Source organism: Tachypleus tridentatus, chromosome 9, assembly GCF_004210375.1.
Source record: "Tachypleus tridentatus isolate NWPU-2018 chromosome 9, ASM421037v1, whole genome shotgun sequence".
In the NCBI taxonomy this organism is placed as follows: domain Eukaryota; kingdom Metazoa; phylum Arthropoda; class Merostomata; order Xiphosura; family Limulidae; genus Tachypleus; species Tachypleus tridentatus.
In genome coordinates this window covers 90,642,033-90,707,036 of record NC_134833.1, presented here as the reverse complement: position 1 = coordinate 90,707,036, position 65,004 = coordinate 90,642,033, and the positions used below count along the sequence as shown (strand labels likewise).

The 65,004-nt window shown below is 34.2% G+C and overlaps 1 long non-coding RNA gene across 1 annotated transcript; it reads right to left on the bottom strand.

Moving 5' to 3' along the window:
* Positions 1-20,577: 20,577 nt before the first annotated feature.
* Positions 20,578-50,506, bottom strand: LOC143225728 (uncharacterized). The gene is made up of 3 exons (XR_013014010.1): positions 50,275-50,506; positions 31,895-31,947; positions 20,578-21,947 (listed from the first exon to the last, which is right to left on the bottom strand). It is a non-coding gene; the product is annotated as an uncharacterized LOC143225728 (long non-coding RNA).
* Positions 50,507-65,004: the final 14,498 nt, after the last annotated feature.

The following is a 65,004-nucleotide window of genomic DNA, read 5'->3' as shown; positions in this document are numbered from 1 at the left end:
ATTCCCAAGTACTAGACAGTTTGTATATTTTGAACATTTAGATTTACGTGAGGAACTCAGTTTCGATGCTCTCGTTCATATTGTTCTAACTTTTTTTTTTTTTTTGCTGGAGAGTTCATTTAAATTATCCGATGTAAACAGTTCAACGTCTGTAGCACGTAACAATAATAAATTATTTTTATTTTCAACTTTTCGTTTCTTTACTGTTTCACTGTAAGCTTACTTAGCCAGTTGATTGGCCCATCCATCTTTATAATCTATTCCTTATTCTAAATATTTCCAAAAGCCTCTCGTTCATTAGTATTTCCAAATATTCTAGGACTAACTTAATCTTTAGGTGATTCACCTTTTAGTTAACATCGAACTACAAATATATATTTATAAACGTTTGTTGCTTATAATAATGTGTTTAAATTTAATGAATAACAAATATCTTATTAAGCTAGCTCTGTACGCTAAATATCAAACTATCAGAGAATAATTTAAAGCATACTTTAGAGATACATAAAGTCTTTTATGGATTTGGTTGCTTTGATGTATTTTGGTGGAGGATGTATTGAAGAAAAAGAATTAATGGTTCAGACGCTTTGATAGCATTTGAAAAAAAAATGCAACAAAACTGAGTTACAACTAGTATTAAAGCTAATAATTACAAATGCGATTTAATCGGTATAATTTATTTTAAAAACCTGTTATGATTATTAATAATTTAAAAACTTAAATCAAAGGTATACAAGGATTACTTGTGATAGCTGTTCCTAATTTTGAAGTGACGCGCTAGGGGAAAGACAAACAATTTGTAAGCTACTCCAATAGTATGGTTTGACCTGCACTTTTATAATGTAATCACAGCCCTCAATGGAGACGTGAAATAAAGAACATCGGATATACATACAGGCACGCTAACCACTAAACTATTCTCGCCCTTAACCATCTTGTAATTTTTGTTTTGATACTAGTTAGAGGAGCTAAGTTTTGAGAAACATCATAATTTTGTTTAGCACCCTGAATCAAATTACATACTATTCACCTGGCAACAAAAACGTCTTTTTGTTGGTTTTTTACACCCAAGAAGCGCCTGTTATTGAAGCTTTATTTATGTTATAATATTAATTACTCAATTATATATATATAGTTCGTTGTTCGTTTCAAGCTTTAAAATAACAAGTATAAGATAAATGAAATTCGTGGTTTAAAGTTTATGTTCGTTTGTAATTAAGCATAAAGCTTGCACCATGAGCTATCTGTGCTCTAGCCAGCTGCCCACACCGGGTATCGAACCCCGATTTCTAGCCTACAGACATACCTCTGTGCCACTGGAGGGCTAAAGTTTCTATCAAAAGTAATTCTCGAATAGCTAACTCATACAAAATATACCAAAAATAATATTAGTATCATCCGTTTTCTTGACTTACAGAAAATGTGAAGTATAAATAGAATGCGGGAAAGTATCTAAAACGAACGATGTTAAAATAAAATATATTTTAAAAATATATATTTTTATAACATCGCTCACAAGCAAAGCATATTTATGTATCCTATCATACAAAATAAAAAAATACTTATTTTTTTAAATAGTCTAATACTTGATTTTTCAACAATATTCTTTTTTTAAAAAGATGGCAGAAATGTTAGCTATCCTGAAATAATTTAGATGGATTTGCCTAACTACTGATGGTGATAGTAATAGCCTACTTTATATCTTACATTTTTTAAAGCTGGCATTTTGTAAGCTTAATGTTACAGATTAGATATTCTAAGAACAGGAAGATGAAATACTTCAGTGATGAACAATCAATACGGTTTGTTATTAGATACTTTTAAATTAACATTTCTGAAATATTTGCAGCTGTTTAACTTTTAATTATTACATGATTTATTTAGTGAACGTTAAGCCTTGGCATAAAACTAAAAAAGTAAGTTTTATCGTAATATAGGTATACATTTTACTTAACTAAATTAATATCATGGTTCTGCTGTAAATACTGGAAGTGCGAAATATGAAGTAGAAAAAGTTTAAATTTGTTTAATTTTTTCATTTTGTATGTTTGCGTGTGTGCGTTAAAACAAAATTGGTGGGTTAAGACAACCGGCTCACCGAGACTAAATCTATCCTAAGTTAGAGCCAAACTCGAAATATTAATATGGTAATATAGGTAGCGCCATTTAACTTAAGGTAGTGTCAAACGCTGTTCTCAGAGGTATATTTATTTATTTTTTGTATCCGAGTGGTTAATCCTATTTTCTCAGAAGTTTTTGAACCAATGTTACGTTTTGTAATAATGTCGATGTTATCGAAAATATTTTATCATTTATTCAAATACTTTTGGCTAAATATTTTAAAATATGCTAAATAATATTATTGTGGTTTGTAAATATGCTCACTAATTTATTTTTACGTTTATTTCACACTGAATAATAGGCGTACACCATAATTCTAAGGGCCTGGCATGGCCTAGCGCGTTAAGGCGTGTGCTGCATAATCTGAGAGTTGCGGGTTCGCGCCCGAGTCGCGCCAAACATGCTCGCCCTCCCATCCGTGGGGGCGTTATAAAGTGACGGTCAATCCCACTTTTCGTTGGTAAAAGAGTAGCCCAAGGGTTGGCGGTGGGTGGTGATGACTAGCTGCCTTTCCTCTAGTCTTACACTGCTAAATTAGGGACGGCCAGCACAGATAGCCCTCGAGTAGCTTTGTGCTAAATTCAAAAACAAACAAACAAACCATAATTCTAAAGTACCCACGGAGCCGTTCGACACTGCCAAAGTTATGCTTGAGTGAAATCCGAAATCGTACACTCCATACCTATACAAGATCGTGATATTCCATTTACGTACACAACGTATTTCTAACTTAAGCACACATGCGCTAGAACTACATTCGCGATCAAAGAGTTAGCAACACTTATAGGTCTAAAATCTGGGATTTAAGTCACCTTGACGGTGGATTGTTTTCTTCACATTTATTTAAAATTCGTTCATTGTGGATTTAAAATGAGTGTGATGTATAGTATAGCATTTCAAATATAATTTTTGTTGCTCCAGAATTCATTCCAGAAATCGTCAGTTGATCTGAACGGTAAGATACAGAATGGTTTCTTATAATTATTTTAATGTTAATCAAGTCCAATCCTTCGAAACAGTATTTTCCAACCTGTAGGGCGCATGTACTGGTGGTTGAGGGCAAACGGACTTTTGAGGGGGAAACCTAAAAATTAGGGACGGCTAGCACAGATAGCCCTCGAGTTGCTTTGTGCGAAATTCCAAAACAAACATTATTTGTTTTTTTATTAATTTCGCGTAAAGCAACACGGGGGACATTTGCGTTAGCCGTCTCTAACTGAGAAGTGTAAGACTAGAGGGAAAGCAGCTAGCTACTCATTACCATCCACCCACCACCAACTCTTGGGGTACTCTTTTACCAACGGATAGTGGGATTGATCGTAACATTATGACGCCCCGACGGCTGAAAGCGCAAGCATGTTTGGGTTTAGTAGGATGGAGATTCGATTACAAATCTAGAGCTCTATCCAATTGGCCATGCCGGACGACGATAACCTGACAAAAACTATTACTTTACTCTCAAAGTTTTTGTTTTGTTTCCTTGCTCTCGCACTTACACACTCCTTACAAACATTTCTTATTTTAAATAGTTGTTAAAAACAAGTAAAGAGGATGTTGGTTTTCCTGTTATCACTTGAGAAAATTATTTTAATGTGAGAGGAAGGGCGCAAAGGAATATTTACTGAACTAGGGGCGCTGCTATTTAAAATTTGAAAAACATTGTCTCAGCTTACAAATAAACAAGCTATCTTTTATTCAGATGCTCTGTTACTCATTGGCTTTCATTCAAATTTTTTACCTTCATTATGGACGGATGATCTCATTCTAATATGACATCTTCAAATACATTTGACTTGATATGGGATTTGTTTTAGATCAGCGTGCTATTTCACTCGCTTTAACAATTTTATTTTAACAGAATCAATAGAGCCTTATTTACAGCAAGGACAATTTATAAACTATAAATCATGACCGTATAGAAGTAATCAGTCCTTGAGTCTAAATCTAAAAATAAAAAATACACATCTTAACCGAATCTGTAGTAATCTTTTGTAATGAGTTTTTAAACTGCTTTTTAATAATTAAATAATATTTACTATGTATAGTAGACTGATAACAATGGGATATGTGTATATATAAACTTCGAATATACAAGTTGTAGACCCTGACGAAAAAACCGATAAGTCTGGCATAAGTTTGTTTGTACAGAATTAAGCAAAAAGCTACGCAAGGGGCTATCTGTGCCCTGCCCACCACGGGTATCGAAATCTGGTTTTTAACTGTGCCACTGGAGGGCCTCGCATAAGTTAATGAAAGAAACATTTTCAAAGCCTATAGAAAAACCATAGTATCAGACTGAATTCAAAGCTTTTTAAACATCAAAATGAATCATACTGGATGGTTAGTTTGTATTGAAGCGATTAGTGATTGTGTCGGAAAACCTGAGTAACTGGTCTATCAGGGAAAGTGAAGATCAAAAGCCTACATGGTTGAATGGTAAAAGCCAATGTTTAGAAATAAAACGAGGCAATCGTGTAAAATGAATGCGTCCGAAGGTGTTACTGAAATCATCGGTGAGACTTATTAGACGGTAAGAATTAACAACAGTGCGATATTTATGTTTCAAGAAGAGTTATATAATACATAATTTACGAGATATTAGATATTAACTAGTGCAGGGGACCACATTGTAAAGTATAGTCAGTAAAAGAATGAAACTTTGTGGAATCACCTGAAGATGGGGATATGGTATTCCACGAAGTTACTTTCTGTGCTTTACAATGTGGTCCCCTGCACTAGTTATTATTTACTATCTCGTAAATTATGTATTATCTATGTAGGTAGAAATATAATAGATCTAAGCAGACTATTAAATCACTTTAGAAAAAAAATGAGTTATATATATAGTATTTATAATATGCGTATAATCTCTATAGTGTGAAGAATTTGTTGTACATATGATTAATTTGTTCCATATATATATACTATTTTGAAAACAAATGAAGTGCATGCTGTTCTTTTATCGTTGAATTTATCGCCAAGTCACAGATACTGTTATAGGAACATCCATATAATTGAACCTCAGTTCATGATGCGAGTACAAAGACAGGTCAAGTAGAAAGGTATAAGTAAAACAGGATCTAAATATATATCTTAGCAATTGAATGGTTAGTTTTTATCGAAGCGATTAGTGATTGTATCGGAAAACCTGAGTAACTGGTTTGTCAGGGAAAGTGAAGATCGAAAGCCCACTTGGTTGACTGGTAAAAGCCAATGGTCAGAAATAAAACGAGACAATTGTGCAAAATGAATGCGTTCGAAGGTCTTACTGAACGCATTACGCATTTAGAACAATAAAATACGTATTCTTTTACATTATTATAATAGTTTATTTTACTGTAAATGAATCCTTCGCCCAACAACAACATAGCATATATTTATACTCTTTAAAGTATAGGTAAAAGCCTTTTGTTTTGACATTTGCCAAAATAATTTTAATTTTAAATTCTGACATAATCCTTCTTTTCTTTGATTGGGAGTAGTTGTTCATAAAAGTAAGTTGAACTTTGAAAACACTAACAGAGACTAACTGAAGCACAATTGAAAACGTAACTCCACTTTCAAAAATTCCATTCCCCAACAAATCTCTTCACCCTACATGAAAGATTCACTGAAGCACTATTTACGTATGCAGTGTAACAGTTTAAAAGTTATAGTTTAAACGACGAAAGCTGGCGAAAAATTGGTAACCAATAGGCAAAAATTCGTTATGAATATCACGTTAATTACAAATGATTTTTCCTCGTTTCATTTAATTTGCCCATTGCAGATTCAGAATTAGATATACCGCATAAATAAATTACATTTCACAGAATCTTTTGTCTTCATTATCCAGCCCTCCTGACGAGTGCTAGTATTAAACGAAAGGTCTCATTAGCAATGACTTATGAGAGATAAAAGATTTGAAGTACTATTTTGACATGTCCTTGGTTTTGATTGCTTGGTGGAAAAATTAATAAGAACGTGAAAACAAAGCCTACAGCTTTCGTATTTTTATCTCGAATTTTAGGTCTAATTGATTCTAGTGTTTGTTAGCTTTTGATATTTAACCTTAATTATTTAAGTAAATCTTTCTTACTTAATCGAACCTCTTTGATGATAATAGGCTTATGAATGCCGCAGAGCCATTAGCCTGCTTAGACAAACCTGATACTAAGGCTAAGTTCTATGAAATTGTAAGTAACACTTACGATGTACCTAAAGCTAAATGTTTCTGGTCATACAATTAAATTACCTCACAAAGTTTTTACTTGCTGCTATTGAGAATTCCCTCTTGTTTAGTGAAAAACTTTAACATAATTTGACCGTACATGTTCCGGACGTCTAAAGATGCAAGTTCTTTGTGAGAGTTGAAAAATTCAAACGACAATTGACGAACAATTCTAGACACCTAGCATTTTTAACAGTATAATGTTTTAAATAAATCAAGTAGTGAGAGAAGAAACACATGATACAACTTACTAGCTCACAATACATAGACTTGTAGACCTTCTATACAAATGACATTTGTTCGTAATTAAGCACAAGGTTATGCTATGGGCTATTTGTGTTCTTCCCATCACGGGTATCGAAACCCTGTTTCTAGTATTGTAAGTCCACTGCCATATCGTTGTGCGACTGGGTGAGATTAAGAATTCTAATTCTTAGTGAATTGTTCCAATATTTTCATAATGAAACTTCCAAGACCAAAGTCTCGATTTAAATTTTCATTTGAATGTTTGTAAATATTTATTGATTTGCGAAACTTGGTTTTTTAATTTTTTTTTTTTTTTTTTTTAATTTCGCGCAAAGCTACTCGAAGGCTATCTGCGCTAGCCGTTCCTAATTTAGCAGTGTAAGACTAGAAGGAAGGCAGCTAGTCATCACCACCCACCGCCAACTCTTGGACTACTCTTTTACCAACGAATAGTGGGATTGACCGCACATTATAACGCCCCCATGGCTGAAAGGGCGAGCATGTTTGGTGTGACAGGAATTCGAACCAGTGACCCTCAGATTACGAGTCAAGTGCCTTAAAAACCTGGCCATGCCGGGCATTTAAAGGAATGTCATCATCACCCGTAGTTTTTAATATAGGAACAGTTAAATAACAGTTCACTTTTGTTCCATAAAGTATTATGATCTGTATTAAAAATGATGCTCAGCTTTTCTTTTCAACGTTATTCTGGTATTCTTAACTTTGAATTTGTAATAGTTCGTCCAATATAAATTTTAACACATGAAACTGAATCTTGTAAACATCAAATTTATCAAAACAACCAAGAGGCCCTTAAATGGTGGGAAAACATCTTTAATTTTTAAGGGTAACAAATAAAAAGGTTTTATGTTATTATGTTTTGAAAAGAACTACCCATTTTTTTCTCTGGCACCAGATGTGTATGGTGAATACAGTCTGTTTGGACGAATAGAATTATGTCTTTGATGAACCATTAGCGATTTCTTGCATTTCTTCAAAGTCAATGCTGATTAGCTTTTTACTTGATCATTGTACCCGTTATCATTTGCAATACTTTAAAAAAAATTAATTTCTTCGTTGAGAGGATAACCAAAAGAAAACGTTCTAGGATCTCTATAAACAAAGCTATAATATAGAAAACCGAAATTTTGTATGAAGAATGATAAAAAGATTTCCTGTTTGGCGAGATTGTAACAATAAAGGGTTTTCGGTAAAAAGTAATTGATATATTGCCATTTTGTATTCCAGTGACGAGGACGTCGAGGAAAAGTAAGTTGGACAAATAATTCATCTTGAATAGCGAAATTAATTTAAGTATGGCTGGCCCTGACTTTGAATTACTAACAAGAGGGAAAAGGCAGTCAGTCAATAGCATCCACTACCACAAGAGCTTTATTATCACTTGTAATGCCCATTCGACTAAAAGTGCAAGACGTGTTCAACGTCATTGTGAGAACCTTTGATCTTTCGATCCACAGCCCGTGTATTATGGCCTATGTAAAATATTAAATTTTGATAACCGCCGTATGCCTTAGAATTTTCAATGATTTCAATTTTTATCATATGATTATTTTGATTTTCTGAAGTCAACTATATCAAGTATAATTCGATAACGAATTTTAAACCCTGTTGAACCAGGCGCGAGGCATTTTATTATTGTTATTTAATAACAATATTATTTTTGTTATAAATTTCAACTTTAATTTTTTAGTAATCTTTCCAATATAGATTTTAGTAGCACATTAAACTGAATATTTTAAACACCACACGTTTCGTGTAAAATCTAAAAGAACTTCTCTTGGTCAGTGTCAGGTCTGATAAGTGGCATTTTGGTTGATGACAGACTAAGATATTTTATTTGATGTATCATTGTTTCAAAATTCAAAGTGCGTCTTTGAACCAAACAAAACCTTCAGTAGTCCTTTATTTAGGTTTTTTTTAATTACATGTGTTTGTTGGCGTCGTTTACGAGGCTAAAAGAGGACAAAGAGCTTTTATATATAAACTTGACTGAAGTGTAACCTCGGTAGTTTTAAATATACTTTAAATTAAAGAGTGGTCTCTTCTGATATTTTAATACAACTATTGAAGATTTATGAGCAGTTTTTTTATTTTGAAAGTCTCTGTTGCGAACTTTAAAAAAAAAAAAAAAAGATGAGACAATTCTATCTTCGAACACCTCGTGAAAGCAACATTAACATAGAAAAACAAAACTAACCACTTCATCTTCCCCTGGCATGTCTCCAGATATTAACATTTAATAACGATCATTTAAGTCATTCTCAAGTATTATTTGAGAAATAAAGCAGACAAACGACGCCAGACCTGATCTTGGCTCAAAAAGGAGTAAAGTGCTTTATACGGCCATTTATAAACTAGACAGTGTAAAACAAAGTATTTCCTTTTATCGTGATATTCACAGAAGCCTCAAATTATATTGTATCATCATATCAGAACTTCGAAGTAGGAAAGAACTTTATACCACAAATGATTACATCATTGTTTGCTGAATATCTTTGGTACTGAAAAAGACCTTATAATAAGATAGTCTTCAATGTGTCTTATACAGGTTAGTGCTTACATTTAAAAGGACCGTATAATAAGATATTCTCCAGTGTGTTTTATACAGTTTTGTACTTATATTGAAAAGGACCGTATAAAATTAGATATTTTTCAGTGTGCCATACACAGATTAGTACTTATATTGAAAAATGACAGTATAATAAGATATTCTCCAGAGTGTCGTACACAGGTTAGTACTTATATTGAAAAGGACCGTATAATAAGATATTTCCCAGTCAAACAAATTTGCAGAACAATAAGGTAGAAAAGAAGGGATTGTATTACTAAGTCACTAAATAGATGCAAAATAGAATTATAATAATTTACCATTTTTAAGGATTGCCATACGAATTCAAATCTGAATAGGACAGAACACGAAACATTCTCTATTTAGTGTTCATTGATTACTGACTTTTAACGCTGTATGCTGTTTCACACGCATGGCAAAACGGCATAATGTAAATGTGTTATTTCTTTCCATTACATGCAGTGTTTGTAACACAAAAGTGGAATTTTATTCGCAAGAAGATGTGAAATGTAAAATGCATCTAGAGAAAGTGTAATTGAAAGTTTTTATCAGGTTTTCTACTTATCAGAAAGAATCTTATTTAATCTGTTATGCCCGAGAGCAATATGATGAAATGTATTTTGCTATTACTGAGAACTATGCTAGTATAACACATATAGTAATATATTAGTACTATTATTCGCATTCGAATAATTTAGTAGAAAGTATTTTCTTACTGCAAACATTACGACTTGTTTACAGAATGTTTTGTTCTTATTCGTGCGTTATAGTATTTTCTCTAAACTCTAAAACACCACAGCATTGGATCAGAAAACCACAACACGAAACACCAAAATGATAGATTAGAGAGATAACAGGGAACAACCATCACCAACTCTTAGGTACCTCTATTGAAATAGCAGGATATGACTCCATCACCCCATATTCACAATCCGGCTCACTAACCACTGGGCTGCACTCGGCCGAAAGGAAAAATATTTATTTGTTTGATATTTTATCTAAAATCTTCACCGGTTCTAAAGATAATTAGAAGAGAGTTGGTTACCTGAAAAGTTTTCTTCCTTAGAGCGATTTTGACAATTTCTTTATATTTTTATATTTGTTTATTCTCTTACTCGAATATAACGCTGTGAAAGGCATCATCTAATAATTTCAGGTATGGATCGTATGCACTTTTTTTTTTACGTTGTTTGGTTCTGTTAGTAACAATACAGTATGTCTGGTGTATGAGAGATAAACAAAAATGCTTCATTAAACTTATGTATGACTAAGTGTACATCCTTGCTGCTATAATGTTCCTGTAGGGTTGAGAACTTTTAGGTTAAAAAATGGGTTTCGATACCCAAGGAGAAAAATGGATATCATTTCCGGATTCAGCGTACAAGAATTACTGTAGAACATGTAAAAATTTCAAGACAATAAAACCATCGCAGCCCTGTGTTATTTTCTTCCTTTGGCCAATAATTAACGAGTTGGACAATAGATCCAAGGGTCCACAGGGTCAAACCCCGCCATTCCAATAAAGGAACCCCAAGAGTTAGTTTATCCTTTGTGTATCTTTTCTTAAGTATCAAAAACAAAATTTTCCCTCTATAAGAGTAGCGGGTTCAAATCCCATTACCGAACATGCTCGCCATTTCAGCTGTGCGGGTATTTTAAGGTAACGATCAGTCCTACTGTTCGTTGACAAAGAGTAGCCCATGACTTGGCGGTGGGTGGTATTGATTAGTAGCTTTACCTCTAGCTTATCAATTCAAAATTATGGATGGCTAGAACAGATAGTTCTAGAGTAGTTTTGTGCGAAATTTGTCAGACAAACAAGTCCTTTGTAGAAATTTTAACCGCTACTTTGTATTTTGATATTTCTAATACATTATTTCTGCATTTATTTGTTATTCTTCAGCTACTACTATACATGCTCCCCAGTGGCACAGCAGAATGTCTGCGGACCTACAAAGCGGGTTTCAATACCCGTGGTGGGCAGAGCACATATAGCTTATGGTTCAACTTTGTGCTTGGTTCAAAAAACAACAATAACTAATATATATATATCAGCAAGTCATCAATATTTAAACTTTAACAGTATTTTAATATTATATTTTGTTTAAAAAACCGACAGAGGTATTTAAAAAAAAAGGTTTCAACATGTCAGCATTGTTAATAATATCTGTTGCAGGATGCTTTCGTTCAAGAGGAGGTGGTTTCCATCATCGAAAAATGAATGTTTACGTAACTAACAGTCTGCTTAATTTTAACAACGCAATTATACTGAAACTTTCCATAATAAAAGATCAGTGTTTTCATATGTGCTTAATTAAACGTGTATATACAACAAGAAATGTAACATTACGTATTAGACGTATAACAGGTTCGTTTAATAAACACATACGCATATACACATACAAAGAAATAAATAGTGCGATGCCCGAAGTAACTTAACAGGTGGGCGTTCTAATCACGACCATGGAATATTTAATACTGTGTAAACGAGTACGTGCTGGCACTGTTTTATGTTAACATGGGGCTGTCGTGGTATTTTCAGAAAAGCCCAAGTGATTTTCGTTTGGAGCGACAAGGATATTCGGTCAAGATATTTATTATAAATTGTTTTCTTTTAATTTCGCGCAAAACTACACGAAGGCTATTTGCGAGCCGTCCCTAATTTTGTAGTCTAAGACTAAAGGAAAAGCAACTATTCATCACCACCCACCGCCAATTCTTGGACTACTCCTTTATTAACGAATAGTAGGATTGATCGTAACGTATAACGTCCTCACGGCTGAGAGGGCGAGCATATTTGGTGTAACGGGGAATCGAATCCCGCGATCCATGCCAGGCCACCTATTATAAAACAATTCTGAGTAACCAAATTCATAAGAAAGAGTTAAAAACTAGGTACAACTGTACAGAAGCATAGTGAACCATTTTTATTATTCACAACACAAACCGAATATCTGTAACTACATTCAGAGTTATGTAGGTTGGAGTTAGTTCTGTTATATGTAGAGAATCCACATTCACATTGGACAACTGATATTGACAGAACAAGCTTGGTATATACTAAGTGTAAAATATTTTTTAAAAAATCTATGCAAAACGATTTTTCTGTTACCATAATCATCCACACAGCAATATAGAATTTATGTATAATTTGACATTTGACCAATGTTTTTGGTATCCCCATTCTGCTTGAACTGCATTAATATTCCATTTATCCTTTCTTAAAAGGTCAATATACCAATTAAATGAGACTTCTACTTATCTTCATAGTTACCAAGATCATTAGGTCATGCATCATGGTAGAAAATGGAAGACACTCTATCACACTCTGGACCTTTTTGAGATCACTTCCTCTGTGAAAAGTTTGATTGTGTTGCTAAAGCTGGACTCAAACAGTGTTTTTAGGATTATATTTAAGTTATTTGCAAAGTTATTTGGGTATATACTAAGTGTAAAATATTTTTTAAAAAATCTATGCAAAACGATTTTTCTGTTACCATAATCATCCACACAGCAATATAGAATTTATGTATAATTTGACATTTGACCAATGTTTTTGGTATCCCCATTCTGCTTGAACTGCATTAATATTCCATTTATCCTTTCTTAAAAGGTCAATATACCAATTAAATGAGACTTCTACTTATCTTCATAGTTACCAAGATCATTAGGTCATGCATCATGGTAGAAAATGGAAGACACTCTATCACACTCTGGACCTTTTTAAGATCACTTCCTCTGTGAAAAGTTTGATTGTGTTGCTAAAGCTGGACTCAAACAGTGTTTTTAGGATTATATTTAAGTTATTTGCAAAATTGTTAAATTCTAATGTCTTGAAATGTAATGCTGATAACATACCCCCGGTAACCCTACTCCTCCTGCTTCCTGGGTGATCTCGGTGCTGTGCATTTGCCTGGGAATGGGAATTTGTATGTTGCAAAAATTCCTCTAGTTTGCCATTTTTAATGGCTTTTCATTTAATGTCAAAGCAAATACTCAATTGCTGCCACAGCGTATAAAGAATTTAACCATTCTGTTACTTCTGAAAAGGGATAATGTAAACATAACAAAACCCTAAAAAGCATCTTTTTTAAATTCCTATACAACGTGCTTTGTTCTTCCTATAATTTGTGTGTTTGGAAGTGGAAACAAAATGGTCTTTGTGCTGATGTATAGTAGTATAGTGTCCCTGCACAGTAGCAAAATTCCCATTATTTGAAAAAATAAAGGTCATCAGTGATTAATGTGTCGCAAGCAATGATGCATCATTGTAGCTGAAGGTGCCCTAATTGAACAGTTGAACGTGATTCCAATGAGTCACGACTCGAGCTAGCTTTTTGGTCTGAATGGTTGGGTTTTCAATACCAGGTGAAGAAGGTCATAACCTTTTCAATCATTGTAACTAATCTTTAAACACTTAACTTTGTCATTTTAAGCAGTGAAATGACAAAATATGCTGTCCAATCTCACTTTTCAAGAAAGTTCCTATCTCTTCTATAGCTCTCATATTAACAATGGCACCATCTGCTCCAAGAGCACTGAATTTGCTAATCTGAATATTATCCGTCAACCTTTCTAAGTAACTTAATTCTTGGTTGTGCTTAAGATCTCTTAAGCATGACAATAATCTAGCTTAGCTAAGCCTATCATGCGATTTACTACCATATCTAAGGAACATACCTTCATTATCTCTCCCAGCTGCATCTATTTCAGAGTGAGTTAAAACAGAAATGTAATATATTATTTCATCAGCAATGCCAGCAGCAAACTGGTGTGTACATTTCTTATACTATGGATACCTCCAAACTGTTTTTCATGAGAATAATTTGCGAGTTAAATGGAGTGAATGGCAATTATTTTACTGCAGTTGTATAAGCAGTGTTGTATTTCATTTTCAATACCCAGTGATTATTTTCTGCATTGATTTCCGTAGCATTTAACATAGCTTCAGTTGTTGGTGTCGTGGATGGCGTACAGTTTCAATAATTCACTCCCTAGTATTTTTATACAATCACTGCACATTTTCACAGTCTCGTTTTTAAACGTTTGTTTCAAAAATAAAATAAGTTTCCCTGCCTTAATGTAAAATTCGCAATACATTTATTTTTGTTTTTCTTCATCATAATGTAACCAGGTAAGTTCTTGGAGCCATCAAGTCTCAAACAGCTGTACAAGTGATTTTAGTGGCGCTGCTGTCCTGCTTTGTCTGAACAGATAGCTGTTGTAAAATTAATTACCATTAAATTATCTTCAATTCAACAAACCTTTGACTCAGAATACTAATAGAGCCTATATATATATATGTGTGTACAGTTGGTGTAAATTTTATACTAATAGTGCTTGAAGCAGCAAACAAACTAAAGAAAAAATCTGATATTTTTAACATGACTCGAGATAAGGCTTTTTACCACAGTGTACTAGTAATGTTTACATTGATTTTTTTGTTCTTCTTATATCAAAGCTACATCGGGCTATCCACCGAGGGGAATCACACCCTTCATTTCAGCGTTGTAAATCCGTAGACTTGTTCCAGCAGCGGACTTGATGTGTTGGAGACGGCACAACTAATACTTTCTTTCAGTATGTGTACCTGATATGGTCTGGTAGTTAGAGTGCTCGACTCTCACTCAACCTAGCGGTGGCAGATTTTACTCTTTTCCCCTAATATACTAGCCCTTTTAGTCGTGAAGGCGTTATAAAGGGATGGTCAATCTCACCTTAGGTTTGTAAAGTGCACCTCAAGAAATGGTGGTGAGTGGTGTTAACTAACTGCTCTAACTGAATTTAATGACTTGTAAATTAAAGACGCCCACCGTAGATAAACTTCGAAGATCTTCGAGTAGCTTTGCGCGAAATTAATAAACAGTTTTACAGCATAGAATGGCGAAAATTTAAATACCCTTCATTTTGTTTTATTTTTTTCAGAATCAATACCATTATGAACGTTTGTTACAGCATTTGAGGTAAGTTTTGAATGATCGTATGCAAAACAAATACGTTCCCAGTTCAAACACATTTTTCACTTACACTTTCTCAAGAAGCGTTTCGGTTCGGCATGGCCAAGTGGTTAGGGCGCTCGACTCTTAATCTGACAGTTGCGCGTTCAAATCCCCATCACACAAAACTTACTCATCCTTTCAGCCGTGGGGGCGTTGTAATGTTTTGATCAATCCCACTATTCGTTGGTAAAAAGTTACCCAAGAGTTGGCGGTAGGTGGTGATGACTAGCTGCCTTCCCTATAGTCTTACACTGCTAAATTAGGGACCGCTAGCGCAGATAGCCCTCGTGTGGCTTTGGCTAAATTCAAAACCAAAAAATAACATTTAATATTTTGATAATAAAATAATACTCACTGATACTGCCCTTACGCCGCTCCATCATAAGATTGTTTGTTTTTGAATACATCATAAGAACAGATGCATGTTCTGTGAATATTTTTTTCTTCGATTTCAGTTCTTTTGCTTTTAGTGTAAAAAACATTCTCACACATCAATTTATTTTAAATTGTTCAACTGGATGCTGCAGCACGTTCATGCTCAGACACGTAGTAAATTATCGCTTTTTTGGTGCTGTCACTTGTATCTTTAAAGGAAGAGTCATTATGTTTGTGTTACAATTACCAATGGCGACTAACACCCAAAAAATGTCGCCCAAAATATTTTTGGTCGCATTTCGCCATTTTAATCAAAGTATCGAACCTTGAGGTAAACCGGTAACGTAAAGCTTATTCAGAGCGACTTACATAAACCACGTGACTTGTCATTCCCACAGATATATAAGGAAGATTATAACCTCGAGATATAATCAGATATTTAATGGAAAAGACGGCTGCCTAACTTTACATACTACGAAGAACCTGACGACTATCTTTCTCACGGATAACAAAATGTTTTATCTCAGGTGGATAACACTTAACATAGTAGTTATAGCGAAGGCTACTTTATATCTTTCTTGGAAACTGCACCTATTAACGTTCATAAATGAATTATTTTAGAATTTCTCTATTAAATAAGAAGGGTAAAATGAGTGAATGGTTTAGGGGGCATCGAAATTGTGTCGTTAGCATTCTTCTTAGTAGGCTTAATGCAAACATGGAAGTGACAATGAATTTTCTGTACGATGGCTAATACTAGTGTTTTTAATGAGTACGTAGCATTTTCTTGTACAGTTTGTTTATTAACTGTTTAAGAACGAAACTACACAATGAGCTAACTGCAAGTTTAGACCACTGGTTCACCAGATGAGATTCTTTGTTGCATAGAATCTCAGCTATAAATAAATCGAAGTAAAGATTTATAAATTTAATATAAATGGATAGAAAAATGGAGACACTGTTAACCTGGGCAGATTATGCAGGGATTTGAAATTAAATAGAGTTAAAGAGAACACGCTAGTTACGTTGTAGTGCGTAATTTATATATCAGCCAACGTATATAGACACTTTGTTTTATTTTTCTGTATTATGAATAAATATCGGCGAATAAAATAAGCCTGTTTACTGATCCACTGGTTACTGAGGGAATGCTGAGTAGTAGCGGCTGTAATTAGGTTTCAAATCCGTCAAGAGATGGAGCTATGAACTAAAATTGTGTTTTTTGTTTGGAATTAAGCTCAAAACTACACAATGGGCTATCTGTGCTCTGCCCACCACGGGTATCGAAACCCCCTTTCTAGCGGTGTGAGTCCGCAGACATGCCGCTGTGCTACTGGGGGTTGAAAAAAGTTTGAACTTGAAAGAAATGACAAAATCTCAAAGCCAATCTGTTAGCCACTGTGCCTCGGCTAAAAGTACATTGCCGGTTTTAATCGCTTTACTAGATTTGGCGTTTCTTAATGTTAATCCTCTTGGTGGAAAACAAAATTATATATGCGATTTCTATATGGTTTGTTTTTGTGATGGCAGAGCATAGTATTGTAGTTGTATTAACTGAGTACGTGACTGATTTACCTTAAGAAAATGGCATACTGAAAACGTGTTATTTTTAGGTTACATCAGAATCAGGAATAATAAACAAGGGGCGCTCATCAACACTAAGCAATCTGATGTTAAAATGTCTGAAACATTCTTTCTATATATTATTTTTTACAATAACTCGAAACTTTTGTTTGATAATTTCTTGCTATATATTATGTTGTACCTTTTTGTGATAAAAAATTAAAACGTAGAAGATAATAAATGGTATTTAACAATAGATTGAAATATAAGTTATTTATCATCAATGTCTATGTTCTGCTTTTACAAAAATATTTGGGTCAATCTGAACGTAAATGAATAATTTACATGAAACTAAACTGGTTTCTTACGCATTCTTACATTCAAATATCAGTATTTGAACAATTTATCATCTGCGAAGTTCGGCAGACTTGTTTGACTACGTTTTTATGTTTGTTTGTTTTTCGCAATTTTTGTAGGCCTAGCATCATGCGTCTACCACGTGAAGTGTTTAGTCTTTGCTACCAGAGGAAGTTCAAGGTCGAAGTATTTCACCATAAATACATAACACGTAAAAGGTGCCAAATATTATTTTGAAAATGTACTTACGCTTATGCTGTATGTACCATATACAGTGTACAACAAGAAAACAGCTGATAAAGTCGGTGATTTTTCAAGCACAAATCTATTTTTTAATTATAACATATTAGTAGAACCGGATTGGGAGCGTGTGTGTTTTTTCTTATAACAAATTCACATTGAGCTATCTGCTGTGTCTACCGAGGAGAATCCAACCCATGATTTTAGTATTGTAAATTCGTAGACTTAACGCTAACCCAGAGGTGCACCCGGATTAAGAGTAGGGCTGTATAAGCAGCTATTTTGAACCCCTCTAACTCAAGTAATTGGAAACAATAATTGGAACACTGTAATTTTTAATACAATTAAATGTTCACAGGTTTGGCAGTTATTCAAAGAATTACCTTACTGCTAAAATATATTGCCACATTAAAAGTTTCATTTTAAAAATATATACTTGGATTTCCTGAAACAATCTAGCCCTGTGTATAATAGATAATAATGTAAAATATATTCCGCCTACAACCAGTTCTGGCTTACTGTAGTTGCCCAGCCCAGTGGCACAGCGGCATGTCTGCGGACTCACACCGCTAGAAACTGGATTTTGATACCCGTGCAGAGCACAATATTTCATTCTGTAGCTTTATGCTTAATTCCAAAGAAACAAATTTATCGTAGTCGTATGTAGCTGGGCATAAACTTACATGAGTTCCCTTTGAATGGTTCTGTATATTAGGAAGAATAAGTGATAAAATACACATTATAATTTAATATCGGTTGTCTTCGATTCCTTGGATTATTATACATGTAGATGCCGTTTGTCGTTTTTGATACTTAAATTCATAAATAATAAGCAACTTACGTAAGAGAGAGAAACTATTATTTAGTCCACTTTTGTTTCACAGTTGTTGTTATTATTGATTCTGTGCGTGTACACTTAATTACAAAAGAAAACTTTATTTGCTTTTTATTATTGATATAAGATTTGTTTGTTTTGAATTTTGTGCAAAGCTACACGAGGTCTATCTGCGCTGGGAGTCCGTAATTGAGCAGTGTAAGACTAGAGGGAAGGTAGTTAGTAATCACCACCCACCGCCAACTCTTGAGTTACTATTTTACTAACGAATGATGGGATTAACCGTCATATATAATGCCCCCACGACTGAAAGGGTGAGCATGTTTGGTGAGGAATCGAACTCGGGATCCTCAGATTAGAGGTCCAGCGCCCCAACCACCTGGCCATGCGGCGCCGTTGACATAAGTTATAGCTTTCATATCGGATATTTGTCTTTGCATATTTCTCGTAAATGTTATGAAACATGCGTATTTTGATGGCAAGTTAGAATTTTTGAAAAAATATAAAATATATGTCATTTTTATTGTGGATCTAGCTAATTTATTCTGATTTTTTTTCGTTAGAGACAATTAAAAGTACAGGGTTTTCTTTATTTATTTCCATTTTAACGTCAATAGCTTAGCAATCACGCATGTAGTAACTTTTAAAGATCTTACGAACAAAGCACGCTTTGATGAACTTGTTTCATGTTATTGTTGGTCTGATGGCTAGTTTGAGAAACTGCTATTTATAGATTATTATAGCTTTTATCACATTAGTGACTATCTTATGTAGTGTATCTTTATGTGAAATCCTAGGGTTAAACAGTCAAGAGATAAAGGAGTTGCATTGTTATTACTGTTGTTTCCATTAGTTAAACTGGGACTTCAAAAGAGCCCTTTTAAGATTCACTTTGTAGTGGCAGCATGAATCAAATCGATAACGCTGCGGTTTGAATCCTCAAGAGGCGGAACGCCGTTTTCTTACCGTTTCGCTCCAGTTTAAACTGGTTGTTTCCTGTTGAATGTTCGAGATCGAGAAGCGTGATTCGGTCGATTATAGAATTTTGTTGTTGAAATAAAAACGAGACACAGTAGTTTCGATATTGATCTATGTCTATTGCTCAGGTAACCCCTTCACAACTGAAAGAATATACACGTCATATGAAATTATTTGAGTCATAAGCATATGCAAGTATGATAAATCGTTAAAGGCATTTATAAGTATCAACACTCACAAATATGATTTTTTCATTCTATTTGATAACAATTCGGACTAACTGTTTTAAATAAGCTGTAGGAAAACAATGACAGTATATATATATATATCATTAGTTTTGTTACATTTACTTTTGTATAGTTTGGTAATTCATTATAACTAATATTCATAACTTTCCTGTGTAATGTGTGTTTAGTGGTATAGCTGAATGGGTTTGATATTCTGAATAGTAGTTTGGCTGTAAACATATCGTAGGGAAAAGAAGGTAAAGATTAAAAACAAAACCGTTTAACCAATCAATGAGGGAAGGCTGTAGCTGAACAAATAAATATTACGTCATCAAAACCAAGTTGCTTAATAAACCAGCGTGTGGTTTAACATACCGAAGTAGATTTGTAACGTCGGTGGTGTATATGTATTCAGAGAAGCCCGGGCCACTTCTATCTTTTGAGGACCCTGGCTATGATAAAAATATAAAATGAAGACACATTAAAACAATATAAGACAATTATTAGCTCGAATGAAAAGTTAATCATAATTTGAATATTTAATTTGTGCGTATAATTTGTAGCACCAAGCTAAAGGTTTGTGTCATGTTTTGACCTGATTGGGAGGCACATGTCGTAAAAAAATAGGTGTATAAATCTGAGGCCCTTTTGAGCATGAGGCCCAGTCCAAGTGGCCCTCCTGTACATTCCTCTGATTGGCTCTATAAATAGTACTAAGCAAAAATATTAGGACAAATTTAAAATTAGATTTCAGATTACTTTCAAAGAACAATGGAAGGTAAGTCACAGGTGAAACATAAACATTTTATTAATCTTCATGTTTAGTACAAAAGAAACGCAGTGGAAGTGCTGTAGTTCAGCGAACAGTTAATATTTTGTGTGTTCTCTTTTTGCTTTAATAACTACAGACTGTCTTTTAGGCATTGTTGCAAGATATTTAATCAAAGTGTCCTTTTGGATTTTATTTCAAATATCTCTAACACATACTTCTAAAGTTTCTTTGGAAGTAACTTTTCATTTGTCAAGGTTTTAATCTATCAAATCTCATATCTACTCAATTTGGTTGAGATCAGGGCTCTATGGGGGCCATTGCATCATTTGAATGACTCCAACAGCTTCTTTCTTAGCCACATAATTTGTGCTTAGAGTAGATGAGTGTATGGGGACATTATCTTCTTGGTAGAAGAATTCTTTACTAATAATACACAAGAAACTGGGTATACCATGACGGATGAATATCTGATTATATTTGTTCTTGTTCGTTATTCCATCTATTTTGCAAATATCTCCTGTCACCTCAGTAAAAAATACCCACCAAACCACCACACTGTCACCCCATGCTTCATGGTAGGTTCTATGCATTGAAGTAATTATCTTTCACCTTTCTTCCGCTGGATGCATAACCTACGCTTTGAATCAAATATTTCAAACTTGGACTCATCTGTCCATGACACCTTTTTTGCAATCATCAACAGTCTAGTTTTTGTTCTTTTTTAGCAAATTTCAGTCTCTTTACAATATTTGAAGATCGAAATAAAGACCAAATATTGCATTCTCGTTGAGTCTTCTTGATACTGTAGATCTGGACACTTTTCTGTCATTGGGTACATGGTTGTTTATCTTGTGCTTCAAATCAATGGCAGTCTTCCTTCTATCTCGAAGGCTGCTTAAACGAAGGTACTTAACGTTAGTATCATTGAGTTTAGGTGTTCTGTCTCTTCCTTTCATAATTTCAAATTCACCTTTATTGGTCTCAAGATCTAGAGTGTACTTGACAGTGTTTGGAGAGCGTTTCCAGTCTGCAGCAATTTGTCGAGAGTCCAAGCAGCATTACGTGAATCTTCTATGCGAATTCTCTGTTCTACTAACACTTCTCCACGCGTTTTGGACCATGGTTCGAAAACAAAACTTAATACATGGTGATTTATTTGTGGAGTTCTGTTAATTTGATTTATTCTAGCATATATCGATACCATATGCTAGTTCTTTGCTAGCTTCTTTCTAGATAGTTGAGACACTGTACAGGATATCATAATAGTTATTACAGACTCTAAGTTTAATCAGTATGTTCATTCAAGCAGAACACCAATAACATGCCCTCGGTACAAGTATATGAGAATTCTAAAGAATAATAAATTATTCTCACCATGGCTCATTCGGTCGTCTACAGGAACCAGTGAAGAATTACCAGTGTTGAAGTTACCTGCTATAATGACATAGAAGAATTAGCCCTATAAAATGGAAAGAATGATAAAATATTCTCTAGTCCTAATACTTTTACATTAATATATATATATATTATATATATAAACGAATTTTTCGTTTTTGTGTGTTTTATTATTATTATTTACTGGCAAAGTTTCAGTTATCAAATTTCAACAGTTGTCTTTAAGCGGTGTACTAACCAACTGGTAAGCGATCAAATGAATCAATCAGTTAAGAATATCTTAGCCCTAACTGATTAAGTAGCCCTCGCTACTTAACCGCGTCCAGAAAAATTTGAAAGTGGATAACTGCTTCATTGTAGTAGAAAACCTATAAATTACGTAATTAAAAAACAAAAACAACATATAATAGAATTTTTGCATCTGTGTTGCCTCTTATGATCCAACAGCATTAAGTCTCTAAACTTATTATCCTAAAAATGGGGTTTCTATATCTGTGGACAAAGCCCATATAGTACAATATGTAGCTTAACAGTAAAGAAACAAACTGCTTCTACGTCTTAATATATCTAGTGTGCTATATTCACAGTGTCAAAGGTTTTGTTTGCAGTTCTTAATTGTTACCCGTAATTATGGGAATCACAGATTACTCAACAACGTAAGTCTAAAATTATAACGGTCAAACTGTGATTATTTGAACAGGTCAATACACATGCTAATGTGTTGGGCAGCCAAAAGAATCTGTAGGACACATGATGTGTTATTAACAGGAGTGGCAGTTTAGAGATATTCCACTTTCTGTATCTTGGATTATGGTAATCCAAACTGTCACACATTGTTGGTGGATGTTATCTACCGGATTCTTACTTCACATACCAAGTTTCAAAGCAATCCATTAAGAAATACACGAGATATCTGTAATTTTTATTGATTTTTTCCCTCTCACCAGCGCAGATAGCCCTGTTGTAGCTTTGCGCGAAATTCAAAACAGACCAAACAATCCTCTCACCAAAAGTACGGAAGCTTTATTTCATAGAAAAACAGACTTCTAACATATTTGCTACGCTGATAGATCTTTACAACCTTCAACTTGGTGTCAAATTTGATCTAAATGTAAGTCATCTGTGTAAAGTTATTAAACAAAAACTGCTCAAATTTGACCAAAATCTTTGCGCACTCTTACGCAAAAACTCACGTGAGCTATCGATCTAATTTTTTTACTACAGCTTTACCCAAGAGCAAAGGTGACCGTTTTAAATTTTTGTGATTCGGATTAAAGGCAGCTAATTTAGAGCAGCAAAGGTATAGGGTGACAGGACTCGCAAATACACGGGTGTTAGATAGGCTAAGGAAAGTAGATTAGTAGTTTCTAGCTATTGTTTTCCAAGAAATCATACGACTGGACGGTTATTAATTATTACTCACTGACAACTCTTAATCACATATTTGCTAAATATCATGAAATTCTCCTAATTGAAGAGAGTTTAACGCCACATGGTATTACCTTAAGCAATTAGCGTAAATAATAGTGTTTGATACGGCTCTACAGAATGCATGCGGGTGATGACAAGAAACTGTTTATCTAGATTTTATGGCATCACTATCAATATTTGGTTTGAATTTAATGAGCTAAAATCATCCGTAATTTAGGAGTGAAAGACAAAAGAAGACAACTAGTTGTCACCACCAACTCTTGATTTGCTCTTTTCCCAAAGAATAGGGGCCCAGCATGGCCAGGTTCTTAAAGCACTCGACTCGTACGCCAAGGGTCGCGGGTTCGAATCCCCGTCGCACCAAATATGCTCGCCCTTTTAGCCATGGGGACGTTATAATATTACGGTCAATCCCACTTTTCGTTAGTAGAAGAATAATCCAATAGTTGGTGGTGGGTGGTGATGACTAACTGCCTTCCCTCTAGTCTTACATTGCTAAATTAGGGACGGCTGACGCAAATAGCTCTCGTGCACTTCTGCGCGAAATTCAAAACAAACCAAACAATAGTGGGATAGGCCGTTACATTATAACATCCCACAAAGGACGAATATGTTTGGTGGGACGTAGATTCGAACCCACGATCATTATATTGCGACTTATTCGCTTTAACCACCTCACCATGCCGGGCCTGCTATAAATGAAGTTATTAATACTATTTTACATAGGAAAACTACGATCCTTTATTTTAAAGAACCTGGTTAGTTCTGTAAAGTACAAGTCTGTTCCAAATAATAGGGTTGCGATGCTAAAGCTAGTGTTGGTTGCAATTGAGTATCACTTTCAGAGGCGGGTCTAGAGACGGCGAGGCCCTAGGTGAAAGTTATAAACTAGGTCTTTGACATGAGAAAACAAATTCTGATATTAAGTGAAATAAAACATCAATATAAGATCACAACAACTTATTGGATAGGTACAATTACTATTTCATTTCATTTTTCTGCATTTGATAGTTCTAAATTCATCTATAACAGAGGAATAATCTAATACTGAAGCTAAATTATGTTCAATTGACAAAATAGCCAATGCCGATAACCTCTCTTGATACATATTTGATCTTTATTAAGACTCTATTAATTTTAGTTTTGAAAAAAAAAAAAAAATTCTACTGATGCAACTGTAACCAGAATTGCTAATATAATTATTAATACTACATAACTATTAGGATAAACTTCAATTAGATTATTTTTCTTAAAATATGGAGTGAATCACATATGTCTATATTTGGAAGTACAGTTCTGGTACACATTCCTAGTTCCTTAAATAATTCTTCGCCATTTATATCGGAGTCGGACGACTTGTAGTTCTTTAGAACACTGTATAAGTTTTTCATCAGACTTGTTCTTTAAAAATATAATATTGTAGAAAAATCCAAAATTGGTGTAGAAGGTCTTTAACTCCTCAAATCAAGGTCCAACATTTGCACGAATCATGTCAACGATAACATTAAAATATTCAGTTCTGAAAATATATGGAGAGTTAGCACTAGTGTTTTCTGGACTCTCGTAATCAAAATGTATTTTTTCTTATGTAGCCTAATTTCTTTAAAATTACTCATAATGCCCATTTTATCAGCTGTTTCATTGGCAGTCGCTATAGCATTGTTAAATCCGTTTCGTCTATGATCATCTAACCAACATATAAATTCCTCAATATGTTTCAATGTCGTGTCCAACTGCATATTATATTGTTGCCGTACTTTACTAATTGGGATTACTTTTAATAAAATATCGTACCACACTCCTAAAGAAAGTACGAGCTCGTACGACAAAATTGATTCTTGTATTGAACTGCATTCACTGCAAAATGTGGGATAACTGCTTATTTCTGACAGTTTTTCCAGACAATCAGCAATATCTTTTAATTGGTATCAGACAATCTTCACACTCTCCACTCTATATTTCCATCTGATTTTGGCCAAAGATTTGAGAGTAATATTTACAGAAATTTACAGCAAATATACTTGTCAATGCCATAAGAGCAGCTACAAGTTTGGCCCCCAATTTTGGTTTAATTCCTTCAAGTCGCACGTTGAATCTTTTTTTTTTTGGAGGGGGTGTACCTTTTTTCACACCTAACTTTTTTTATTGATGAAGAAAATACCACAGTCGTTATTAATTATAATATGGTGCAATTTATTTGAACGTTTTAATTTTAGCACGGGTATCGAAACCTAGTTTAAGGTGTTGTAAGTCCGTATACATACCGCTGTGCCAGCCTATGGATAATAATGTATGATATCCGAAAATTATTTGTGAACTTCAATAATTATATAACCTTCTTAGTCTCTCGACTGCTAATTAAAAGGCATAATTTTTATCTTAAGGTTTTTCTTTTTCTGAGACAGTCGTTATTTGTTCGTGTTTATTTCTTAGAAGTATGCACTTAAGCTTTCATTGTACCTGTACAAATTATTTGTAGTTCTGAATCAGACTTACTAAACGTACATATATATACAGTAATGCATGGATGCAAGAGAAAAAAACTTTCACCAACGTTTTATGCGTGCTCACGTAGTGATAAGCGAAGTTGGGCTAGTCGAAGATTAGTGTAAGCAAGTTATTGTCTTTCAAGAGGTTCACTTTCACAGAAATCTCTGTGAAGGTAATCCAATATCTTCGATATAGAGTATGTTTACGGGACAGAGATCAAGAGTCAACTGTTTCCGGGCACGACTGCACTTCCGAATTAGGGATATTTTATACATGGACACGGTAATATCAGAATTAAAAGCGTTTATAACACAGAACAGGCTGAGTTTGTATTTATAGTTAGTTATATATGTATTTGCCCGTGATCAGTTCACATGAAGTAAAGATATTTTTTATTCTTTTTCGTTGAACACTTATTTGAATGTACTTCATGTAAAGAAAAGTTGTATAGTATATTGATTTAGGAATATTCCAAAAGTCAAATTATTAAAGCTTTGAATAACTGATCGCTCCTTTACTTTTGCTCCTTGTGGCACAGCAGTATATCTGAACTTACAGCGCTAGAACCCGAATTTCGATACCTTTGTTGGACAGAGCACAAATAGCCCATTGTCTACCTTTATGTTTAACTTCAAACAACAACGATTTTCTACCTCTTCCTCGTATTTAACATCGAGGATCTGTAGAGTGGTAGAGTCATTCCTTGAAAAATAAACTCTACTCAAGCGCGTCCTTATTTTCCATATAATATATTGACGTGCAATGCTGAGCAGCTACTGTACGTTTTCACAAATACATTCATAGATTTATTTTGTAAAATTATAATTTACCATTGTTATCAACAATCTTGCAGTGTCTCTTACCCTATTAACTCCTGCTACCCTTTGACCACGCTGTTAGTATCAGTCTTATTACGAGTATTTGTTCGGAGGTCGCGTGTAGAAAATGTGTAGAGTGCTCGTTCCAAACTCAGCTTTGCACAATAAAGAAATAAAATTAATGTGTCTAAACTTTGGTGAAGAATAAAAGAGTATTTTATAGGCATTCATTCAGTAAACTGGTAAATATTATGAACAAACTAGGTGTAATATATATATATATAGTGTTTATTTTTTCATAGAACACTAATTAAGTAGGTTTGTATGCCATCACCTTCGCGTAAATTTAATATCCAGGTCAATCTTACATTGCCTTCCGGGTTTAAAAATATGACAAATAAATTAAGAATTCCGTATTCCTTATTAACATAAACACCTCACTAAATAGGTATACGATGTCAATATTCTGTTGGTATTCTTAACTTAGAAGTTATTTTTTGGTTCATTTTAACAGAGGCACTTGATGTTAAGTGGAACAGTTATACGGAACAGTTATAAGGGTATTTGAGTGGGTCTGTCGAAATGTTTTAGCTGGTAATGAAAATAAATATGTGGTTTAAACTATATAATACCCTCTCTATCTCACACACACAGATATGTATATACACTCATATATCTTTAACAAGTTAAACAGAGAAACAGTGAAAAGGTCATATACTAAATAAACTAGGATGTAGTGGTGTAACGTGTCTATATACGTACATTTATTTTTATTTTGTAATATTATTATCTTAAGTACCACCTGTGCAACCTTCCATCTCTAGAACTGAATTGGGAACAGCGTGTATAATTACCATTATTCTCTTAGGATGTTTTTTTTTTTAAGTGCGAAATATTTTGCATACCAAATACAAATATTTTATAACCGAAGATGAAACATTGGATCTTCTTTCTTATTTTCGCAGACGATTTAAATTGACTTGATACATTTTATGTAGTGTCACAGAAGTCGGTGGGAAAGCCCTACTTTTCAATCTTTTCCAGTAAAAATGTATCAACGTTACAGGAAAATTACTTTCAGGAAAAGCAGAACATTACATACAATTTAATCCAGAAACCAAAAGCTTTCAGGGCCCTAAGGCGAGTCCTGGACCCCGTCTGTAAAGTGTGCAGTGCATCCGTGACGCACGTTACCACACTTTTCTCGGTCAAATAAACCTTGTTCTTCCACTTTTAATTTGTCTCCTACACCTCTGTTACGTTATTTTCTACATAACTCTTCTAATGTCTATCACTGTAATTCAATAAATTGAAGGTTCAGTTATATACAACCCTGTCCAGGAAACGCAACTAATGGTAAAGTTAGGAACAAGCTGGGATGTTTTTAAACATGATAAAAAGTTTACTTATAATAAAAGAATTCATGAAAAATAAACAGTTGAAACATCGTATTGTTTACCAAATTGGTATTGTTGTGTATGTACGTGGTACGTCTGAGCTATTTAACACATTGTAAAAGACTTAACCTTGAACAAAAATAATGAAATATATCTTTAACTACTTTATCAAGTAAATTAGAGCTTAAAAACTGAAAGTAGAGCAAACACCTGATGCAAAACACTATTACACACACTTTTATGTAAGCAAACAAAAGCAACGTCTTCGCAGCATTTCACGGAAAAGTTTCCAAATGGCATGGCACTGGTAAAATAATGTTTTTTCAATGACATAACCCAGTTTGACATCCTAATCGCTAAATCTGATATCAATATAAAATTATTTATGCAGCCTAGTGTTTCATATCGTGCAATATTATGTTTCTGATACGTATCTTTAAGCACACGTGACGTTCTTGAAATGAGGATGTGTATATATATATAAACATATACAAATACAAAATGAATGATTACATCCAGACATTTGCTTTGCTTGTTTTTTGCAACTATTATGAAGAGACATTCTAATCATAGTTTCAAAGTATCTCATAATGGTAGTACATTGTATGAACGGCTTCAGTAGCAGCTGGACACAGGCTACGTTGTACAAGCACGGGTATTCTTTCACATATAGATTATTTGAGTAACTGACTGACAAATCAGTAGAAGAATGGGTGGATAGAGATATTCTAGTAATTTACGTTCGAATGAGTCATGCAATTGATAATTTGAACAGGTTTTTTGTCCGAGTTTTTTATCACTTTCCTCGATTTAAACTACTCAGCTTTTGTGAATTCAATTTTATCATTGGTTACATCATTTCTGGAAAACTCTCCGGTCACATACAGACACGTTTTCAATTAAGTATCATAATACAGATGTAGTTCACAAGAATACTGTAAATAGGAGGCCATTCTCCTTGGTGGTTAGGCCTTAATCTGTTATAATAGAATATGTATTTTGTATTACGAACACTTTCTTCCTCAACTTTTAGCGATAAAGTAACTCGTTTTCTTGTGCTTGTGGCTGTGTAGTGTCAGACAACAGTTCTGTTATTTTTTCTTCACATTTCCTTCTGTGAAACGTTATGGATGTTAAGTAACTTGCAGTTTTCAAATACGCCAGAGGTAGATAAGTCTTTTTTTTTGTTCATTTCAATCTGAAAAACAAGTGGGAGTGACCTTGGATTTTGTCCGAACCTGAAGACAACTTTCGTTGCGCGTTTCTCGTGACATCAGCAAATAACTGTCACGAATCCAATTCAGCTTTTGGCAACGGTTACCTTAGGTATCGAATCAAAATCCCTGGCTGATTAGTGGCATGCGCTACACCTTCTGCTTAGGTGGTTGACTGCGCAACTGAAGAGAGCACTCTCGTTCCCAGAAACTTAGTGCTTACGGCTTGAAACCAGCGTTCGAAAAAGAATTGACAGTACCAGTTTATAGTTAAAGAAGTGTGTGTGTCGTTACCATTTGTCTGCGAGTGACGTTTTCTATTTCATTTTGCTTTTTTTTATGTTACGGATTCGCTAGATATAATTTTTAACGACATAATTAACCGTAATTATACAGACTTATAAAATGTTGGACGTATTAATTCCGTTCATGGTAACGTGACGTACTGTATTAAATTTTATACTATAATGAGTGCTTATAATTTTGGACAGTGAAATATTCATTACGAGAGATCAAATAATTAGTCGTATGTCAACAGTAAACAACTGAAAACGTACTTTCTTCGGCTGTTCGTCCATGTTTCTAAAGGTATCATTTATCGTTTTTAATATATATCGATGTGCTAATTATGCCTATTTTACTGGAACGTAGAAGATTAAAAGAGATTAGAATATTTTATTCCTATCTATATAACATCTCATTTTGCTTCATTTCGATGAGATAAAACATTAAAACTAACACAAAAATAAAGATAAATGTAAAATTAATAGAAAAAAAACGATAAATTGGCACTTTTTTTCTGTTGTTTGCACGACTAAGAGAACTTTGTGTTGTTTGCTTTACATGTTTTGTATCTTCTGTTATTGTTGAAGGGAATTTTGTTTGGTAATGGATGTAATACTGAGATGGGAAACCAATGGGTTAAATATAAAGAAGTTATTAGTGTTTTGGTATTTTAAAACTTGAACAGCATGAGTTGATGACAAAATAGTCAAAAACACCCGCCGTCCACATAGTTACTCAAAAAGGAATAGTGAGATTAATTACAACTATTATTATTTATTATAAATCCTGCAGAGCGAAAAATGTGAAGTGTGTTTAGGACACATTGCGGCCTCGAACCTTAGACCTTCCAATACATAATCTGTCACGCTAACCACTAGACTTATTCCAATCTTCTGTTGTTGTTTTTGTTTTTAAACTATCACAAAATTTAATTATCATCTCCATCTACTATTTTTTATGTGAACCCTCGTGGTGACAATTTGATAAATGTGATCTTCTAGAAAGTCTACATGTGTAAGAACAACGTGCAGCGCTATCATGAACTAATAGAAGACTACAGATCCTTGATGGTTGAATTTTCTGACAAATATGATCCCCCAGTGGCACGGCAATATGATTGCGGACTTATACAGCTTGACAACGGGTTTGGATACCCATGTGTGTGGGGGGAAAGCACAGATAGCTCTTTGTGTAGCTTTGTGCTTAAGAACAGACAACAAGTGATAATCATATCTTAACAAAGTTACTTTGGAAGTGACATCTTAATAAAACGTATTGTGGTTCGGTATTGTTTATTTCATTGAAAAAACATATTGTCAACGTCTCTGAATGATGAGTTTGGTTGATGTTAAACGCAAAGTTACACAAAGGATTATCTGTCCACCACGGGTATCGAAGCCTGACTTTTAACGTCACCAGACGTATCGCTGAACCATTTGGGGCATCTCTGAGTGAGGACTATCTTTTGGAGAGGTTAATATTTGAAACAATATTATTCTGTCGAGTTTTAAGTGTATTATTAAGATGCTGGAGCGATAGAAGTTTATAACAGTTTTTTTTAACTTATTTTATTGTTTACATCTTGCATCTAATGACTATTTCAGAAGACAAGTTGTTATAATTTAGTTATCGTTGGAAATTATCCGATATCTACTATTCACAAGCGTTTATGTGTTCTGTAAGTTAAAATTGTGTTCTTTTTTAGCGTTGCTTTTATTAATAAGTTTGGTTAGAACGTCAAATATATATATATATCTATATTTTTATCATTTTAATTTATTGTAAAGATTATTTGTACATATAAAACCTACTAGATCTTGCAATTTGAAAAAAAATCCTTTTTATGATTTTTCAAATGGCGTGTAAAACGTAATTTTTCAACTAACATGAACTACACTTCTATGTATTTTTATATTTTTGTAAAAATATAAAAAACTTGACTTTGGAGAAATGATAAATTTTATTGTAACGATAAACAAAACCTTGATAAATTGATGAGTATTCCGTAGAAAATCATAAGTAACTTATTTTCATCCCGGTAATATTGTGATCTTATGAATTGTTGTAGTTGGAAAACTGGGTGTTCAGTATATAATTTAAGAGAAAGTGTAGAAGAACCTAGATTTTTCTAGCCAAAATCCATAAAAATCTTCATTTGCGTGCTACATCCTATACGTTTTTAGCCTGTTTTTCCTAAAGATGAAATGGAAGGTCCTAAACTGGCCGAACCTAGCTCCTACAGTGTTAAAGCTGCGAGTTTTTTTTTACTCTCTAATGTATAATGGATATATTATGTTAGGATTCGAAACACCATTTAACGGGATGCGGAAAAACAAATACTTTTTACTTACATTTTGAATAATCCAAGGAATGTCAGTAGCTAGTTTCTTGGGACTAGAAGCATCTTTCAATAAGATGAGCAAGAAAAAAGAAAGAAAAAGAAACACGTGAAACAAATGATCGTTCTTTCCAAATGAACAAAAGTGTTACCTAACTAGCAATATTGCTAGTAAGGATCTATTAACCAATCGGATTATTCGAGAGTATTACATTCTACTAAGTGCATATATATTTTATAATATGCTGATGAATGGATATGACAACAGTTTTATTTTTCTTCAATTATGCTGACTACACGATATATTAGAAAACATTAATAACAACACAGTGATAACAAATAGTCTTACATTATTTTGGCCCGGCATGGCCAACCGTGTTAAGGCGTGTGACTCGTAATCTGAGGGTCGCGGGTTCGCATCCCCGTCGCGCCAAACATGCTTGCCCTCCCAGCCGTGGGGGCGTTATAATGTGACGATCAATTCCACTATTCGTTGGTAAAAGAGTAGCTCAAGAGTTGGCTGTGGGTGGTGATGACTAGCTGCCTTCCCTCTGGTCTTACACTGCTAAATTAGGGACGGCTAGCACAGATAGCCCTCGAGTAGCTTTGTGCGAAATTCAAAACAAACAAACAAACAAACAAACTTACATTATTTTAAAATTAAACTCGTGATTCTCACGAAACTTAAAGAAAAGGCTTATTGTTTTAAATGTATTGTTCAGTATTCTATATATTTTTCAATAGTATTGTTTTATTGTCAGTGTGATTGCGATGCAATATTTATTCAAGTCATAGAAATATTATAACGCAATTACTTCAGATTTTTTCATATCATTATATTGGTGAAGTTTTGTTTTTTTAATATTTATCTTAGATGATGACCTGATTTGAGTAGTAATATTTTAATTGAGACTTTCTAATTTGTTTATATTTTAATAGACCAACAGAGAAGTTTCTAAGAATTAATTATAACTTATAAGTGTTTATACCGATTGTGGCCTGTTGTACACTGAAATATTCATGTGCTCATAAACGATATTTTGTACGAATAACTATTGTTTGTTTGTTTTTTAATTTAGCACAAAGCTACACGAGGGCTATCTGCACTGAGTAACTGTTAAATGCACTTTATTTACACGTTATAAAACAAGGGAAACGTTATGTTGTTTTCAGCCAACCAGTTTTTATATTATGATATGTATATAGGACACATGTTATAAAAGAAGAGAAACATTGTTGTTCCATACACCCAATTCTGTATAATATTTGTATGAATATAATAGTACTGTCTATTGTGTGTTCATGTAGTTACTTCACAGGGAGCGGAGTGGATAGATCTTCATCAATATTGGGATAGAGGTTCACTAGTTCCATGCAGGGAAAGTAACAAATTTTCAGCTTTGCATTTGAAGTTTGTGGTTTTTATGGACCGTTCTTTACCACTACTTCTTCCTCTGTTGGGGCCCAGCATGACCAGGTGGTTAGGGCGCTGGACTCGTAATCTCAGGGTTGTAGGCTACGATCAATCCCACCATTCGTTGGTAAAAGAGTAGTCTAAGAGTTAGCGGCGGGTGGTAATGACTAGTTACCTTCCCTCTAGTCTCACACTGCTATATTAGGGATGACTAGTGCAGACACCCCTCGTGTAGCTTTGCGCGAAATTCAAACCAAACAAACACCCTCTCTTCATGGATCTTTATCAGATTTCGCTTGAAGATTTGTTGGCTCCATGCAGAAATATATACAAATTTGCGGTTCCATATTTTGTGTCTTGCAATTTTTAGGAGAGTTTTTTTTAACAATTACATATAAAGGAAGGAACTTTTCATGTCTTAAGATAACCTTTCATTAATCATGAATTTACATAACTTCCGTCTATTTATATATGTGTGTGTGTGTGTGTGTGTGTGTGTGTGTATGATACACATTATAAAACAAGGAAAATTTATTGTTTCATCCACCTGATTTGTTATATAATATATATATATGTTATAACATAAAGGAAGCGTGCTGTTATTTCAGCCACGAAATGTTTATGATGTTACATGTAAATATATGATAAAACCTTTTAATTACTTCTTATTGCTTAGGTTTTCATTCAATTCGTATTATCTTAGTAATTCTCTGTGAAATTATAACATTTGCAGTTTGTTTTTTTTTATATTTAAAATACTTTCATGCATTTTGTTTGTTTTTCGAAACTGAAAGGCGCTTTTAGTGTAATTAGTTTTTTATGTTACACGAAGGTTATTATTTTACGTGTACCCGTTGTTGTGTGTTGAAATCTGTTGTGCTAGTTGTATGATCAGTTCTTTACATCAGCATTTAACGTGTCGAAGACTGCTGAATTTGTTCGTTGTTAGTTTTTGATGTTGTGTATCGTACATATTGAATTTTAACGGTTACTGAACCGCACTGGGCCGTCAGGACTCTAGTGTGCGTACTAGCATGTCACACAAACATGAGAAGGTGGGTGGCAAAAGGGGGGTGAAAAGACTATTGTTCACGCTCCGTAAACACGCGTTTCACTTCCAATTGTTGTGGAACATTCACGCATGGGAGCAGTGTTCCTCAGGGGTTAGTGAGTCATACAGTGGCGGAGTAAATGATGCCGCCTCAGAATACGCGAGTTTTTGGGTAAACTTACTCACTGAGGGGTAACTTTGGTTGTAGATTGAAGTGCTTTAGTGTGCGTGGTCGTCCTCTTTTCTGAGTGTGTGTAAACTAGTGTAATTCTTGCTTATAAGATGATAAAATTCATTAGTCTTTGTTGTGTCTAAAATGAATGCTTAAACACGAGCGTCCAGCAATAAGTTTGTAAGCACCGAGTTATTTGGAGTAGTGCTTTGTGTTTACGTTTGGAGTTTGTGATTCTTCGCACGAGAAAACCCATGTGTTTGTTGGTATTGTACACTTTGTCGATTATCTTCGGAATTCATTGAGTGCTAACGTCGCCATTGTTGGATTAATTCTTGGATGTTGTAAAGAAAGAAGAAAAACGCTGGAGTTTTATGGTATATTTTTCTTTGTTTAATTAACCTAAAACCAACATCAAAAGCTTCAAATAATTATAACTGTGGGTCGAAATGTAATACGCAAGTGGATTTAGGTTTATTATTGGTGCTTCAAAACGAAAACGACTAAAAAGTAAACTAGAAATATGAGATATTCTGTAGTTCGTAATTAAGGCCACGATTTACGAAATACATCCTTAACGGATGTGTTTTAGTTACCGTTCTGAGAAAATTAGCAGGCGTGTTTAAAAATCAAAACTTAGACATTTTGCAGCGAATTCTGTGTATTGTTTCGTTAGACTGTGTTGTTTGAGATTGAAATTTGAAGACATTTTGAAATGTGACAGTAACCAACAATGTTACTTTTCTATTTTAAAATATGGTTAAATTTTTTTGTTAATTTCAGAGCTTCCGCACACGGATCTGAGTAGGTGTGTGCGGAATATTAGTTCGAGGAATCTATGAGTAAAAAACAGTTGAGAACCATATCTTTAAATGACATAATAATATCACCCATGAGCTGAGGTTTGCGGGAATCCATTAAGGAAAAAAGTTGAGAACCACTGTAATAAAAGACGTAATAATTATTCCCCATGGGCTGAACAATGAGGAAGTCCATGAGAGAGGAAAGATGAGAACCATTGCTATAAGTGACAATAATTATTAATCATGAGCTAAGGTTCAGGGTGTACATGAAGGAGGAAAAAATGAGGACCACTGCTACAAATGGCCTAGTAATTATTACAGAACCACTGCTATAAATTATATTATAATCATCACAGAACCACTGCTATGAATGATATTATAATTATCACAGAACCACTACTATAAATGAGATTATAATTATTAGTAACAAGCCGAATTGTTAAGGGATTCATGAGAGAAATAGTTTAGAAGTATTGTTACAAACAAACTAATAGTCCCCCAGTGGCACAGCGGCATGTCTGCGGACTTTCACCCCTAGAAATAGGGTTGCGATACTCGTGGTGGGCAGAGCACAGATAGCCACTTGTGAAGCTTTGTGCTCAACTTAAAAAACGAACTAATGATTACACTTGAGTTGAATTTTCAAACTGTTTTCAGTGGATAAATAAAATAATGGTATTCGACTCAGAAATACTGAAATTGCATTTAATTAGTACCAGTTCACTGAATCATAGCTACGGTGTGTTCTAAGAATTTTTGTTCTATTAGTTTTTCCAGCGAAAAACCAGCTATAACCTAGGACACATATTTTATTTCATAAGCACCAAATCCTTAACGGGGTTATCAGCAGGGACAACGCTAACAGGGGGGGGGGGATAAAAAGGACGTTTACCCACTTCCCCTAGCGGTCAAAAGTGGAGTCTCAACTTCTAATCCGAATCACAAAACAGTTACAAAGTTACCGATTGTCGAACAATGGGCAATATGGCTCTGTTTTCTTGCCTGCGTCTAATAAATTATGACATTAATTGATATGTGGTGTGCGATGTTTAAAATGTCACCATATTCAGGAGCACCAATATAACCACTTGCTCTCCCATCCCCTTTTCCACCAACAATGAAACCCCAAGAAAAAGTTATTTTAAGTGTTTAGAATTACAACCGTTCTTACATCGTGATCACATAATTGTCTTAGGAAAACCATTCCTTTCCTTTATTGAGCAACAGTTTCACTTCATTCTGAGAATCAGGTTATTAGCTGTTAAAATCAGATCAACACTCATTAGTCTGTAAAGCTATTAAAATACCACACTGTGTTTTGTGCCCGTAGCCGAAGTTTGTCTTGTTGCATTAATTGCGATAAATCTGGTTCAACCGGTTGAAATTACTCGCCTGGTGGTCGTTGAGTTTTGGTTTAGGATATGCTGTACAGTCTGGTGGCTCCTGGGGATCGCGAGAGAGACAATACATTTGCGTTGTGTTTAAATATAATGTATTATCACTTATATTTCGTTCTTGGACCAATTACGTTTAGTTTGGCTGGGCTTTTTGAAAAGTATATATCAGAATACACAACGCACTGCTAAGCCGTTTTGGCCTTTGTATTTAAAACATGTTAAGAGTCAGTACAAGTTTGATCAAACTTTCGTGTATTAAATCTGGTTATTATTATTACTCAAGCAGACAGTTAGGCGAGGCCATTTTTGAGTGAGACTTAAGTTATTAATAGGGATGAGTATTACTTTGTAATTCACAATAAACTGTTTACTGCCATTTTATCATACATTCATGTATGAAATGTGCTGCCTTATGCTGTCATACTCAACAATACATGCCGATATTGTGCCAATACACTTGCATAATAGGTGCAGTCACTATTATTCAACACTTCATGTATTAGAAATACTATTGTTATTGTGGAAGCATACTCACATATAAAGCACATTCATCACTATTCTGGGTTGCATGTATGAAACGTAGTATTATAATTATGCGATGTACTATCACGTGATATGCGCCATATTCATAGTGTAAATACACATTCATATATATATCTATATACTATGATTATTTTGATACTACTCACATGTTATTACTGTAACTGTTATAAAAGTACAATCAATTCTATGGTGACTATAAGTGACTGCTTTTAAAAGGTAATGTATATGCATAAGTTACCATGGTAATTGGTAAAACAACATAGTCAATAATATATATAGCTATATATCGGTCTGCAACATAGAATTAATAGCTAAATCGACCTATTGATTGAACTACTTTTAAAATGTCAGCATATAAATATATAATTCTCAGAACCACCTAAAACTTCAGACAATCTTCAATTTACTAAGTACCACTAAGGAAGGTGACCATATTTTGTAAAGTTGTTCTTAAATTTCTACTTATGATTTGAGAAGCGGGCATTACCAGAGAAACTTGGATAAATGACAATAAAAATAAATTGACACGTCTAAGTGAAAACGTTTTCTAATTTATATTCAGCGACGTTCGAGCAGGTATCCCTTGTATGTTAGTAAAGACCTTGTTACCAGAAAAGCTTACTGTGTTAATGTCTTTTGTACATCTCTGATGATTGTGGCGGATTCAGAATGCCCCAGTGGGACAGAGGTATGCCTGTGATTTTGCAGTGCTAGAAACTGGGTTTCAATACCCGTGGTGAACAGAAGATCGATAACCTTTTTTGTTTAATTACATAAGAACTATTTTGGGACTTATTTTTCTAAAAGATAAAACATAAAATGGTCTATGATATATTTAATGTCGTAGTTATGGCGACTGGCTGCAGTGAGTCACGTGACGATACGATTTCTAACAAATAATATTAACGTGTGTGTTTTTTTATAGCAAAGCCAAATAAGGCTATCTGCTGTGTCCACTGAGGGGAATCGAACTTTTGACTTTAACGTTGTAAACCCGTAGACTTATCGCTGTTCCAGCGGGGGACAAATAATATTACTAAAAGTGACTACATTTTATTTCCAACGTATTTCTGCTGCAGATTTTGTAATAAAATATAATAATGTAAATATAAGTATATTTTGAGCGATTCTTCTAGGAATTGGGGACATTTTGAGGACAATATTAGAGGGAGCTGTTATAACAGTGTTATATTAAATAAGAAGTGCTATGATTTCTTGGATGATTACACCATCTCCATAAAATAATTTTTATAAAAGTGCTGGAAAACAGGTAAATTTACCAGAAACAACAGTAGAGAATTGTGATTATCTTGCATATTTGAAATATGTATAAGAAAGAAAGATGCGACTTGTCTTCGTAAATCATGATGATGTTTGCAGTTAATGTAATGTCTTAGATTCAGAGATCTATCTGAAAACTATGCTGTAACGCTAATTTTGTTTACTTTTGTCTAACGTTTCCAGACAGTTATGATAAAGATTTTGATAAACCAGAAATTTAGAACGGTGATAAATGCAGGTATGATTTGTATTTAATTCGCTGTGTATTTCGTATAGGCTCCCAAGTGGCTCAGCGGTAAGTATACAAGCATACTACGCTAAACATGGGTTTCGATACTCGTGGTGGATAGAGCACAAATAACCCATTGTGTAGTTTTACGCTTAACAACAACCAAACTAAATATTTCGTATACAGATGTGGCCCTTGGGGTTGACAACTTGTGCCCCCTCACAGAGCACCCACTCCAAGGGTCGCCGAATACAAAGTTCGCAGGGACCACAAATTCGCCTATGGTCGACTCTGTTCGTATTGAAGTTAAAGCTATCTAAGAGACCTGAAAGAAAAGTACATAAGTGGTGAAACATTTCAACTGTTTTAAAACTATTTTCTTAAAAAAGATAGGGTCATTATTATTTACACAGACGTAAACTAATACATTTTGCATTAATTTGATTCATTCTGTTAGGGCCTATAAGAGTGCAATAAACATGAAGAATTCACTTCTGCGTCTCCTATTTCAGACAGCATGTTTTGTTATTTAGTAAAACTATACGTTATATTTCGTTCTAGTTCATGAAAAAGTTAATGTATTGCTCACTTTACCTACAAAGCCAACAAAGAGAAGTCGGTAATAACATATAGTTTAAGTATAATCTCAATGTATGTAATATTTATATTCGCAAAATTCTTCTCTATACCTTGTTACGTATTACAATTTCATATAGTCTGAAACTGAGTTAAATGGTAATTTAAGTTTATAGGTTAAACAAATGCGATGTACTATCACGTGATATGCGCCATATTCATAGTGTAAATACACATTCATATATATATTTATATACTATGATTATTTTGATACTACTCACATGTTATTAGTGTAACTGTTATAAAAGTACAGTCAATTCTATGGAAAATACTTTTTGTAATACTTATTCTCCAATTTATGGTATTTGCCAACAAGGTTGACCCACAGAGTTTGTTGTTTTTTTAATACAAATATATTTTAATATTCAAACAATAACCGTGATTAGAAATAATGATTTATGTACAATAGTTTTACAATCAATATTGAATTTTCTATTTGGTCTGGAACTTCTTTGATATTTTATCAAGGGTTCGCGATGAGCAAATTAACCTTGAGTTGATGTAGGTGCAATCCACTTAATAGGGAGCTAGGTAGCTCTACGTTCTTCATTGATCACACGCCAAGTTTTTCACTACTGAAGTTATATAATGTCTTCGTAAAAATGCATACGTCCAGTGTGAATATCCAGATGTTAAATGGTTTGTACTGTCCGAAATTTATAAACGATCCTGGTCAAATATATGAAGTTTCCGATTAGTAAGCGTTAATCACAGTTATAGCTTCCGAGGTTTATAATATACTAAGTGTAGCAAATCAATAATATGTACTTTCTCTTGGCGTTGATTACATTTGTAGGCGTCAGGAGAGTTTCTAAATAGTGATTCAGAGGTGAAGATAAGATGAATGTGAGTATTTGTGTATGTGTGTTGGGTGAGGTTCATTCAACTGGAACCGAGAAAGGTTCAGTTTGGAGCCTGAAATGTCGTCTGAAAACCAAAAATAGGCACGAGAAGTCCGTAAAAATACAGTCCAACGTTAAAATATGGCATTTACTTTGAAATCGTATTTTGTTTTTGGTCTGAGAATTTACTTAACGTTAAATGCTTTTTAGCTAAAAGGTGGCGCCAAGTAATCACGGTCTTGTACATGTGGTACAGCTGTGATTAGTGCTTCATGCTTTCACGTGTATGCTTGCACGTACTCGCGAAGTCGGTACGTCAGTTTCCGTGTTTACTAGTTTTTATAATCGACCAGTTTAGGAATAAAGTTTTTATGTCTTATGATCCATCTCAATATACATTTGCCTATTGATTTGAAATCTCATATTCCAGCCATCGTGTTTTTCATATGTGCTTTTTTTTAATAAATAAAAGAACCTCACAGTGAAGGTAGACTGGTAGACTACCTCGCGCTCTCTTCTTGTCAGTATGATAGGCTTAACCTATAGACTTGTTAACATACAGACAAAAAAAGTTTGTGGAAGTTGACTGACCTCATGTAGACGTTATATTAAACTAGCCTCTAGTATCTATAACCAGGTTATTGTGTCGTGTTTTTCAACATTTGGGCACGACTGTTGGTTGGAAGAAATACAATTAAAGTGCAATTTTAGTGTTTTATTTGTCGTTTATTTTGATAAATAAGTAATAAACCTATATCATATAAAAATACACGTATTTCAATATAGATGGGAACTGATGATCCATTTCGCATAAAATATCATGGAAATAACCACACATGCAGAATAATTAGCCAGACAAGGACATTAAGAAAAACAGCAAAGGGTTTCAGGATATTTCTAAAAAATAATGTTTAAAAGCTGAAATAAACTTCAGTTATTTGACCACAATAATGCTGAAGAGATGTTATTATTATCATAAGAGGTGGTGGATCATGATGGCAAACTGCTTATGTTACTAAATCATGACTGAGCCAAAATATCCTCTAGTGATTTTTTCTGGATCCTTATACCATTTGTTAATTCGTCTCTTCTTGCTTAGTTGGTGGGCTATGTGAGGTTTTCAATTTTTTATTCTTACAGTTTCTCAAATGTTTAACAACAAAAATAAATCAACGTGCAGATAGATAAGGTTATTTCCACGTGATCTGAATTGATTTCTTATACATATATATATATATATATATTTTAAAGGACCTGATAAAGAAATGTTTCAACCATAAATGTCTACTCTAGTAGTGCATATTTTTCAATAACCTAACCATTCACAAATGTTTTACCGAAAAGTAATGATAAAAATAACAAACGCACTCATGTCTTTTATCATCTGTGCCTCAGCTGTAACAATCCCAGATGATGAGAAACCCACTTGAAGTAAAAATGTATTTCAGAACAGCTGGTATGGGTATTAACACTTTTACCAATAAAGCAGAGAACAACATTTATACCTCCCTAGATCATCTTCAGGCTAACAAAGAGAGAGTTTGCAACTGACCATTGCCAGACACATGTCGAAGAACAACAACAACAAAAAACAACACTTTCACACGTTTTTGAACACTGCAAATCAAATAAACACAGCATAACCATAGAAAACACCCAGATACTAACTAAGGAAACAAATATAACTAAACGCAAAATCAAAGAAGCCCTCCTTATACAACAACTAAAACCAAAATTAAACCATTATAAAGGAACACCTTTATACCTATACTAATTAATAACCTAACTGCAACGTCCCTACAATCCCGTACCCGTTTATACTCTCATTTCTGACATGTTTCCGGCAACGGTCAGTTGCAAACTCTCTTTTTGTTAACCTGAAGATGACCTCGGGAGGTCGAAACGTTGTTCTCTGCTTTATTAGTAAAAGTGTTAATACCCATACCAGCCGTTCTAAGATACACTGCAACAATCCCAATCTCTTGTTACGCTTTGTGATAGCTGTGTAATTTACTAGTCGCCTGATCTCCGAAATAAGCAACTGAATAATATGCCAGCAACAAATGTTAATCTGTAGTAGAAATTGCATGTACTTTGTATGTGCTTACACGATGAAGTGCACAAAAGTTACATGAAATATAGCTTAAAGATCTGAACCTTCAAAACGTGAGAATGTGTACTACAGATTTTGTAATTTCTAGTGTTGCTAATGTGTTTTTTAATACTCCTTTTATCAGTTTTACATATGTAAAATTATACAGTAATGTTTTGCTGAGTACTGTATTCTCAGAATTTTATCTTTTGCATGTGTGAAGATTCTGGTATACCAATAACCATTGTATGAGAAAGTTTGTGGATGTTTTTGCTTACAATTGTATTCAATGTTTTAAGGAACATGTAATACACGAACGTATTGAAATAAAATACTGAAACGATTTTCAGTGAAGACCACAAACAAACATCAGATAAATATCGATTTATTCTACCCAACGTTTCGGCTTACGCCTTTATCTGGTTATACACATATTGTTTGTTCTTGTCGATTAATCACAAGTGGCGTAAAGTGAAAAGCTTTGAGATTAGTATAGGATTTCGGATAAACTACTGTAGTAATTACATAAGTCCAACATTCCATTTCTGAATTAACTGCTTCAAGGTCTTCGTGCCTCTGGCTTTCCATTATATGATTAAATGTTTCACAGATCTGTCTTTCTAACTTAGTTTTCTTTTATAGGGTTAACTACGTCAGTGTCTCTGTAACTCTGACTTTATATGACAAGTTTAAAGGTTTCAATGGCATTGTAACTCAGGTTTCCAACAGAGGATTAACAGCTCCAACGTCTTTGTAATTCCGGCTTTCTATCATAGGATTAACAGCTTCAATGTCTTTTCATTATTATCAAGAACCCATTTAAATATTTGTGAAAAAACAAAGCTAATTTGTTTCGGTGCGAAATATTTATAGATGTAATTAAATAGCTCGAAATTAATGTGCACTTGATTCGTAACATCGCAGTTTTTAAATACGACTTTTAATTGTTATTTGTGTTTGTTTTGAAGTTAAGCACAAAGCTACACAATAGGCTATCTGTGCTTTTCCCACCATGGGTATCTAAACTCGATTTCTAGCGCTGTAAGTCCGCAGACACGCCGTTGTGCCACTAGGCGACAGTTATTGTTTTTATCCAGTACGGAAGGCAAACTGAACTTAATCAAAATAAGAACACGATATTTAAGGTTTATCAACATCTTTACATCACCAGCTATCTGAAATCTTAGAATTAGTATGAGTACATACATACGTGTTGTGTAATTATATCCAACAGTAACATATTGTAAGCGAATAGTGACTTCTTAGTACTGTGTTAAATCTTTAAGCGCATATTGGATTTAAAAAAAAAAAAAAGGAAATCACGTTCTTAACTGCATGACGTCAGCCTATTATGCATAAACTGAAACGACAGGAGTTAATGTTAAATTTGAGTACCATTGTGCAAGTAAAGCACTTAGAATGTGTTTCATACATAAACAACGATCATGCCTGATTCTGATTACCAACAACAATGATAACTACTGATGCATGCATGCTTAACAGCTTTGTTCCATAGATAAATGTCCCTACAACAACTAACGAAATGAAAATGCACGGTGGTAGGAAATACGTAATGCGAATAATCATACTAAATATTTGAGAAAACGGACTTAGAATTATGAACATACTACAGAATGAGCATTATTTATTGTTTACCTGTGTTGATGAAGTAATATATTCATCTTTGATCCTTCCTGATTTGGCTTTCGCTTTCAAAAAATAAATGTTTAATAGCAAAATTAACAAAATCGAATGAGGAAAACGTATTAATATCGTATATATCGTCAGCGAAGGTGTAAATATAGCATAATCTTAGGACAAAATCTAAGAGTTTTGTGTTGTGATAAACGTTTCCATTAATGTTTTCGTTATTGTGAGCTAAATAAAGAAAATAAAAGAAACTTTATGTATAAACTTTCCTATTACTTCATCTAGAGCAACTCGTAGATTTAGATGTAAACAGTTTACAGTATTTCATGAATGTTTTTCGAAGTTACAATGGCGAGAAAGATGGGCCACGTGTTTTCCTGATAGATTACTAGATAACATAAAACAGTATGTGAGATAATTTACCACAACAAAATCTTCATAACATATATTTATGTTAGTACGTTATTTATATAAGTTGGACTTTATATAACCTTTGGATATATGTAGTAATTTGTTAATATAGAACGTCTTCTGTTTACAGAGCGACATAGCTTTTCTTTTCCTGTATGGTCATTCAAGGGATAAATTCCAGAGTTCTAAATGTTGGTGAACAAAGAGGTTTACCGACAGAGGTCAGTAGAAGTAAGTACATCTTTCACTGTTTTAAAGATAGTTAGGCTCTGGGTGGTAGACTTGAGAATATGTCTTTAAAAATAAATAGATATTATGCATCTCTAATTTTTAACTTGAAAAAAGATTTGTTTGTAATTAAGCACAAACCTACATAATGGATTATCTGTGCTATGCTCACTACGAAATCCAGTATTGTAACTCCGCAGATATAAGACTGTGCCACCGAGAATCTTGAAAAATATATATGCATTGTATATTTTTTTTTTAAAACAAGTCTTGATTTTTTCTTTATATTTTTACTGAGTTAGCAACAGATTAAAAAAAATCCTTCTTCGTTATTTAGAAAGCTCTCGAAATTTAGTTGAATATCTTGCAAAAGTACACAGATGTGTATAAAAACTAAAACTTTGTGTGTGATACGTTGAGAGCATAAAATAGCGTTGTTATTTGTTGAGAATTTTTTCCTAAACAGATTTTCAGTTAAGCCATTATTAACCTTGGTGTTACCAGGAAATAACAGGTTGATGAAGTGATAAAATTAAGTAGTGATTTATTATTTCCTTATGACACTGAGATTAACGCCTTTACTGAAAATCAATTTACGAAAATACGACTAAAGAATCTCACTTTGCGTAAAGCATCTCGATGGCTGCCTGCGGTAGCTGTCCCTAATATGGAGCTAGAAACCTGGTTTCGATACCCCTAATAGGCAGAGCACGGATAGCCCATTGTGTTGCTTTGTGGTTAATTACACTCAACCAACCTAATGTTGAAACAGGTTACTAGTTAACACTCTCCACTCGTAGGCTACTCTTAATCGACCAAAGAGATTTGTTCAATGCTCTTGTTACGCACTCACGGTCCCAAAGTATGGGGCACGATTTTCAACTCGAATCTTGGACTAACAGTTCATTACGCTAACCACTGGTTCACGCTTGGCTCATATAATAGAGAAGGCTCTTGTTATGTTAATTCTGGACTAAAATTGAAGTTTTTCAAAAAGAAACTGATCAGTTTAATTGAACGAGAAAAACTAATGATTGAATGGGGGGAAAATAAAAGGAGAAATAAAATGCTCAGTAAAAAAAATAACCACGACTGGAATATTGTATTAATAATTTAAAATACTTTTTTTTTGTTTTAAAAGTGTTTTGTAATTTGTACTGACACAAAAAAGATTAAGTGATAAAAGAAACATGGCAAAGTTAAAATATGGGAAGATAATTACAGAATCACCTAATGTTTGTGTGTTATATCTACATTTTTATTCTAAGTTTCTCATGAATACTTTGAGACTGGTGACATTAATGAAAATGGGGAACAGTAACAGGAAATTCTTAAAAGTGTTTTTAGCAAAGGGAGTAGATTATGTACTGTAAAGTTATATGTATACAATCGAAAAGACTTAGATCCGTGTTGTGTAAGTTATTCTGCGTGACGATTCACGTGATGTACATTATTAATATGTACAATTATGGTATGAAACCATTAGAAGAAAAACTATCGCAGACCGTAAGCATGATTCGGTGAATTAAATAATCTTTTGTATCCATGTCATGGTAACTTTTTTGTGCTGAAATATTACGACACAAATGACCGATTATTTTAACACGAATCTTTACATATGACGTGTAAAAGTATCTGTTTATATGTTGTACACGTACATCATATAACTGTAAAGAATTATTGTTTTTTGTTTTTATTTTGTTATGAGACAAATGAATAAAAAATTATTAAGTTAGTAATATTTTTTACTTAATATATAAAGCACAAGCTCCTTGATTATTATATAGAACAATTCTACCGCTCTGAATATCCTTTTGTAATCATGATCCACGTGAAAATATAAAGTTAGCCCTCTGCCGGATTTTTTCGAAACCTGATCGACCTCATGACCATCCTTGGCCATTAATACATGTCTTTACACTAAAAGACAAACGTTTCTCCTTTGATATCTGTTGTTGTTGTTTTTTTGTTTTTTTTTACCACTTTGTCTATGTAAATGCTTCTTTGTTACTTTTGCTGGATACATTTCTATTTTCACTGAATAGATTAACAAAGAAACCGTATCTATAATTTCATTACTGGAACGAACTATTTTTCCCTTTGTATGTTAGAATAGTTTGAATTTCTCCGACAGAGAGCATTATTTGATTACATTATCTTTGTCGTGTTTACTCATTGATATCGTTTACACTAAAGTACATTAATGTCAGCTAACATGACTTTGTTTTTTATAAATGTTTTAATTTCTTTTAGTTAAATTTCTTTATCATTTTAGCTTAACACGTCGGTAAAATTATAAGTGAAAGTTGACGTAATGTATACTATCACATTTACTGATAATATATACGTTGATATAACGAAAGATTAAAGACTGTTTACCAGGCTATAATATAAAAGTTGTGTAATTTAGTAATTTCTTATCTTAAGAAAAATTAATAATAACTGATTTTTTAATATAAAATGGTGAATTTCTTATTCAGAAACCTCTAATATACAATATTGAATAAGTAATTATAAAAGCTCCCTGTAGAGAACAAATAAATAAAACCTGTAATTAAGCACAAAGCTACACAATGGCTATGCGTGTAATACCCATCACGAGTATCGAAATCTAATGTCCCAGATACCATAATCAAAGTAAATGTATTCACATAATGAGGCACAGTATCGGTTTATTACAAAAACTGTCCAAAAGGTGTAAAGAAGAGTAATTTTACAACCAACCAATGTCGAAAGATTCTGTAGTGTTATCACAAAATATAAAGTCTAAATGTTGCATATCATGGTAAGAACATGGAATCAAAAAGGCTATAGTTAAAATAGGTATCGATTGTAGTGTGAGGTAATTTATGAAAGGAGCAGTTCACAATTTTCGCCATCTTTACAAGCGACATAAGGTACACTTTTCGAGTCTCATCGCTCCCCCTTAAACATACAGATAAAACAATGGATTTTTTTTTCAAGATATTTTTATCGGAGATTAGTTATTATAAATAAGGTGCCAAGAAACAATAAAAATGTGTTTAGGTCGACAAACATTGTAAGAATTTAAAGTTGGTCAGTATTGTTCTAGTTTATTAATTGAAATCAAATGATGTCAGATCGATGATTTTGTTCAGTATCGTTTTAGAGCTTCTACCTGTCCAACCGCCCCCCCCCCCCCCGAAATACATTTCATATGCTTGTGGAAGTGGCGAAAATTATATATGCTACCTAACATTTCTTGGATATGAATGTATATGTAACTGTCTAGTGAATTCTATTTACTGAGGTTTCCAGGTGAAGTGTAACGTTGTTTTTTTTAGGAAATCACTACACACCAAGATAAAGCGAAAGGTATGCAACGAAACCTGTTTCCATGTCAAGTTTGGATAATCCAGAGTGACTAATACATGTGACAGATACTGTGTTGACACAACCTTAAATACAGCTGCTAATTTTAATGTATCATAATACAATACTTTTACTTTAAGCTATTTGATTTATGTTTATGACATATATGATTTAATAATATTGTTTCTAAGATGTGGGTTACGTTAAAAGATAGTATATTTTTTGTAACGATTACCTTTATTTAAATTGAATAATATCGTCTCCCTAAACCGGTTATAAGTGTTAGCTTTTACTTAAACCAAGATCGTAACATGAAGTTAACAAAGTGTTTTTGCTTAAACCTTACAGATGGCAGCACTTACTATATAATTTCAAATTGTTTTATTTTCTTTTAACTGTTTCGAAGCGTTATTTCCAAAATAACTTCTTAGTTCAGTATAGTATATGCAGAGAGAGAGAGAAAAAAAAGTCGAAATTAGATTGGGATATCTTTATCATAGTATTTAGTTATTTTGAAAAGTATGATACAGACGTATTGGCCTGGCATGGCCTAGCGCGTTAAGGCGTGCGCTTCGTAATCTGAGAGGCGTGGGTTCGCGTCCGAGTCGCGCCAAACATGCTCGCCCTCCCAGCCGTGGGGGCATTATAATGTGACGTTCAATCCCACTATTCGTTGGTAAAAGAGTAGCCCAAGAGTTGACGATGGGTGGTGATGACTAGCTGCCTTCCCTCTAGTCTTACACTACTAAATTAGGGACGGCTAGCACAGATAGCCCTCGAGTAGCTTTGTATAAACAGACGTATAATTTAGGCTACTGTCAGCCACAATTTTAAGAAACAGGAAAAGTCACAGCAACTTAAAAATATATACAATAATTATTACACTAATTACTTTTATTATCTGATCTTACTATTTCAGCTTCATGGTGAAGAGTGCAAAAAGGTTTTCGTCGAAAGTCCGTTACTAATAATTTAAATATTTCATAACTGTGACTGTTTGTTTGGAATTAAGCACAAAGCTACACAATGGGCTATCTTTGCTCTGCCAACCACAGGTATCAAAAACTGTTTTTTAGCGGTGTGAGTCCGCAGACACTCCGCTGTGTTACTGGGGGTAAACTGTGACTGAACGATATGCATTGCAATACTTTGGAGACATATAATATGTAGGTTATTAAGTTTAGTTTTACGGATACAGTTATAATAACAAAAGAAACTAAGATTATTTCCAACTATTTCATATGGCTACTACCAGCTGGTATAATGACATGACTAAAATTTCGCCTTAGTAATTGTTCCTTCACTTAGTATAATAATATTTTTGTTCAATTAATATGCACGAATTTTGTTTATATAGTAGCTCGAGACTGGTTTAATTATGTCACTAGAAACTAACGTGGCAAAACTGTAGATGAAATGTTGTTGTTTGACATACAATGCCAAGATACCAGTTCGTTGAGCCAGCAACTCGATTTCCTTGTTAAGAGTTTGATTACTTTATTGGCTAAAACTGTATATTATTAAATGAGATTTTCTTGACATATCTTGATTGTTTGCAACGTTGTATAAGTATCACGTTGTGTTGCAATTTGAAATGGTATGTAATGTATTGACATGTGTATTACTTGCGACATCATATATATAACACTTTGCGTTGCAGAGTGAAGCTTGTTTGTTTTGTTGTGCACAAAGCTACACAAAGAGCTATCTGTGCTATGCTCACCACAGGTATCGAAACCCGATTTCTAGCAGTATAAGTACACAGATATACTGCTGTGTCACTGGGAGCACAGTCTTAAGTGGTGGAAAGTACAGGCATGTTTACTTCGTGCGACATGACATATTAACACATTGTGTTGCAGTTTGAAATTATATGGAATCTATTCTTGCGTTTATTACTTGTGACGTTTTATATGTCCCACATCGCATTTCCTTGTTAAGAGTTTGATTACTTTATTGGCTGAAACTGTATATTATTAAGTGAGATTTTCTTGACATATCTTGTCAGTCTCGTCCTCCCGTGGCACAGTGGCATGTCTGCGGACCTACAACGCTAGAAACCGGGTTTCAATACCTGTGTCGGCAGAGTACAGATTGTCCATTGTGCTTAATTCCAAACAAACTGTCAGTCTCTTTCGTCAGGATGGCATGATCAACTGTTTATCTTCAAGAACAGTACTGGTCTGATGTTTCAGGCTCTCGTATCACTTTCTGTTCATTTTTTGAAACTATATATAAACTCAAGCCTGATTTTTAAAACAAAAAACAACATAAAAACCTGGTAACAAATATTCATATTTTAAACACTTACCCATTAATTCGAATGATGCGACTGATTTTTCTTGTACGATTAAAAATATGCGGTACCATTTTTGTCAGTTTTAAGGGAATAAAATACTGGCGAGCCTAAGCAGTTAGAGGGTGAGTCTGTAAGTAAGTAGAGAAGTATGTAAATGTAATGAAAAGCTCAGTTGGGGGTTATTACAATGTTTATGAATTTTTATATTAATTTTATGTGTTTGTTTAGAATTAACACAAAGCTACACAATGGGTTATCTGTGCTCTGCTCACCACATGTATCGAAACCCAGTTTTTAGCGTTGTGAGTCCGCAGAGATGCCGCTGTGCCACTGGGGGGGCTTATATTAATTGTGTCTTGTGTGCTTGACCACTAGCATTAGCTCTACGTACCACAGTTTGAGAATCTATAATATTAAGGATTTCTATGTGTTCCCCGCCCACAGTTTGAGAATCTATAATATAGAGGATTTCGGTGTTGTTCCCCGCTGGTACAACGGTGGATTCAGCAAATAGCCCGATGTGGCTTTGTTATAAGAAAACACACATTTTTATGTTGTGCAAATGTGCTGACACTTTATATTTACACTATTATTTTCAAGATCGATATACTTAATCTGTAATGTTATTGGTAGTTTAAGTATTGCCTTTAAAATGCATATTGTAGGATTTCATTCACTGTTAAATAAAATAAATAATAACCATCTGTTAAACTGTACTGATAATTATAGTGTTCTCGCTTTTTAAGTTTTTAGACGTAGATGAACAAATAGACGTTAAATGAAATCCACTTTCTGTTAAATATAGTGCTTTAGTTTCAATAATTTCGGGAAAACATGTTCAAAATCATTTATGTTTGCATAAAACTTCATGCAGCTGTGGAAGGTTACAATACACCTACACACTCCCAGATGTCAACAATGTAGAACAGTCGTACTTCCTGCATTTTCTTCTAGGTTGTATACGGTGAATAGGTGCGTGTTACGAACCTTCGCGGGCAAGTTAACTGAGTCAATAATTATGAACGCGGACAATCGTAAACCTGACCCTCCTGGGTATATAAACATCAATACCCAAATACCTATGAGAGAGAGAGAGCGAACGGACAATCGTGCAAGATAATTAAATGTTTTTGTTTTTTCACGTGAAAGCATTAGTTTAAAAACCTTGCTTGTGTGTTAGTGTGTTATTTTGTCCTGTTCGTCTGTTTCATGACATATTTTTATATCAGTTTGGTTTTTCGAATATCTGTTGTGTAATTGCCCTCCGCTGGGACAGAAGTTTGTCTTCGGATTTACAACGCTCAAATTAAGGGTTATATTCTACTCGGTGGACACAGTAGATGGCCCGATGTGTATTATTATTTTACTTATTTCTTTATACTTTTAGGGATGGGCTTACCGACATATGTGGATAAAGTTTCATTCCTTTATTATCCGTTGCTATTCAGTCAAGGCGTGTAAACTATTAATGTGCTAAACACAAACCTGTAAAGTTATATCTGTGTAATTTAATGTCAGTAGTGTGTTCTACCATTGATAAAGATGGCGTGTGATTCCTTGGTGGGCAGAGCACAGGCAGCCTTTGTGTAGCTATGTGCTTAATAAACATTACAATATGACACCTTCCTCGCACGCAGTAGAATAAACGGATATTAACATTCTGTATTAATGGAGTGCTTATACTAATGTATGCCTCTCATGGGTACATTATTTAAGTTTATAAAACAACAAAAACGTATATACACACATACACACATATGCGAATTTATATAAATTAGTGCAAAAACATAATACGTGAAACAGGTGGTCAATTAAGTTACAAGATACAAAAAGGTTGTATTAGGTCAACGTTGTGATATCATAGTGAAATGCCAAGTTTTTATTATTAGTTTTTACCTCTTATTATGTCACTTCATTTCAGTCCTAGTAAGGTCATTGGTGCACCAGCAGAAGGTTGCGCCCTCTTTTTGTCCAGGAGAATTAGCAAGTTTATTTGGTTTAGAGCAAAGCCACGTTGGGTTATCTGCTGTGCTCACCGAGGGGTATCGAACCCCTGTTATAGCGTTGTAAATCTGGAGTTCGATTCTCCTCGGTGGGCACAGTAGATAATTTCATGTGATTTTGCTATAAACCCCCCCCCCCCGCAGTAGTACAACGGTATGTTTGCGGACTTACACCGCTAGAAACCGGGTTTCGATACCCATGGTTGGCAGAGCACAGATAGTCCTTTGAGTGGCATTGTGCTTAACTTCAAACAAGCAAACAACAAAAACCTTTGCTATAAGAAAAACCAACACAATGAAGCAGCAATGGATACAATAAGATGAATGTGGAAAAACCCATTTGCTGTTAACTTGTTTTATGTAACAATTTTTAGGCTTGTTGGCTTTTCTATGGTTTGTCGGTTTTCGAAGTTTAAACCACAATATTTAAAATATCATATTTCGTATATAAATAGCAGTTCGTAGATTCTTCAGTTGGCATGTTATTGTAACATCACAATCTTGATTTATCTTTTACTTATTTTATAACTTTACAGTCTTTTGTTTTACGTATTAAGTTTTGTAGAATATGTCAAATATTTTTGTTTTTTTTGAATTAAACCTAACATTTTTCTATTTGCCTCCTAGATTACCTATCGTATTTATCCTTCAGTTTTTGTGTGATAAGTTTAGTGTGGACTGTAGGTGAACTGAAAGCTTTTATCTAATGAAGTAGTGGTGCAATAGTTTCTCATGTTTGGCACGTTCTTAGGATTATTTGATAAATATGACAATGTAAAGTCTGGTTTACTTACTGATAAGGAAAAACATTTTGTAACTTCGATAACGGCTTAAAAGTTTGTAGAATGGAAACACAACTGTAGAGGACGACATTTCGAAAGTCTTCCGCCTTTCATCTTTAAGTTGCCGTCCATTCTACAAAGTTTCATCATGAATAGTCTGCCTAAACAATCTATCAAAGAATAGGCTTAAAAGTTATATAAGTTAGCTTAACTAGTGTTTACTGATAGGCCTAGGTTCACAGTAGTCGGTAAAACAACTTGCTTGCAGACCTGACATGGCCTGGTGGTTAGAGCATTCGATTTGCAACCTGCAAGTGTCGAGGGCGAATCCCGCTACCAAATATGCTCGCCTTTTCAGTCATGGAGGCGTTATGAGTTTACGGTCTTTCCCATTTTTCGTTCGTAAAAGAGTAGTCCAAGAGTTTGCAATAGGTAGTGTTGGCTAGCTGTAGTAGCCTGGTGTAGCTTTGCATTAAATTCGATAAACAAGCAAACGAATAACGTAGATATTAAATTTTTTTTGGTACTTACGTCACTATCTTGTATCTCTATTACTTCGTCGTAAACACAAGTTTAAGCTTTAAAAAAAACTGCTATAAATAAACATCTCATGTTAACATTCAGACTTATTATTTGGCTAAAAGACTCACTCTTAATTATGAATCGTAATTGTGCTAGAGCCTAAGTCGCTCTTTATACGGCTCAAATCGTTTTCTGAATTTTTGAGAAGATTCTGGCAAGTCAATTAAGCCACGCTTTTCACGCTACGTCAAACTTCCTCCTGACTCTAGTAATACAAACGTAACAAAAATAGATTACAATAACAACATAACCTACACAGTTCTCTGCTTCCAGACACTAGGTGTCTAACATAATCATCAATTTGAGTGTCTTATCTTTTTTTTTTTTTGGGGGGGGAGCGATTATGACAAAAATAAAATAAATAAGTCACATATTTGACTCTTGGATTACGGAGTATTCAGGATTTTTTATTGATGTTTAAATAATTTTTGCAGCATTGATAATTCATAAAATGATCTTTAAATAAAAGTTATTAACAAATTTGGAATTCTAGGTTTTTCTCGATGTAAGTAAGAGGTTATTTTGCTGATGTTTTATTGTGTGTTTTTCTTATGATATCATACTTTATGTTTCTAATCTAACTTTGTTGAGTCACTTTATTGTGGCTTATCATATGTAACTACGTATATAGTAGAGATAAACTACAAGGTATGATTGTTGACACTGTTTATATTATTGAAGTTCACTACGGATGTTTATATTATGTAAAGGAAGTTGAAGTACACGGTTTCTTTCACTATTTTCCTCTTCATCGCCAGGTATTCAGGTTCCAAACGTTGCACGTGTTTGGACTGAACTGCTGTAATGTCTGTTATTTCCGGTTAATGTAATCCAAGGATCGCACGTAACTAATCACGTAGACGTAAATAGCTTGTTTAAAGCTTGGCAAAATATACTGACTATCTAAATAACAGTCACGGTTATTTTTCCTAGGTCACGATAAAATTACTGAGAAATGTTCTCTATTTTTAATTAATTAACAGTTATAAAAGACAATCTGGAGCTGTAAAATTGTCCACCGCTGGGACAGCGGTAAGTCTTAGGATTTACAGTGCTAAAATAAGGGGTTCGATTCCCTTCGGTGGGTAGCCCGATGTGACTTTGTTATAAGAAAACACACACACAGCCGTAAAATTAAACACCATGCTCAGTTGTTGTTTGAAAGTGAGCACAAAGCGAAACAAAGGGATATATGTGCTCTGCTTACCATAGGTATCGAAACCCAGTATAAATCCGCAAATACACCGCTATGCTGTAATGTTCCGGGTTAGATTTTTTTGTGTCTCTGGTGGCGATGACAATTACTAACTTGACTCTCTATTTAGTTCCATATTTTTTATGTAGCGCGTGATGAGTTTCACTGAATTAAAACTTCTCACTAAAACGTTTTGGTATTATTTAGCAATAACCCTCCATCCCTAATTAGTTCAGCGGAAAATTTACATACTTACAACGCTGAAATCCGGAGCTTTTACCAGCTTTTCCTTTCAGTTGAACATTTTTAACAGTATCGAAGAAAAACGTTCTTAAGTAAAAATTTGAATAAAGCTAACAGTTGTTCAGGATGGTGAAAGAAAGAAAAGGTCGCATAGCAAAAGAAAGTTTTTGTTAGTTTTTTTTGAAGTACAAAGCAACACATTGGGCTATCTGTGTTCTGCCCACCACGGGTATCATAACACGGATTCTCGCATTATAATTTCGCAGACGTACCGCTATGCCACTGAGGTGCAGCAAGAGAAAGAAAATTCAGATGAATAGCACGACCAAATCAAGAACGCTTTGTGAAAAAATGGAATAACTGAAGCAGAGGGAAGACAATTGACACGATTATATGTAGTTCCTGAAGAAACAAAGTAAAGAAGACCTGTTTGAAACACATACAAACAAGATCTGCTCCTCCTCCATGTTTTCCTCATGCGTTAAACGGGTACAACAGCTAGTCATTGATAAGGATTGCCTTCCGTGTATTTTTGTTTGCCACTCTGTTTTTTTACTTTCCCAGGTAAACCGTCAAAGTTATGATGTAATAGAAAAATGGAGCTGTTACTGAGTAATTTGACAATGCCGATTCTGCAAGTTATGTTGAAAATTACTGGTCGCCTCTAGTTTTTGAATTATGATAAACTTATTCAAAATATCCTTATATATCGTGAAAATAACCTTTTCTGTAATAAATTTATTTATTCGTTGAAAATTGCATTTAAGAATGTATAATCTGCATGCTTTGATAAGTCTCTTTCATATTCACAGCATGGGCAACAGAAATCGATAGCATAGTGTACCCATGCACGTGAACGAATCAAAATGACCAACTGGATGAATGAGAAACAACAGAGAGAGAGGCGTTTGACTCCGCCCTTTTTATGTGCATTCGAGGGACATATCGAATGTTTTAGCAAACTGAGCACGTGAGAGTTTTATTATTTCCCAGCGGAACAGATAAGCGGAAATGAAGAAAAGGTGATGAACTTCTGTTATATCAAGAACAAATGTAATATATGAACAATATATCTGGAATTTTACACTAACACAATACAATCATTTTTTGAAGTTATGAAAAATATGCACCTTTTACCTATTAATTTGCCCAATCGTAAATCCGTTTTACTTAGTTGATTGCATGGTATCTCACATAATAGTGATAAAATATTGAGGAATTACAATAACTCAAAATCTAGAGGTGATTCAAAAATTTTGTCTTTTTTTTTTTTTAAACCAACACCATCAAATTACAATGAATCACTTGATTTCGCTCGAGTTGAAATTTTTTCTCGTGTAATTAATTGTTAAATATACACGACGGTTTAAGATTAATGTGAGTATTATGACTTGAAGGTTTAAGTGCAGCATCGGTGTGGAATTAAGCTATTTTAAGAAGCAATAATTTATTACAGATTTGTTAACGTAATTGTGTGCGGATTATACATTGCATGGTTCAGTTGTAAATTGGCACTTGTTCTATTGTTGCGTTGTGTTATTAGAGTCTTCCAAGTTTTCCTGTTGTTTTGATTGGGTATTATTGCATCATAATATATTTAAGTGCTCAGAAAATTCTAGGCCTCAGTCAGGCTGTAGAAACGCATACAAGACGTAGATCTAGAAAGATAGACAAAGCAAGACAGAGTTAGTTAGATAGTAAAGAGATAAGTCTAGAAAGTGTAATTGTAATTTTAACCATAAGAGGGTATATAGTCAGTTTTTAAAGTGAATTATCATAGATTGTTTTCTACTAACAGAGTTTAGAAGAAATATTTTTTCTTGTTTAAAGTAGCTGAATCATCTTGTGTTGAATTCGACAAAAATAGACAATCATTTAAGACTCTGAATACAACCGTAGTAACCAATAGTGTAACATATGTAAAATTATCACAGAATGTATTGTAATAACAGAGCAAACAAAACGAATAATTCGTTTTGTCAACTGTGTCATAAAGTAATTGAACGAGACTGTGTATACTTTGAAGAAAAAAGACGATTGTTCAAAGCTCTGGATACTGTGTCAATTAAATGTGTAACGAACATGTGTATGTATGTTTGACCTGCCTTAATATATTATTTTAAAATAAGTGGACTGTGTGCTTTTTTTGTTGTTGTTATTGTTGTCGTTGTTAAAATTTATCATCAAGAAGTCACATACACCTATTTTAAAGAATCCTGCTCATATACAAAACTTGACATCTATCATGATGATATGCGTAAAAACTAATTCACATGTTCCCCTAAAATAAATGGAATTCATTATACTGATAACAAGTTAAACGAATCAAGAACTTTCTAATGATTTTGTCTTCCTTCTTATGTTTATCTTCATCATTGCCCGAGAGGTATTTTAAGCCCAGGAAATGGGATGATAATGTATATTCAGAGGGTTAAGAATTACGTCACTTTAGACACGCTACATTCAGTTAGATATGAGTCTTTTAGCCGTTCGACTTATTTTGTTATCCAGTGGTGATTTGTTTGCTATGACGAGGGGACACGACTCGCAGTTGTATTTCTAAAGTATGGAGTAAGATTGGGTTGGGCGCTATTTTGTGTTAGTAGGAAGGGTGAATAATAAAAAAGCAATTCTTGTTGTCCGTATACACTGTAGAAAAGAGTGTTGTTGTGAGTTTCTAATGTGTTGTATATATCTTTCTTGAACTGCTTAACTGTAAATTATAAATAATGTAAAAGTGTAAGCGGATTAACTGTTCGATTACATTCTGAAATGGAAATTCGTTGTTGAAACCAGGGAGTGGTGGATAAACCATACGTTATTAATAATTAAAGATTGTACATTCATCGTGTCTTTATCTGACATACATTTAAAATTAAGAATTTTCTTAACGCTTAGTATACCTTGTTTTTTGCCTATCCATCTACACCTTAGAAGGAAAGACGGACAGATAAAATTGTATCTAACTCTAAACAATCGTCTAAACAGATAGGTAGATACACAGTTGAATCTGTTGTTAATCGTTACTTCATTCATTCGTAACCGATTTTGTTCTTACATCAGTTAGTTAACGTTTTGGATAACATTTATTGAACCTCTGAAAAAAAACAAGTTTTGTATCTTTACATACATGAAAGTAAAACATAGATGGCGTCATAATTTAGTTCCATATATCAAAATTATATTGATATCTTACAGAATGTCACACTGAATGAATCATGAATCCTGATTTTTCCTGTTGTTGTCAAATGCGTGCGCAATCGAAAATTTATTGATATAAGGTATTGGGCATATAGGGAGTTATGTGTTACCTAACATGATATCATGATATGAAGGGCAAGGTTATCCAACTGCATCAATTTGGATAATTTTACAACTCACATTGTATTAAAGAATAATAATTTCGAGTTAAAACAGTATGAACATTTATGTAAAACACACAAAGAAAACATCCTTGAGGAAATGTCGTTGTGTACAATAACATTTGTACTGATACGTTTTACATGGCTAGAAACCGGGTTTTGATACCTCTGGTGTGCAAAGAACAGATAGTCCATTGTGCAGCTTTATACTTAACCACAAACAAACATTTTACATCAGACTGTGAGAATCAGAGGTAGCATTTGATTGACCTTTATGTTACTGCATCGTATCAAGTAACACGTGGATCTCAGTGTGTCTAAACACACTGTGTCAGTATATTTTCGAAATTTCACACCAACTTCACAACAATAAGAGCAATCAGGACTTTTGACTCTTCCGGTATATGAGATATTTACTCACGTGTTGAAGAGTCTAACATTGAAAGAGACATATACACTCATTTAGACCACTGACATACAAGTTTGTATTTACGTAATTGGTTCTTTGTATGTGCTTTAGCTTTTTGTCAGTATAATAAATGTGTATATGCATTTAAAGCATGGGCGAGAATTCACGAACGACCCGGGAAAAGGGAATGCATTACAAGTTTTCAGCTGGTTTCACGGAACATATATTAGTAATTCGATGTAGGTGGCTAATGATAGGATAAAACACTGAACGTTTTATTCGACCTTGAAATTCGATACTATCTTACTCCTCATTATGTTTTTTATAAACTAAAAGAAACGTGAACATCATAAACTCATATATTACAAAGAAAACAACACAGACAAATGAGATGGTATACCTATAGTAAAAATTATATCTGAGAAAGGGAGAGATGATACATGCAATGTAGTGTCTAAATTAGATTGTGCAATCTGTACACAAACCATGTGTCACAAGACACACAACTGATGTTATCTGGATATCTCGAGGTCAGAAAGTCGAATTAGGTCACACATTTCATATAATGTGTTCGAACATAATTTTACGTGTCTTATCCTTTATGTTGTTTTTAGTTTATGTAGTCGTGTTAAACTAATAGTTTAATAGATGTGTATAGAAAAACACTGAAAAATATGACTGATAATAAACATTTAAGCTCTGAATTATTTGTTTTTCCCCGTTTGTTTTCTTTTTTCAATTAAGTGGCGTCACAGATACGTAGGTTCATCAGATTTGAAAAATCTTCAATCTGAAATATTGCTCTAATCGGTAATCATACTTAAACATTTTTATCATTATTTCGTGGCTAAAATTAATATAAACGCATGATTTACGTATTTGTTTGTGTGTGTGTGTGTGTGCAGTAAGACGTAAGAAAAACTGTTCTGGTTTGTTTTGAATTTTGCGCAAAGCTACTCGAGGGCTATCTGCGCTAGCCGTCCCTAATTTAGCAGTGTAAGACTAGAGGGAATGCAGCTAGTCATCACCACTCACCGCCAACTCTTGGGCAACTCCTTTACCAACGAATAATGGGATTGACCGTAACATTATAACGCTCCCACGGCTGAAAGGGCGAGCATGTTTGGCGCGATGTGGATGCGAACCCGCGATCCTCGGATTACGAGTCCAGCACCTTATCCACCAGGCCATGCCGGGCCAGAAAAGCTGTAGAGCAAAGTTTTGTATTCGTTCACATAAGCATCGGTTTCAAAACGTTGAATCCTAACAATTTATCACTTAAAGGTCGTTCTAAAATAAACTGTAGATGGAACTGACAGCATCAATAGTTATTGATAATGTCTACGAATAAGAATGCTATGTGATAAGACTAATGAAGCAGTCAATGCTTGGAAAATAAATATATCATTCTACACATAAAGTATTTGTTATTTTCCCACCCTAACAATACCATATATCATATAAAAGCATTTTTTTTGTTGTTAAATTTAAAGCTACACAATGACTGACTATCTTTGCTGTACCAACCGCAGGCACGAAACCCCGATTTTTAGCATACCCTCAGTCTTGCTGTTGAGTCACCAGGGGGAGCAGACTAGATTACAGACCCTTAGGTTTAATGCTTATAATCAGTTGTAATTTAGAACGTCTAGCTATAAGGGAGAAGCTAATCAGCAGTGCCATCCACCTATGTGGCCACCTGCAATCTGGTAAAATGTATTTCACAGTCTAATGCTCCATGCAAGATCCATGTGAACTATCAAAATGCTCTTTTACTATTTCCTGAACTTGTTTATTTATTGTGTCAGTAAAACATATTAAAAGGTCAGTGTAAACAAAGGAGGATTCCTCGTGATGTTTAAATTAATTTCATCTGGTAACTCTCACTCAGTGAAACCGAAATAATTTTATTTTCTTACGTATGATGCATGGCAATTAATTAAGAGAACGTGACTGGCTAGCAGTTGACATCTACCGAGTTAGATTAACCTAAACCTCTACAGGTTGCGAAATTATCAAAGCAGTAGCCTTCTATTCGTCGTTTACGAAATGATCCAGAAATTTTTTTGCCTTTTTACCACAAAGAGGTTATAGAAAATACAAGGAAGGAGAGAACGTAACATTCAACCTATAAATTATGACCTTTGTTGTGAAATTGTTTCTAAATTATGATTTATTTCTGTGAAACTGGATAAGCTGTTTAATAAGAAATAAAAAAAACTGTTTACACTCAGATGTTAAAATACGTTATACACGCTGTTAAGTACCATGCTTCGCTTCTTGCTCTAGTCATGTGAAACTCGTAATGTAACGGGTGTTATTTATTAATTGATACAAGAAGGAGATTAAAACTTTCTGTTCAATCTTATCAAAGTTCAAATGTTTGTCATGTGGTAACAAAATACTGTTAGTTATGTATATTTTATTTTAAGTAACTTGTTATTATAGATTTTAACACAAATTCAGGTTTGTTTGTTGTAGAATTTCCGCACAAGGGTTATCTACACTTCGAACTGGTAGACTAGAGGGAAGGAATGCAGCTAGCTAACAGCACTGAATAGCGGGATCTGAACCCCTAGAGTGTGGAGCTTGAATTAGGGTTAATGGAACACGAATCGTGAACCATACAGGTTGTTTCCACCTGGGTGACTTGTTGAGAACAGATCCCCATTGGAAATGTTTGCCCTCACTCCCAGCTGTTCCTCATCTGAAATACAATACTCAAGTTTTTTAACTTCTACGTAGTAAATTCCACTCATATAAAAGTGAAAACCTTTTACTTCACCTCACACCCCAAAATAGATAACAGTTCTGTAAATGCCATGGAATTTTCAAGTTCGCGATAAAGGCAATCTAACGTTTGGTCTAGGTACAGTTCATTATTTGAGGCATATATAATATTAAACTGAACTCTGTATATAAATCATGTTGTGTGACACTTCAAATAATGACGCCATATTGATCATAAGTGATTTTAAAGTTTCACTGTAGCCAAAAAAAAAAAGGTGTATGTTTATGACGTTAAATATAGTAACGTGTGAAAGCACACACCTAATAAACCAACGTTGTTATTACTTCTATATACGGCGCATTTTACTTTTTCAAGCAATTAATGATGCAAAGAAGTAACTAGATCTCAGGTATTTCTTCTGATTCTTTATATTTGTGGACTTTTTTCAGTTTATCAGAACCATAATAATATTATCAACAATATTTTAAGCCAAAGAACAAAACTAACATTCATCTATAGCTGAACTACAAGAGAAAAATAATCATTGCACTATTGGCTAGAAAATTACTTAGTGCATATTTTATCGTGTTAGGAATTTTCGAGACTATTGACCACTTGTATTATATTTGCTACCTGGCTCTATCTCCTTGTTTGTTTTGTTTTTTGAATTTCGCGCAAAGCTACACGAAGGCTATCTGCGCTAGCCGTCCCTAATTTTGTAGTATAAGACTAGAGGGAAGGCAGCTAGTCATCACCACCCGCCGCTAACTCTTGGGCTACTCTTTTACCCACGAATAGTGGGATTGAGCGTCACATTGTAACGCCCCCACGGGTGAAAGGGCGAGCATGTTTGGTGTGACGGGGATTCGAACCCGCGACCCTGGGATTACAAGTCGAGTGCCTTATCCACCTAGCCATGCCGGACCTATCACCTTGTTATAATAAATATTTCATTGAACATAAATATATAAGGGAAGGGTGTGGCCTATTGGTTGGTGTGCCGGGTTGCGGATCGCAGGTCTAATATCCAAACTGCTGTTTGTCGATGAACACACTCCGTACTGTTAGCTGTGGGAGACGTTATAATCGTCACAGCTAATCCGTTTTTAGATTAATAATAGGTGGCAGCTACTGCTGGTTGGTTGCCCTCCCTTTATGGTCAGGTGGTTAGGGCGCTCGACTCGTAATCTGAGGATCGCGGGTTCAAATCCTCGTCGCATCAAATATACTCACCATTTCAGCCGTGGGGGCATTATAGAGTGTCAATCAATCCCACTATTCGTTGCTAAAAGAATAGATCAAGAGTTGGCAGTGAGTGGTGATGACCAGCTGCCTTTCCTCTAGTCTTACACTGGCGAATTAGGGATGCCTTTCGCAGATAGTCTTCGTGTTTATGTTTTCATTGGTAAATTCATCTACTAAATTAAGTCAGAGGTTGGATGGTTAGTTGTTATTAAGTACAAGACTACACAATTGGCTATCTGTGCTCTGCCCACCACGGGTGTCGAAACCCGGATTCTAGTGTTGTAAGTCCACTGATGGGGGTTAAGTCATTAGGAAAGGTTTAAAGAAAAACATCTGAAATGCAGCTTTTCTTTGGCGAATATTTATATTATTTTATTTTTTTTATAAATTTTTAATAACTACAGAATCAAAATAGAAAATAGTCTCTATCATTAGTTTGTCCTTGCTTCTTTTTCTTTCTTATCTAAGGAGGGGGCAATAAGATATATGATGTGGCCAAATTATAATTGGACAGTATTAACTTGGAAGGGCCAAAAACATTTAAGAGGATCTAGCCCCCTCGCTAGCACCACCCTGTGACAATCCAAGATAGATTATAGCGGCAATTTTGATAAGTTTGTTTGTTTGTTTTGTTTTTTGAATTTCGCACAAAGCTACTCGAGGGCTATCTGTGCTAGCCGTCCCTAATTTAGCAGTGTAAGACTAGAGGGAAGGCAGCTAGTCATCACCACCCACCGCCAACTCTTGGGCTACTCTTTTACGAACGAATAGTGGGATTGACCGTCACATTATAACACCCCCACGGCTGAAAGAGCGAGCATGTTTGGCGCGACGGGGATGCGAACCCGCGACCCTCAGATTACGAGTCGCACGCCTTGACACGCTTGGCCATGCCGGCCCCTATTTTTATAAGTAAAATGAATACTGTGATTGTTACCAGAATATAAAGAGTACGTGTTGCCCTGATGAGGAAGGCGTAGCACTCTGACATTTTTGCGGTTAATACTGGATTTCCTGGTGATGAGAAAGTATTTGTACTAATCTGCTAGTTTGCTATACCTCCACCTCTTCCTTATATGATTTCGTGCTCTGTCTATATAGGCTAATTACACTTGTTGATTTCTGTACACGTGTCTAATACTAGCCACTTCAAAAAACACTTAATTCAAGCACTTAGGATTAGTATAAATATATAATAAGCTCGAGCAGCGTTTTGGAATGCGATGTAATATATGTGTATGTTACCAAATGTTTCCTGCATATTTCATTAAATCTTTAAAACTGACCCTAGAAGAAAAACAAACAAACCCTAAGGAGTAAATACATGTCACATTACACAAAGTGTGTGGGCATTATGAACTCCAAGATTTCATAGAATTACGTATATGCTATGTGTGCAATACGTACATTTACTGATGTCTAACTAAAAGTAGTACAATATCGTATTAACCAAGACTGAATGCTTTATTCTCATTAGGTTACTCTCTTCTACCTTATAATAAGAACAAATGAAGTGAAGTAATAAATGTTTATAAAATATATCGACAGCATTTATAAGTTAAGGTTTTTTGGTTTTTTTTAAAGTTTGTGACTCATAAATTTTATTATGTGCATGTGTTCTGTACCAAAGGTGCACCTGTGTGAATGAAGGAGTCCTGAATATCTTCGTAGGTCTCCCATTGGTTAGTTTAAACTCTAACGTAAGCATCAGTTTGCTTAAAAACGTGGAAAAACGGAAAATCTACGAACTTACAACGCTAAAATCCGGGACTTGGTTATACGCGGTACACAGGAGATAGTCCAATGTGGCTTTGTTCTGAAAGAAATAAAGCGTCAGTGTCGGATTCGTAGTTGGTATTGGATGGAGGTTAGAAAAGAATTCACATAGTTTCAGAAGATAAAAGAAATAGCATTTGCTGACATCATTAATAATGTCTTTTTAAGACCTAACTATAGCAAAAAGCCAGATCACTAAATTACAATCAGCTTACAACCAAATCTGTGGTCTGTATTAAGAGTATCCAAACTTTCACCGACTCTGTTTTTCTGCTTGCAAACAAATATGTATTATGAAATGTTGTCAGATGACATCATTCTCTGTAACATATTAAGAATAACAACGATATTCTGTTATTTACTAACAATCTTATACTTTTGATTTCTTCAGTTAACATGTGTTCTCTCTCTCGT